Source organism: Dicentrarchus labrax, unplaced genomic scaffold, assembly GCF_905237075.1.
Source record: "Dicentrarchus labrax unplaced genomic scaffold, dlabrax2021, whole genome shotgun sequence".
Taxonomy (NCBI): Eukaryota; Metazoa; Chordata; class Actinopteri; family Moronidae; genus Dicentrarchus; species Dicentrarchus labrax.
The window spans coordinates 9,616,789-9,688,877 of record NW_026136722.1 but is presented as its reverse complement, the minus strand read 5'-3'; the positions used below and the strand labels follow the sequence as shown (position 1 = coordinate 9,688,877).

Below are 72,089 nucleotides of genomic sequence, written 5' to 3'. Positions count from 1 at the left end.
TGCTCTACGGTCTTTCTGTACCACACAGTTTTGCCAGCATGCTGTAGGCATGTGTTAGCCTATAAGTCAGTGTGCACCAGCCAATGCTAAGATTCTGCTCTTGGCATGCCGTGTTGATGACATCAGTAATTTGTCACTCTGCAGACACACTGTGATTTATGACTTTTCCCATGCAGCAAAACGTGCCCTTGGTGTTTCTTTATTACATTTAAAACCTATTACTGTAAAATAGGGAGATTACTGCATAATACATGCTTGGAAAAGAGCTGCAGGTTGAGCAAATATGGTGTGTTTTATACTAATAAAGTAGCTGGGTTATGGGTAAATGTTTACATTATTTTACAGCTTGCCTTGAGGAGGGAAAAGATTTCCATTTATAACCAGAGTGATGAATGTGAGTAATTACCTTGTATTGTAAGCAATATACTTCACCCCCTAAAGCTTCAAACTGTTTCATAATTTAGACTTTACACTCATGGACAAATGTTAAAAAAAATTCTCTATTTTTAATGCAGTTTTTTCTCCCTCTTGTTTTCCAGTTTCCAGTTCCAGTCAATGTTCTTACTTTTAATTGCAGATGGGTGTAATGATTCAAGGTTTATTTTAGCTTTGTGGTATACTGATCTTAATTTAGTGACTTTTTTATGTGGGAAACTTTATACCAGAGACATTCAACTTGCCTCTCTTGGATGATACTGTGTGATTAGAGATGCACAGAAAAAACTAAATAAAAGTGAAACAAAACAGATGAGCTAAAGGGATGTCCTTTTGATATCAAATGGACCTTTTAAGTTCAGTAATTACCCAAACTGGCACTGAGGGACTTTGAGCACTGATGGACAACCTGCTTACCAGGCAATAGGCAGTTTTTGTATATTTGTCCAGTGAGTGATTTGCAGAAAGACATCCTTGTAAAGGCCACCGTCATCGCTCTCTGAGGGCACTCTGGGTGCTGACACGTCATGTCTATCAACTCTAACATGGCTGTCAGCACAGAATGCACCATCCCTGCCAGCCAGTTCTCTCCTGCCCGCATTGTACAATGTCAGCAGAGAGGACCAAGAGACAAAGAACCATAGAGCAGACAAAGATGTCTTTTAGCTGATATTGACACATACTCAGTTTGATTGCATTTAAGTAAAGTGCTGAAGGATCATTACCACCAGGGATATAAATCAAATAAATGCTGCATGTTGGTACATGTGGATCCTGCTTGAGGATGTTTATATGTGAATACTGATTATTTATGTGTTAGCATGTTCCCATGTTGAGGTAAGGATACCCTGTCAGGTAACAACAAAGTGAAAAATAATCTGAAGGTTGCAAGTGATATTAATAACATCCTTTTAAGAGGATGTATTAAAATAAACTTTCTATGAGGTCACTTTTTTAACCACTTCTTTTTTCTTTTTTATAAAGAAAAGTCAGTGTGGCCTTACAGCAGACAGGCACCCTCGAAGTGGAGGCCTATAAAGTGCTGATAGGCAGAATGAGCTATACAGTTGTCAACGCTGGTTAGATGAGAGTCGAGGGAGCATCTGTCTTGAATGCTGAAGGGGTTAACGTCAGCTCTGAGGGCAGGAGGCAGTCTTTACTGGGAGTCCCATCACCATGGTCAGTCTGGGAGTTGTTAGAAGTGTTCATTAATCATAGTCCTAATTTGTTTTCTCACTGCTGTGCTGACACAGACTGAATATTATTACAGTGGCAGTAAGTTGGGAATCTCAATGGTTAGAGGTGTCATTGTAGTGCACACTAAAAGACCCAGTGAGGCTGTCCCTCTGTTACATGCGTTTGTAGGTAGAGGTGTCAGTGTCAGTGTGATCTGTGAGCTTTTACTTGTGCTTATAATAAGATGTAACTTTCTTAAAAGTATAAATTCAGCTTGTTTACATTTGTCACAACACACAGTAAAACATTATTTTATTATGTATATCTTGTACTTATAAAGCAGTATATTCAATTGTAATATCATTTCAGAATTAGAAAGAGAGAGAGAAAAATTACACTTTACACACATTTTTTTTCCACCAGTTTTTGAGTGTGCAAGCCACATGTTACAACACACATAAATGGACATGTGTGTTACCTGTTTAACCAAATTTATTAGCCTGATTCCCAAGGGGATCTGAGCTATAGTCAAAGGGCAGATTACACTGCAGCCTCACTTCTTTAACAGAATACCAAGTCTTGACACAGCCACATATCATTAATATTATAGCTAAAAAAAATGTTTTTGTCAATGTTAGTGCTATACTAGGTAGACAACCTATGAGTAACAATGAAGAGAGCTTTTATTGTAACTATTAATAGCAATATAATACAAGTGTCACAATTTTACAGATTCAATGTTGCTATCATGGTAAGCAAATGCCTGTAAGAGACTATACTAAAACCTTTACCACTGAGCCTTCAGATTTGACACATTTGCCATGTCACTTTGGGTCAAAGAGGTACAGTATTCATTACAAATGTTGGTTTGGAGAATAGCTTAATAACTTAACAGGGGATTGTCTGGGCAAGTTTCTTTCCTGTTATGTTAATAATGACTTTTTTGCATTCAACAAATGTACTGACCTAGGAGAGAAACCAAGAAAAACACTCCACATCTCCTCCCCTATGTGTTTTAGGAGTTGGCTTAGCTCAATGAAGTAGAGCCACAGCGTCATCCATCAGAGAGGCTATACATCAGTTGATCATTACAGCATCTGAGGAAATGTCTCAACCAAGTTCAGTTAGGAGGCTTAACCCACTGAAGAGAAAAATCTCTATATATTTGTTTATATTTTTATTTTTATTTTTTTAATGCATATTGTTTCGTGTTTTAAGAGATGGTTGCTCACAGTGACTAACTCAGTCGTTCTCAAACATTTTCTGGCATGCCCCCTTCAGAAGCTGAAAAAAGTACACACCCCACGTAAAATATTTATTTCAACACACTCTATACTGTGTGTTTATGATCGGTGAGGTCTTGCAAACTAGACAATTATGTCCAGGTATCTCATTATAGAGAAGAACCAAGTGTGTGCAGACCATGAAAAAATATTCAAGTGCAAAATCTTGTAGATTGAAACATTGCCTTGAAAAGAGAATTCAACTATTAATTTGGAGCCTAAGGGCATGCAGACGTTCATCCTATATACCTTAAAAAATGCAGGTGCTGTTTTTTCTTGAACTTTAAATAATAAAATATAGGCTGCACAACAAATGTATCAACTTTATGAGTTCATATAACTATCTATAGTTATGGAATATTATAAATATCATACTTAACATAAACACCAAATTCCATATTTACACTATATTTGAGCAGGCAGCTATTTGTAATAAATGTAATATTGTCTGTTCATTTTCAAATATAACTCAAACTCATAAATAGCCTTTTCACTTAAAGCTGTGGAAAAGTAAAGACAGAGTTGAGAAAATGAAAGACCTTATTGTTTCTTTTCACCAGTAGCAGATAAGGCTAAAGGTTGCTATGGAAACTCAGCCAACTGGAGCCAGAGTCCAATTTAGGAAAACCACAAAGTCAACATGAACGCGTGCTATGGTTGGGGGAGAATCAAAAAAAGTTGTGATTATGCAGGCCATAATCAGAAGTCAAAATATATAAACTAAAAGGCCCTTGGATACGGTGACACATCACCATTAATTTCCATCAGTTCAGGTAAACTATCATTCGGGGGCACGGGCGGAGGCACGATGACACATTTACAGTATATATAATGTGGCACTGTCACTACTGCAGAAACCATATCCTTTTATTTATCCAAGGCAAGGCCAAATGCAGCTATGGTTACGTGCTTCCCTTAAATGTTTTAAATCAACCACATCATTTGGAGGTGAGACATTAAGCTAATATCTTCATAGTCCCACCAATGTCTGACATGAGAAACCAAGAAGCAGTGTAAGATCAGCAGGATGTAAGACTGTGGAAACACTGAAGAAAGGGCTGGTTTTGAGTCTTGTTTTAAGAAACTGCTGCCAACTTCTTACCTTATACAAAATTTTAAATTAGCTCTCATTCATTTTTATGCAGCTAAAACTTCCCAAAGGTCAGAGGCTGTAGTTCAGAGTTCAGAGTAGAATATTAAAGGATTTCTTCTTCAACAGTTTATGTATAGTATATCATATTTTAAACTCTAATCTAATATATGTAATCTAATACATCTAAGACATAACATGAAACCTGCGGTGGCCACATCAGGTTCTGTGTACAGTATATCAGTATTTTTCTAACCCTTGCCAGTTTTAAATAGAAAAGCCTGGTTTATCAGTCGTTGATATTAATCTGACCAAAAATATGAAAATAGCGTCAGTATTCCAGAGATCGCACTGTACAGTATATGTGAAAATATATTCCAGTGTGGGCAGCTCTGTGTGAGGCTCTCTGTGTTTTTCTTATCTGGCTGTGATTAGGATGGAGTGGGCTGACATTGATCAGGCTGCTGTGGCCAAATTATGCCGAACCAGCCGTAAGACTGGAGAGCAGTTTTACTCCAATTAACACAGGCCAAGGTATTTTCCTTGGTTGCATCACATGTCGGATGCAATGGTAATTACGATGTGAATATTCAGCACATGCCTGAACATGGCCTTTTCGGGTAAAGTCTTCTTGCCCAATGAGCAGGCTTGATTGTTTGTAGAAATCATTATATCATGAGCAGGTTTGACTCTCTCTTATGTAACATGAGTCTTGGATAAAAAAAATTGCCGGTTTGGAAGAAATTAGCTGAAAACACCGGGAAGATAAGAATAATATTAAAAGATAAATTGGTGAAACACGAGAAGATAAGAACAGAATTAAAAAGATAAATCCACTAGCATGAGATTAGTCTTCTGTCTGACTGAGACTAGAGTTCAAATTGGAATGAATGGTTTGGCTTTCAACACTTGTACAAGTGTAGCCACTGGCTCTCTGATATACTACGTGATCCTCTGTAAATTCCTATTTAACAGACTGATCTATTTATAGGAAGCCTGACAAGAGTATAACATATTTCACTATCTTTCTCCTTTTTCCATCGTGGCTGCCCTTAAGCACAAGTTCAAACAAACACTCATAGTCATGAAGCATACCACAATAGCCATGGTAATGTCATTATCTGCACACATTGACAAGGAATCAGGGTTAGAATAATAGCTCAGTGTAGTATAAGGCTAATGTATAAAATAAAAATACAAATATAATAGAATGACTTTACATGCAGTGTTAAGTTATTTAAGGACTTGAGAAGTAGAAACAAGATAATGAAGACATCAGGTACCTAATTGGTCCTCTGACTGTTATACTATACAATTCCACCCACCAGCAAAATACACCAGTCAGGTTTTAACCCACCATTGACTCCAGTCACTTCAGTCTTCATCACATTTTACATAAAGAAAGCTAGTTATCTAGATTTGTGGTCATTAGCTAACTTATGTCATTTGAAGAAGAAATATGACAAATGGGGCACACATTGGTGACCAAACAAGTCATTGTAACTTGCTAGAATTGATAGTGAGGGTGTTTTTTTTTTTCTTACATCAGTCTGGAGAAAAGTACTTTACACTGCCAGTTTTAACACGGGCGACTCCCGCCACTGGTGTGGTACCTGTCCAAGAACAACTTGTCTGAGGTCACTGCAGAGCCGGAGTCTGACACAGTGATTATAGGTGGTGCTCTGGGTGAAGAAAGCTGCGGTTTTCGTGCTGAATATCTGAGAAATCCATTGTGAGCTTCACCTTTTCTGAGGTAGCGCCTGACTGAATTATTTGCCATTGGGAGGAAGCGAGCAAGTCCCCGGACTGTTACTAGGAGCTATATCTCAGCCATGCTGCAGTGTGGATAGGCCTGGGTGTTAAGGATATACATCCACATGTGTTATGCATTTTCAAAGTTTGTTTGAACAGAAGATATTGGAATAACTGTAGAACAAGCCGACTATATTTGTTAAAATGGGTCATTTTGTACAAAGATTTAGACAAGTGAAAGGATGGGAAGGTTTGCGGTGATCGTCACTCTAGATGTCACTCACTTTGCTTCACTGCTAAGGGACCTTTGAGGAGGAAATAAACCATAATCCACACTCCAATGGAGCCATTGTGTATGGCAGCACTTACCTCATGTGTACCAGCAGAGACCCTCCATGCAAATCTCCATGATGGAGGGATTGAGATGTGGGGAGCGCCTGTGGCTTTGGAAAAACTACATCTTTCTATCTGAAGAGCCATAATGTCAAGCACGTTACAGTCCATCAGCTGGATACCTGCCACAAATAACCTCTACCAAGAGGGCTCCTGGGAGCCGTATCACAAACTTAAAGGTTATTTTCCCCTCCCTTTTCAGACAGGACTGCCTTATGACATGCTACGGCAGACTCGTGCATAAAAAAATTAATCGGCACTTCACATGTAGCATCTTTTTTTTTTTTTCTCTGTATGTGTGTGTGGTGGGTGTGAGGGTGGGCCGACATACGTGTGGCATGTTTCGGGGAGAAAACGGTAAGCACAATGTGTGTACGAATTGTCATGACGTGTTTCGTGCTGCTCAAGACACATTGTAAACTCTATCAGTCACCCAATAAATCCTGCTAGAGGGAAAACACAACACAAGATATATGGCTGTTTAATGATTGTGAGCTGAGGTGGAGGTGTAGCGGACTGGACTGAGCCTGAATGGGGTGTATGGCTTCAGCAAGAGAGTGGGGGTGTAATCCGCTGGGACCAAGTGCTCAGCTCGGAGAGTACCAGTGGGGTGGGTGGGGGGGGTAGACACAAGGCCCTAGTCACAAGGGGTTAATTGTAGGTGTTTAAAGAGCACATGTCGTTAAAGAGCTGGTGGGTGGAAAGAGTTCTATTTATACATGGCAGAGGTAATGAGGTGAAATTATTCTGTCCGACAGAGATGGGATGTGACCACAGCAGGCTGGTGGAGACTCTCCTGCCCAGGCTCGGACTCCTGAGAATGTTTTCAGTCCAAATACGGGCGCTGAAATGTAAGCTTGCTAATTAATTCCCATTTACATATGGCCAGCTGTGGTTTCCATTGCGCCCTACAGCCCAGACGCCCTGTCATAGCAGTAGGCGATTGATTGACTAATTAATGATTCCCCAGATGCAACAATTAAATTAAAATGAACTTAATAGACTTCAGACGGTATTATGCCACAATAATGTTTTCATTACTCATGTTTACATGATAACTCACATAAACACAGGCGTACATTGCAAGGAATTACATAAGTAATTTAAAGGCTTTGACAAGATTTGGGTTTTTTGTTCCTTTTCAGTTTTATGGAGGGAGGTATACTTCTGTAAGTCAAATCTCTGTGTTTATAGCACTGTAGCTGTATTGTGAAAAAGTTATTAAGTCCAAATATCCTTAGAGAGATTAGACAAGCATTCTTTGCTCCACTAGGGGGAGCAACTCCATAGGGATCAGACACAGAGGACATTAATACGTCACACTGTTTGATATTGTACCATTTGTAACAGGAAGACATGATATCATTTATAGATATTTTCACAGGCTTTAGAGCATGTAGTTTTTCTTTAAATCCCCAGGACCGGCCGCTCAACAAGTTAGGTTTAATGAGGTGTGAATGTCAAAGCATTAATCAGTATAAATGAGTATGATGGAATAAGATAAATGAGTTAAAATAACAAATAACTATCAAAACAACTTCAGCAGCATTGTGGTCTGTTCAATAAATGGTACATTTTCATGATCTTAAATAAAATGTTTTTGAGAGATTTGAGAGGAGTCTTAAAACTTGTTGATAGACAGAACTGTATTTCTTGATTTATCCATTATGTGGAGTTATTTCTTTATCTATTATCCATATTTATCCATAAGTTTAATTTTTATTGTATTAGTGCATGCACATAAACATGCAATATAAATCATCTCTTTTCTCTGACTACAAATATTACATATATAATAAAGAATATATAGTGATGTAGTTGTACATCACTGTATATTTTTACCAAATATTTGTAGAAGAAAACAAAAAAACATGTTGTGCACTTTACTGGTCAGTAAGGTGTGGTCCCTCGCCAGGTCTGTGGCTCGCTCTGTGCTGACTTTTGATGGACATTGGATGGAATACAGCCTGAGGATGTCCACAGGGAAGAGTTTGTGGTTGCCAGAATCTGATCATTGGGAAGCATATGTAACCAAAGAAAAAAGAAAACAGCAAACTGAACAACCTGCCAAAATCATCATGCAATTTCTGGAGCGCTCTAAAATGCCAAGGGAAGCCGGTTCTCCTTCCCTTGCTTGATAGTTTTCTTAAATTACTGCTCAACTTCCTTTAAATCCCTGTAAAGCAGCATTTTTCCCAACTTTTTTTTTAATCTATATTTGGAGTGGAGAAAATAGAGAAATAGCAGAACACTGGAGAGAAGTGAGAGTTTTTGCTACGGTTGTGATTAATAGACGCATACAGCAATGAAATGTCTGTCATTCATACAGCCTTTTCCCCTGGCGCTCAGGTTACACGGACTGAAACAGCGTTTGTCCATATTAGTGAGGGCCCAGTTTTTACCCTTCCTGTCTGCCTGCTGGTAAAGGATAGAGGCCAGAGCGCTATGGCATGACGGTCAGTGGCACCCACCCTGCATTTCTATTGGCGCCTACAGTCCGCGCCAAGGCTGAAAAAGGTGAGATGGCTGATATATACACTCTCACACATATAAGGCCATCAAAAATAAGTAAGAGGCCACATCAGTCTGGATTGATATACTTTCGGAAAGCAGAAATGTGAATTCTGTCTTTTGGACAAGCATAGATCCATCCTAGCTTTAGTAGGAACTGAGTTGATGACGACAGCTAATACAGTCCACTGCTTTGGCCAATATACTCAAAGCTTAAAGCATAGCATGACACATTATCTGCTATTATTATTATCTATCTTTATAACACTGTAGCAGAGGAGAATAAATAAAACTCATCAGTATCGGTGACATGCTCGCAGTTGGCTCGCTCAGCGTTGATAGTTAAAACGTCATGAGCTGGGTACGTATTTCATTAAGTGTATTTTTGATTTAAGCACAAGAAGAGTGGCCTGCCTCAGGCAAACCCACACAAAACGGTGATTCACTGCCTTTGTGTAAATATTCTTTTTGGCTCTTGTCTTTTGGTTGCGTCTCAGTATGGCTTTTCCAGAGTAAGGGTGACCTGCTGTGGTCATATAGGGCCTGTCTGGGCCTTCTTTGCTTCATTAATTCATTTCAACTTAACAGAAAAAAACACCACTTCTCTTTCTTAAAACTCATCCAGAGAGGTAACTAGTCATATGTTATAATTACACAGCTTTATAAACTTACTTATTGTTATCCTAAAACCTGAAAGCTACCCTGCTTGCAGTTTCTAAAAATTAATGTGAGCCTGACTACAATCCCCAGATATTATATGAATGTTCAAGCTTGCCTTAAAGCTGTGTAGTCTTATGTAAATTATTATGTCACTCTCTGGAATTAACCATAAACCGAAGCATTAAATTCTGACAGCAGACAAAGTCGCAATTCAGTTTCATTTCGCTTTGAAGTGAAGCCCAGAAGATAAACTGAACTATCAATCACGACTATAAGATTAAAAACACAACTACATTAGTCACCTTTGTCTTAGTGTATGATAAGCTGCTTGGTAAAAGAAACCTGATATCATACTTAAATACATTTAATAACTGTGTACAGATTCTTAGTCTGGGTCACATCCTGCAAACTTTAAAGTCATTCAGATTTTGCAACAATTTAAGAAAGCTGTTTCTTTCTGCCTTGAAAAGCAGAGTACAGTTTTTTTTCTTTGCAACTCTAAAAAGCTGTTTGAAAAAAACAAAATTAGGGTTAGGGGTTATGGTTGTGGTGACCTTATGGATTAAAAATAAGTAAAATCACAAAACAGACAGGTAAAGCAGAAAAAGTGACAGGTACGGTTGTGTGGCTCAGACTTGATATTTTACAGCAAATGGAAGCACTTGAATGTGTCACAACTTAAAAAACCATACTTCTACTAATTGCAAATAAATTAGAATGATGTCATCCAAATTAACCGAGTTCAGAGTTCAGAGGCCTCCGTGCCTCTAAAAGCTCAATCATTCATAGATAGAAACTCAGTTCTTTTGCAACATTCAAGATGCAATTTGTAATGGACTTCACTGCATCAATAGGCACTTTTTCAAATGCTGATCTTTAATGACGTGCCAGGCTTTTTAAAGGAGCCTCCTGAGGTCATCACATCATGCAGTGGTGGAAGACACTTAGACAGAAAGACATTGGGAATGCTAAAATATGTTGAAATAAAGGTTTCTAACATTAACTCCAAATTGAGTCTAATACACAGCCCTTGCCCCTCTTTCAACCTCTAAGCTCCTATGGCTGCTACTGCTGCTCCAGAGGTAAAACTCGTCAACACATCCCTCAATTAAGCCACGTTTCATCAACACCAGTCCCAACAGGAGTGATAGAACTATGTTTGCTGTGTTTTGTTTTGGAAACCCTACAGTGGCCTTTTGATGGGAATCACAGCTCTGTCCTGGTTAGGCAGCTGCTGGAGAGATCATCGTCTGCGTTTGCATGGCACCCGCTGAGCGGCCCGAGCACCATGGGAGAGCTCTCCCAGATCATTTCCATAAATATGAGTAATGTGCCCCTTTTCCACTTTGGTGAAGGTCCCTCAGGGAGGACATGGGGATAAATGCGTGTGCTGTGACATCCGCAGACCAATAAGTTATCCACAAATGTGTTTCCGGATTTACAAAGATTTGTTGTTTATTGCAGTTTAGTAGCAAAGACCAACATTTTAATGAGGACAGGATTTGACCCCCTGACTGGTAACAGCTTCCTTATGAAAAAAAAGACATGCCTGGGTGTGTAAAAAAGATAATAACTCATGTGCTTAAAAACTACCATGTTAAAGCCATCACCTCCAGCATATGGTGTCTTACATATAGGCACACACTGGTAAGCATCTGGAGACACTGCAGTGCATTATTCTGGGCTAGAACAGGGATAACTAACAGCATTTCAACCTATCAGTCTCTCCAAGTAATCTTCAATCATATTTATGTGTAAAGTTATGTTGTATGACAAAAGAAAGCATAACATATAATTGGATAAAAAAAAGAAACAACAGCAAATTTAGCAGCTACCGATTAGTCAGTTTCCCCCAAACTCTGAAACAGGTATTTCCACATTTGTAGTCCTTTTTTTCTAGTTTTATTTTCAGTAATAAACTTGATACTTTATATCCCGGTGTCATGGGCCATTTCTTTTGACTGTCCTCCATGACATCTTTTCTGTTTTGGCTAATGTTGCACTGTAAATCCCATATACCTGCTTTAGGCACAATTAAATTCATACAGAAAGGCCTGCACGGGTCAGGGGACGGCTCATCCAAAATCAAAAGAGGCTCAATAAAACCCAATGCTTCTGCCAGTGTTGTCTTGAGGCATTGAAAGAGGGATGGCAATAACTTTTTATCATAGTATGGACAGACAGGAAGGAAAAGAGCATAAAACAGTGAAAACACAGCTACATTTTCAGCCTTCCTATGATAAAGTGGTATTTTTTGCTTTCTGTTTCTCATAAAACATGTGTTAAAGTACGCAACAGAGCAAATATTTTTTGGGAGAAAATTACTCTTTACTAAACCACTTTGTTGCTGTTTGTTGATAATAAAAAAGGAAAGAAAGATAAACCACTAAGTTTGGGGATGAATTTGGAATCCTTGGCGCTTGTGTGGTTAGATAATATTCAGTGCAAGAAAATGGTAGAAATAATGACGATATTACACTTACATATAAACGCTAAATACTGAAATATGAACACTATATTTTAAAATCATGTAATAAAAGGAGCGCAATTACTTCTGCAGCTGTCATGGTTTGAATAAATAAAAAAAAACTAAAATGGGCTTTACATGTTTCAACAAGCACTTGAGCTCCCAAAATCCATTTCACCCAATTTCCACTGCACTCATTACAGAGGGTTTTCCCTATGGGAGCAGCGGGATCAAAGGGCACGACCTCCAGTGCATGTGATGGTTTATACTGACTAAACACAGCATAAATCGATTCTTCGGACGTATAAATATTTAAGTTGATTTTGGATTATTGTTCTTCTAAATGTAATTTGTAGTTCTGTGCTGACCCAGCCCTTCAAGCAGCCCTTATACCTCCCCTCCATCGCTTCCACACACACACACACACACACACACACACACACACACACACACACACACACACACACACACTGTAAGTTCAACTGTGCTCGGGACAGTAAATCAAACTCCTCCGAGGAAACCATTTATAAAAGCCTGACATCCTGCTTCCGTTTTCTGATTGCTGATTACACCTCAGAGTTTTTGAATGCAGCTTTGCTAGTCACCTCAGGAGCAGCGCAGGACAAGATCCTCCAAGCTGTAAATTAACCACATACATTATCTATGGCCCCCAAATTTGATCCGCTGATCACCATCTCCTTTTTTCAGCAGGCAATGCGAGGCCTCCTATCCTGGAAATGATGAAAGAGAAGAAAGCTCTTAATGGATTTACCAGTGTGCTGAATCCCTGCCTTGTCTAATATTAAATCACTGCTTATATTTCTTGCAGCTGGCTAAGCCTTGAATGGCAACTCAGACAAAAGTCACAAACTGGTGCCTAACAAAAATATGGATTATACCTCAAAATGAGTAAACATTAGGCATTAGTGTTCAGCAGTGTGTGCCTGAAAGGGCTCATTAATATTCTTGTATGCCCCCAGTTTGAGTAAGGCCATAACTACATATCACATGCCAAGGTCAGGGATTTTTTACTTTAATGCAATGGCCCTTCAGAGGTCAACTTTTAAGCGTGACATGCAAAGAACAAAAACCAATAGTTCCGTGGCTGTTTTAAAACTTAGGATCTGCAAATGAAGTGTATCGATGGCAACATAAATCAGATTGATTGAATTTTAATAGCGGCATCTCCTCCTCTGACAAAGTTAAAGATGAATCCACATGCTCAAAATGTCCTTTGTGTAGGTAGGTCACTTAACATACCTTCGACAAGATAAAGTATACACATACTTTATCTTGAGAGAACAGCTGAAGTATTACAGTATTTCACAAATATCTAAAAGAGTATCATGTATTTAGTTATTACTTCTCAGTAGATCATTGAATAGAAACTAATACTCATAAAGTTTATCCTTAAATATGTTAGCTATGGTTCATGAGAAGGAAGGGGAAAATAGTGTATAGTACTTACACTGAAGTAGCAACAAAAAACACGTTATATTTAGCATTTAGCCGTCAGTAAGTACTCAATCTAATATGGTACGCAAACTATAGTTATATAGCTATATAACTATATTAGAGTACATGTCCTTGGATCGATGCTTACAGGTTATTGCATTTTGTAAAATTAACAGAAACTCATGTGCAGAAATATATGGAAACAAACCGTATGAGTTCCTCTGCCATAAACTGACACTATGAGACTTAACACAGTAAAGTTAATAAAAACAATGGAATTTAAAGTTTGTCACGTAAATTTCTGCATAATAGTTTGGTTGAGACAAACAAGTATCCATTTTAGTATCCATTGAACTATTGCCTACTTCTACTTATAACATAAAACCAGTGTTTGTTAGAAATTACCAATTTGACCAAAACTCACAGGTTTGCGCTGCTGTCTTACTTTTGAAGCCCTTTCTCCTTCAGCTCTGACTCAGTTCCATCCATGCCCACCTCTAAACATGTTTTTTTTTTTTTTAAATAGGTAAAAGGCCTCTTTCATCAGTAATTGATAGGTGCTTGTTTTGGTTCAGTGGCCTTGTGTCACTCTTGCCACTATGCGTTAGGAATATATCAGAGCTGGAGTGGTGTGTGAAGGTGGGGAGATGGTGGAAACAAGTGTGTCATGACCAGAGAGAGTGACACATACGCCATGCTTGTCAGGATGACTAATAGCCCAGGGCAACAGGTCTCACTGTGGGGTGTTAACAATCAGCCAGGCCTCAGGTTGTAGCCTGACAGCCAGCCACATGACAAGTTGGTCACCTGCACTTTGTATATCTTAACAGGACCTTTGTTTCAAGAAGTTTCACCTTTTCCACTGTAAAAGATACTGTACTTGTTCCCAGGTATTAAAATCCTACAATTTTCTTTAACATTAACACAAAAACACCATAGCTTTATAGGTAGAATTAGGAAATGTGATAATTGAAAATGGCTTTCAAAACAATTTACCAGTGACACTAAAGAAAGACGCTTAACGCTTCAGATCAAATCACATGGATCATTTAGTATTTTTGCTCCAACTGAGAATATTTATTTGACAAGCTGGCTCAGAAGGCAGTTCATCAATTCAAAGTGACATTTATGCTCCCACTCACCCAAAAAGGGTCAAAAGAGAAACCTGCCTGCTCAACACACTGCAACAGTATGCCTTTTACATTTTTAGAAATTCATTGTATTACTCTGCATACAGTAGCCTGTCAGATATATTACATGATTATTATTATTTATAATCTTGTAATCGTGTTGTTAAATTATAGCTTTTGGGCCATTATAAGTGCTGTGTGATGTATTGTATAGTAGATAATTAAGCAGTATATTTAATGGAGAAATATGTCTTGCTCAGTATACCTTGTAATATTAGAATGGGTGAAACAATATGTTAACTGTAGACAACCACCGGTTGGACCACTTTGTGAGACGCCTTAGTGAAATCTAAGAAGCTTGTCTGCTGGCCAGCTTCCTGTACAGGGTGAATTGCCTTTCAGCAAACGTGACTTACTCTTCCTTCATAGAACTCGTTCTGTCACATGTGTACAAGTAGAAAGGTATCTTGAAAGAAAAATCCCTTTACAACCTGATGCATGTCACAATCTCCTAAAAATAAACCATGGAAAATAAACATTAGGCTATTTTGGGTCTGATTTGTTTCTTTTTTTAACTCTCAATATTAAGGTCACAAGTTGGTGTAGGTCACAAGTAGAGCGGCTGCACGTACAGTATTTAGATTGGAGCGGACACGTCAGCTCTGTGCCTAGCAGACCTGTTTTCACCTAGATTTCGCAGTACATGCTGCCATTACACAATACATTGGATATTGTATACAGCTAGTCATATGCTTCCAATACCACACAAGAGATTCATGCATTCATGAACACAGAGATAAAAAAAAATCTCTGTAGCAAAGAGAACAGAAACAAACATTGGATTTCAGTATATGCAACATTAAAACGCTTTAAGAAGATGGAGATAACTAATTTAAGTTTGACTTATCACTCTTTTCTACCTTTAACTGACCTTAAGGATTTGCTGTAATTCAATATCCATTGTGAAATTATTGGTAACTCGCTGAACAACACCTGAAATATACACCGTCCTGAACATTCTGTACAGATACGATAGGTATGCATGTTGTACAGATAATTATTTACAAAAATAACTAGAAGAGAACTCATTTTGAGTGCTGTCCAGAGCGCTAAACGTAGTGACGTCATCTACATAAAATAAATACAGCAGTGCTCCACACCCATGCTCAACTGACAGGTTTCCATTTTGCCAACACTGGTTGACGTCTCTTCCAATTATGCCTGTTCATTTGCACATCAGTGTAACACTGGAGCTCAGGTTTGTTAAAACAGTGTTAACAGCCAATTACTCGTGAGCAGAAGTGGTGGATTTTATGTTGCCCTGGAAGACAAGCGTTTTCCAGCGGCATTTTATTTTCCAGGTGTGTTAAGCCATTTTTATATGGTGTGGGCAGACAGCCTTGCCCACCCTGTAAACAGTTATGTAGAATGTGTCAGGACAATAAAAAAGGACCACCAGAAATTTGTTGTGAGATTTAATTAACTTCTATTCATAAGAAAATCAGCTTGTTGAGTACTGATCAGCCAGCCAGAAATGTTTTAAACTGTAAATGTGTAACATGTCATACCATAATGTAAAATATTTCAGTTTCAGTATTGTCACCTCTGTTTCTTGGCTCTTAATTTAATGTTTGTGAACAATTATATGCACCTATCTAACTGTGCGAAAATAAACATGACAAATACAATTTTATATTTTATGATATCTGCTGCTTCAGTAAATGTGTTTCCATACACATGTTTTAATTCTCTGAAAAAAAAAATGAAAAAAAACTGAATGGAAACAATGGAAATGCGAAAAATTAAAAAGACATTGAGGTGGATACGGTGGCATGTCAATGAAAGCAAATCAATCATGACGTACATGAATCATTTTACTTTAATATCCTTTTAAGCTTCCACTTAAATGCTAGAGATGAAATACTGCAGCAGATGGAAACATCAGAATAATGCTGAGCAATGAGGAAACTCAACTTATTACATGAAACAAACATAAAAGCCATATTTCCATCACGTTTTCCACATTGTTTTGTGTTTTTTAGGTTTGACTGGTGCTCTTTTCATTTTGCCCTCTTCTGCAATGGTTTAATGGCACCCAGCTGGAAAATTAGCACCACCACCTGTTGGTATCTTATCCACCTCCTAATATTTGCATAACAGTAGTGAATGGAAATGCACATTCGCTGTTTCTTTTGATGATTTTCTGGAAATTTGTTTTAATTTTTTTTTTAACTTTGGATGGAAACATGACTATTGTAATGGAAGAATATTACATTAATAGACTGTAATTAAGACATTAAAGTCAAAAGATCCAAATGTACCAAAATTCAAAACACATGACTGGAACCGCGTCTCACTTCCAGTAAAGAACAACTTAATCATTAATGTTTTTATATTGTTGTCATGTTGTCATATTATTATTAATGTACTATTATGTGAGGAGTAAGTGAGGAACAAGGAGGAATGAATTAGGACCCGATACTTAATGAATTGTTTGGTTGTTCCTGAATAACTCTGAATAAGGCACTATGTAATAAATGTTGAGGAGCTACTAGCAAACATAGATGCTACATTAATGGGTCATTAGGTAATGATTAGTTCATACATATCTGTGAACAAGTAGTTCCTTATTAACTAAGAATCAGCCACTGAGCGGCACTGAAGTAGTAAGAACTCATTAATGATTGAATCATTAGTTATACTTTTTGTCCACCCGGATGTAAGATGGCACAGTATACTGAGTAGTTACTTAGTAATTCCTCATTACTTACAACCTGACCCATTTGTTCTCCCATCTGATTTTGTGTACCTTATTGTTAGGTGTCACTGGCTTGTTTACATCAGTTATACTTGGAATCACTTTTGTTTAGTTGAGGAATCTCTAGGTTAAACTTCTCACTTGCATATATGAATATAACTGCATTTTATAAGGTCATAAAATCCTGATTGTGCCTTTAACATATGTAGTAAGGTGATTTGTGCCTGACTAAAATCTGGCATTAATGCCACGTTATGTTAAAATCTAAATGATATGTGTATCATATTTCTTTAAAGGCAGTTGTTTTTGTGAGTCATGCAGTAATCTGAGGGGAATATTTTTCCTCCAATCCAGAGATGTGACTGCCTGAGGTCTTGGCAAAGTCCTGCACAGTCCGGGAAAAACTTCTCTGAGCACTTGTGATTAAGTGTCTTTATTTAAGCCCATGAACTCAAACGAGCAATCAGAGCCAAACCAAGGCTCCAAACTTCCTCAAAATCATGTTGCTGGAAGCTCTGAAGAGTGTTACTGACCGACTATCATCATTTCTCTCCTGTCAGCTGGTACTGCACATTATACTTTAGTTGTTAGATCCACTGAAGTTACAAACTTTGCAATTAAATACAAGTTTCTTTCCTTAGCTAAGCAATATTTAGACACCTCTATACAGGACTTAATACTGTTATATTATTATTGTAGCACATGTTGACAAAGGAATTATGCATAATTATGGCAATGTCTTGTCCTGGTACACAGTATTTTCCTCTAAACCGACAGATCTGGGACATTCTGTCTCTTGGCCTCAATCCAGACGTCCTCATTGCATTGTTCTGTTCTATCATGGCTGTAGCTCTGTGTATTATTTCATTTAATACACATGTATCACACAAAATAACATAACAAATTTTATGAAATGTGCACAACTTCAGGATTTAAAAGCTGGTGCATAGAGAATGAAGGAGTGCTGAGAAAAAGTCATCAGAACAGGTTTAGAGATACAGCATGTCTGGATGATAAAGGATGTTTTGTTTTCTGTGGTTTTTATGAATGAATTTGTGTTCCTGTGTGCTGGCCTGGTCTTGTCTCTACCTGTTTGACGGTGAAATTCCCACATTCTCTCTGTCTCACTCACATCACTCACCCCGATGAGCAGATAATGTCAAGGAAGTTGGATCACAAACGTGTTTTTATTTAGTCTTCTCAACAAGACCCTATAATGTACTGTGTGATTAAAACAAATAAATACACAACAATGGTGTCTCGTCTTTTAACAACCAACTGCTTCCATTTGTTGCATTATTTTAAATAAACTACTAAATGCTCCATTAAACTGTGTAAATTATGATAAGCTTTTGACAAACACAGCTTAAGGAGGATTGAAGGGATGTGATTTTATCTGCCTTTGTGTGACACACAGGTATGACACCAGCTGGGTGTGGGGGATTAAGTGCAGGTATACTTAAACACTATTTTTAGAAACCTAGAAGGCTGAATGAGGTCAGTTTTCACTGGGTTAAACACAACACACACCTCATGGTGATTCAGTGGCACTAACTTGTGAGACCTGGCTGGTCAGCACAAATGTTGAGGCAAGACCAGACAAACACCAGGAAATACTGGATCACTGGCAAGATTTTCTCTTTCAAGTCATGCAGTGTCATTTTTGACCACTTGTGGTGCTGTGGAGCTGCGTTTTGATATGTACGTCCCTTTTATTTTGTATCATGTGTTCTACATGAATATACATGGACACAAATGCACAATAATATACAAAAAATATGATTATCTTAACATTTCTTTCCACAAACAATGGTTTAAATCAGGGGTTAGCAAACTTTGCCATCAGAAGAGTCATTTTGGCCAAACAAAGAAAAAGAAAAATTTGTCTGGAGCTCAAAACATGTTTTCTCACAGTGGATCAAGCCATACAAGTAAGCCAGCAGCGTTGGGGGTGAAAGCAAATTAATCTGTCCATGCACTACTAAATTCTCTATTGTCATTGTTAAATAAAATTTAAAAAATACTTTTCCCTTTTTGGATTTAGAATCTATAGCTTGCCTAGCAAGGGAGACTCAAGATTGTTAGCCATGAAGTTTGACAAAATATACCAGGCACCAGGACGTAATATTTGACTCATATTTTAGTTGAAGGAATGTTAAATCATTCCTCTTTTATTTCTTTTATTTTAATGGCTACAATTGGAGAATGTAAAAAAAATATTTATATATATGTTCATCTGTTTTAAGAGTTTAGAGACAGGCATGATTATAAAGATACATCTACAAGCCAAAATTCCTTTTGTGATAAGCAGGGCCATCACACATACAGTATGTCATTCATACTTTACACAAGAGCACAGCCAGGCATCTTAATCTTTTTGTTGATGACGGACAGAATTATGCAGTCAACAGCTGGGAACTCTGGGAATGCTGCTCTTTTTACTGTGTTTGTGTTGTATCTGCATGTACATATATGTCTATGTGTGTGTGTGTCCTGGCAGTATATCATTTCTGCGAGTGTGTGTGTGTGTGTGTGTGTGTGTGTCACAGCAGGTTCAGACGGCCAACACACTAACCTGTTTAACTCACTCGGCGCCTGAGCCACTGATGGGGGCCCTTTACTGCTCCTGGTTGGTCCAGCCCCTAAAACAAGCTCCCGGGCTGCGGCAGCGGTTAGGACCCAAACCAAGCCTCCATTCACCTCATCAACCCAGCTGTTTATTTTCAGAGGCATTAGAGGAAACACTCGACAGGGCTTATCAGATCCAAACAGTCGCACGTCTTTGTTATTTTACACACAGGCCTCCTCTCAACTCAGCCTCATTTTCAGTAATTGTTTTCTTTCTTGCTTGGTAGAATAACACGGAGGGCTACATTTAACACAAGTGGTAAGGGAATCCGTCAGTGTAAACAAGGCAGATACAATGCACACTGGGATTTTATCTGAGCCTTTTCTGTTATTTTATGTTTTTTAAGGGCAGGGCTGGAGCAAATATCGAAGTGTACGTGTGTTAAGGTGAAATTGGTGAAATACAGCCCGTTTTGACAGAGAGTCTTCTACCTCCCATATAGACTTCTGTTTTTCTCAATTACTGCTTCACCAAACATCACACCCACTCAGGGCTTCTACTTGCTCTCTAGAGATACGGGACTGATAGGCATTGGGGTGAAAAGTATAGTTAAATCCCTAATTCTTAATATTATAATCATATAGGATTTAAACTATTGTTTGGTTTTCTTATCGTAGAACATAAAGTCTTCATAAAATGAAGCGCAAAAAGTCTGTTTTGATGCTAAAGAAAGGGGGAGTTGTTGTGACACTGTAGTACACATGTTTAACATGGTGGCAGTGTTGCACTATCTTTGGGACACCTGAAGCCCTCAGTGCCACTCTGTACCAAGCAGCTGGCGACAGTGCTTAGGATTATGAAGCAGCCTTGTGAATCAACAGGCGGATTTGACCAAATTGTGATGTACAGTGCTCTACACATGTCAGCTTAGGCGTGCTGCAGATTGTGATGTGAAGGCACAGACAATACGCAATTGTCAAAAATAGCGAGTGTGCTTAATCATGTGGGATCTAATCATGTCTCCTTATCAAAAGAGACAGCCTTGGTAAAGAAATCAGTGAGTTTTCAGCAAGCAGGAAATGTTTGCAGTCACTCATGACTGACAACACAACCTCTGTTCAGCTGCAAGGTCCACAGAAAAGCCAACTGTACAGCCGAGTATCAAGACAAACATCATCCAAATCCCCCAGTCCACCTCCTCAGGCTGCCAGCAGGAGCTCTCGTAGATGGGCCGAGCTCTGCTCTGCCAACTGCGCCATAAAATAAACACACAGTAAATCCAGCATGATTAACATTAATCATGATCACGTCACTGCTAATGCACTGAGGGCCATACAGTGAAATCACACTGACCTAGACGCTTGTCTCCTCATGGGGAGGGTTCAGCGCAGACCGGGGGGAGCGACACTGTGATAACGAATGAGAATGAACTAAATGTGAAATTAAACAGTAGGGCAGTGAATGAATTTCAGGCTGCGAATGACGTGACCCAAAATGCACAAATCAACATAGGTGTTAGACACGGTAAACTTCACTTTATTTGCGTGACCCCTGCATCTGGAGTGAGTGCTGCTTTGAAAACATGCAACTTTAGGGAAAGACGTTTATTTAAAAGTCTCTTTTCAACTGTGGCAGTGCCAGACGCAGTTTGACTAAAAGGTCCCGCAAGGCTTGTAACTTATTGTCGAGGATTGGATTTCAGCTAAAATTAGCCATCAGACCCAATTTATTACTCTGATTGAGGACTCTGAAAATGCCAGTAACGGGCTCCCCATTATATAAGCTAAGCCCTGAGTTGAAGATATAATGTTGCAATTTAATTCAACCCACATCACTTGTGAGGCAAATGTGTAAAAGTGGTAGTAATAGTAGCTTAGGTTTCCCTAAAGTATTGAACTGGCCTGAGAGGCTTGGAAAAACAGCAAAATCCCCTACCAATTTTATGGAGGTGGCAAAACAAGCGTCTTTCCTTAGGTGACTTGACTTATTAAACCCACTGGAGACTGTGAGTTATGAAATGATAGACTAAACTAAAACTGGCACATTATAGCTCAGTTTTAGAGCAGAATGCACCTCAGTTTGAGAGCCGCAGACAGCATTTGCTCACAATTAAAGAACCTTCCTGTCATTTCGTCCATGATTCAAAATAATGAAGTCCTGTGGTGAATTTAACTATAATATGTTCAAGATGTAATCATCAGTGAAACAGGGGTATTTAATATGGTATAGTAACTATTCATAGCAAAATGCTTCTGTTTATGAGGCCTGTCACATTGGTTTACTATTATGAATCATTTGTTTATCTGTTGATCACAGAGCATAGTTTAATTTACTACAAGCTACCAATTATTTTATCATTGTACTAATCTGTGTTTCAACATACAGTGGCAACAGTGTTTCTCCAGAAGTTTTGCACACAAACTCACCTGAGCACAAATGTCCTTTTGACTGAAAAGTCGTTTCCCCCTCACTGTTTAAACACAGGTGTTGATTCTGGTGAAAATGACTGCTGGCTACATCTGCCTCCCTCTCTCCCTGCATTTGCTCTTTTAAATATGAAACTAGGCCAAATGTTGGTTCTGCTGTGTACACTCAGGACCTGTGGACACTCCAGCAATTATCAGAGATTATTTGAGTACTACCTCCCCCTGCACCCCGCCCCAACACACACACACACACACACCCTTTCTAGTTTTTCCACCCTCTAAACTCAACACGAGCAGTAGAGGATCATAATAGGTTTGCAGTCCACTGCTTGAAAGTGTGCACTGGCTCTGCTGCCAGGAAACAGTCTGTCCTGCCATACTGCTGCAGCACATGAAGACAGGCACTGCTCCTGGCTCTGGAAACGAACAAGAATCCGGGCCAGACACCCCTTTCTCCCCTCTTCAAATGTCACGTACTTCTCCCAAGCGGGGTGTGTCTAACTATGCTGTGTCGACAGCGTCCTGAATCCTCACAATACGTGCAGACAATGACAAGGAAGCATACAAATATTGCTGTAACAGCAGGCGCCGAAATATGTTAACAGCTTTCTGTGCTTTCTTTCCGCTTATATTATCTGAATAGGTTTTAGCTTCCCAGGGTGCAGTATGGATTCCTGCGCGTCTGTGGTTGGCACAAATGCATGTCCCATGGCACAGATCCTTGCCCGTGGCACTGGCATCCTTCGAGCCCACACCCAGTGCCATGCTGCACACTCTTCACCACTGACATCCTCCACTCTGTAAACACCAATGGAATGGACCACACACACACTTGCAATGTTTGAGTGAGCTGCTTGGTGCAGCAGGAGCATGCATGAAGGAACACACACACACACACACACACACACACACACACACACACACACGGACGTAAAGGCCCCCATCAGAAATTTAGTAATTTTTATGAGCATATAAACAACAGATTGCATTCACATGTTTTATTTTTAAGTGTTTGTGTTGTGTTAGAATCAAATTTAAAAAAAAGGTCAGTTTCACTCGTGTGATCTCAACCACCACTGAACAAACAACATTTTTCATCAGATAGAAAATATTTAAAAAGTATACTATTTAATTCAGAAAAATAATTGATTGTGAAAACTCCAAGACTCTCAAGTGAAACAAATTTTGTTTGAATACATAAGTTATTCAACTAATATGTCTTTTTTTTATCCCTGAGAGCACAGCACCACCACGACTGATGATCTTTTTTGACAGATTAAGGCACTTTTGAGAAGCAGAAATGCAGCAGTAAAATACATTATTCTCCCAAAATAAGCAGGATATAAAATATAATTTCTGCTTTTATTCAACTTTTATTTGCAAGAAAAATTAATGAATTGAATCCAAATACAGAGTATTTAATATTTTTTAAAAACTTAATAACAGAGACAATAATAACAAGTGTTCAATAACAATTACATAAGATCCTAAATAGCGCCGGTCTAAATCAGAGTAGATGGCACAGTAGTACAGTAGGTGAGGCACTGTAGGAAGTGGGCTGTTTGTACTGCACGACAATGTGTACTTTGCAGGTCTCTGCGGGTTAGAGCCGCGTGTATATAATGGCCAAGCTGTACAGTAGCTGACCACTCGGTGACAGATGCCAGCTGACAGGTGGGACCACAACACCCCTTCTAAATCTTAACACCCAGAGGCCAGAGCCTCATTTCTCATGCCTGTTAGGTACTGCAACTACTTAATTCCAGTAGAAAAGGATGCAAACACCTCTACTAAATTTAAACTGCTGAAACTATGGTACAAAAAGCTATCTTGTGTTTCCTGTGAAAACAGAAAAACAAAAAAAAAGCCATAGCACTGTCCTTCCTTGATCATTACAGCAACTTTCAACAGGAATAAACTTCTGTGCTTGCGGCGTTTTAAGCACGTAATTAGCTGAAAGCCCAAGGCGGCAATCAGTCTCTGAAACTGAGTTTTCAGAGTTCATCCTGCTATAAGCTTTGCAGACTTAAAACATCTTTGCAAACACTCTCACAGCACCAAGTCATCCCATCTGCAGTTCCCTCCACCATGTAGTCTCACTTGGTGGGATTTACAACCTCAGGCAGGGCTGAGAGTGTAGGCAGGGAGGTAGGTCCTCTGTCCTGACAAAAACTCTCCTGCTTTTTTCATTATCAGCAGCAGGTGTGCCCATTAAAAACGGGGTCAAGTTGTTCCCCTGCAATTGATACAAGGAGTGAGGATGAGGCAAGCAGGGGATGAAGCTCTGTGTCAAATGAGCGCAAGTATCCCTCTCAGCTGACATTCATTGGGCCCTTGGCTGCCATACATTTATATTGGACCTCTGTGGTCAGAATGGTCTTACTGGTGTGGCTGCTGCAGCTTCCTTTGGACCAGAGCTTACGTCAAACATGCAACATACAGTAAACAGCTATACCAATCCATCTAAATATTAGGAGAAGGAATGAAAGAGGGACGGAATCAAGACCGTTAGTGACTCAAAAGACCTTTCACATAGGTCGAGGCCGGCTCAATCTCACTCTCGTACCTTTGACGGATTTGCCAGGCTGCGTGTGTTTTCTAAGCAGTTCTAAATAAACAAGACCAAGTCCAGATTTAATGAACAGGAAAAGAAGGCTGATGAGAGAAATCAATTTATTTAAGGACCGATGCCACATGATAAACAGCAAACTCTTAGCATTACTTGCGTAGTGGAAGTGCAAATGACTGCACTGTTGCCAAGGATTACATAGTAACGCATTTATAATAGCTAGTGAATTTGACAGTCTAAATGTATTTGAAGAAGTGGTTTTCATTAAACTACTGTAGCCCAGCTGTGTCATGGAAGCTAAGATAGTTCGGGAAATTATAGCTCACCTATGAATGACGCTTTTTTTAGGGACATGAAAGGCCTTCTGTCTGTCAGTTTGAGGTCCTATAGCTGTGAATCCCCCTCTCCTGTCAAAGCAAAATTTGCATGATTGCTACAAAATTACACAGGTCAACATTAATACACAACCGCCAGCCAAGAGGAAAACTGTTATCTTCATGATCTGTTGACTTTGTAAGCAAATGAGATGACAAAATTTTAAATGTTTCAAGCACAAAAAAGGAACAGTTGGTGTGTAAACACGACCATGTCAGAACAGCTGTGAACACAGCATGCTCTTTAAATATGCCGCAAGATCTTTTGTGTGAGAGTTGAAATAAAAGTCAGCTGAGCAACATCTGATCTCTGAATCATTAAAGCCTTTGTTTTGGAGCTGCTGTAAAAATTGTATGTTAGTGCAACATGAAGGTCCTCTGTGTGTATAAGTGTGCATGTGTTTGTGTCAGAACTGGACCAATACATTGGCCATTCTTAGCTCATGCAGATGTATTGTTATTGGTTCATCAGCTAATAGGTTAGAAAGAAATTGCAATGCATAGATGTGGGGTAATGTAGAAAGAGTGTCACATTTTGGTCCAACAGAAAGCACTGGCAATTGGATTTAAAAAGTCCTACCCAGTATCTATGAATCTATGAATCTAAAAAAAAAAAAAACGTATCATGATTTTTAAATACATTTTTTATTGTTGTAATTTTCTAAACATTAGTATCGACCTCAAAGGTGCAGTATCAGTTAGACAGTAGTTTGTAAGCATGCTCATATTTGTATTAAATTACATAAATGTATTTGATGAAGTTGATGTACTGAGATGATTATTGTTTGTAAGTCGCTTTAGATAACAGTATCAGCTAAATAAATGTAATCTATTGTAATATAAACTTATCTATGTAGTACTCGTACATGTGCATTCACACAGTACGTACAAATGTACATATGCAAAACATGTGAAGATCTATGTGCTATATGTCTGCTGATTTGTGGTCTGATGGGTCAGACCAAGTCAGACCAGTTTAACAGCAACACCATGTTATAATTTGAAGTTACTGTTAGAAATAGTATCCTCAATAAACTTTATTTAATCGGGTAGCCTCTTTGAGAATGAGATTTATTTATTTATTTTGTCATTTATAAGACATATTTTCGTGTTTTAACCTTTATTTAACCACTGAGCTTGTGAAAAGACATGATGTTGACTGACAATTTGACTTTGTGAGACCTTGTGGCATCAACTCTAGAAGAACATAGGCAGTCATAATGGGAAAGATAATAAATAAATTCCTGTAAACATATTTATTGTCAGGTAAATCTCAAGGAAAAAAGGAGCTCATCACTCACCAACATAAAGTGCTCAGGCAGACGAACCTTTTACGCCACATTAGGGAAAAGAGAAATGTACAAGAATAACACAACCATGTCACTGATGATTTTTCAGGGGTCGAAAAGGAGGAGATATTAAAGGAAAAAAAACATGATTCCATGACAGTATCCAGGGCTGGCTTTCAGATCAGAGGCTGCAAAATGTTACAGCTTCAAGGCTTTTATCATCCCCAGTGAGGGCGGCCGGGTCGGAAGGATAAATGAGAAGGTGCACTTCATTTTGGTGTCAGGTGGGTTTCAGGTTCCCGCTCCCCAAAATGTTTTTAGTGTTTACTTTCACCTTGTAGCCTGCCTGCAGCTCTCCTGGGGCTACTTATCATGTACAACAAGAATGATTGATGACCTAGGGGAGTGATCATCAGCTTCGAGAGCTGATGCAGCAGCCAGCTCATAATTCTTTGACTGTGTAGATATTAAATTAAACTGGAAAACAGTCCGTGTAGTAAAGGTTATTACTTTTCCTGATCTTTTCGGAGAGTCGGTGAGACAATGTAGAAACAGGTGCATGATTTGTTTGTCACTCCTGTTTGTCTATGTAAATGTATGTCCGTTTGGCATGCCATGTACGTTTTTACCTTTTTTTCCATTCAGCTACATGGAAAAGTGTAAAGGCTTAGTTAATGTTTAAACTTCCAGGTGTTATCATTTATTGACATCTTTAAACAGTCATTGATTCATTCTTTTTTAAAGTGAAAAAAAGATCAACTAATCTATGGTTTACTTACAACAATAATGGATGAACTGAGTAACATCACTGAATTTGAATAGGAGAGAACACGTATTAAGTGGTTTCTTTTAAACAAGGAAACACAAAGTGTGAAAAGAACCAGAACTACAGTACAACTGTTGATAATGTCATCAGTCAATTTATAGCTAAGCAAATATATTATGATGGTTAACTCTGAGCTCCAGCTCAGGACATTATGCTGATTTGCTTTTTATGGTTTATTTAAACGGTCAATAGGTATTTCTCTGCACCTGTGTTTTTTTGGCTTTGCATCTGATTACAATATTCTTCAGAATCGGTTACTGGGTTACTTCCTCATAGCTTTCCAGCTTGTACCTACAAAACTCAAAGGCATCATCATGCTTTTTTCTTCTTATCATTTTGTTGATACGTGATTAGATTGTAACTGAAACTGTTTTTTTGTTTTTTTTTTGCCTTTTCATGTGACAAATACGGATTGGAGATAGGGAAATATTGGGAAACAGAGATTAGGGGTAAGCAGCAAATGTACCAGGTCACATTTAAATCTCCAAAACATGGTTTGTGATCAGGCCATTGAAGCACAAAAGGAAATAACCTGATTTATGACTTCAGTTGTAGATACAGTATCACAGTGAATTAAATATTGGACATCACATATATGTAGTGGTGACATATATGAGGCAGGCAGGTGGATGGACTCCTTTGTCAGGCAGGTGAACGGTCAGACAGCATGTCTGTAGACAGGTCCATCCTGGAATGTGCCTCTTTGATCCCTGGATTATGGTTTCATCGTTTGGGCTGGGCTCATCTGCTCTTCTCTGATCCAAGAGGCCCCTCAGATCCTATTGATATATTACTTGTCTGTCATAATATGTAGATCGTATCACCTACAAGGATCCTCAGCTAGGATTAAGCACACTCAAATCTGTAATATTATCCCAGCTAATTACTAAAAGTATCTGTGTATAAATTATCTTTCTAGTTTTTTATAATTGAAAACAAATAATAAGCTTAACACTTTTGTGCAGCAATTATTCATACAGTGCAATGTACAATATAAAGTGCTTTATTTGCTGTCAGATACAACAGGATGACATTTTTGTTGCATCAAAAGAAATAAAATACACTCAAATTACAAAAAGAAATTCCAGTAGATATTTTTTTAACATATTAAAATCATACAAAAATGAAATAAATGAATCCATTAAAACATGCAATACATTTTCATGGTCTCTACTTAAATACCATAAAACACAAATCAAAAAGAACAACAGTAATAGTTAACCATATATCCATGTAAATGTGCTCAACCATCCAACTAATTGCCAGCATCAAAGGATTATAACTATTATAGAAGTACCATTTTACAATGGTATTTTAGTATTGCTACAGGGAAGTGAACATTCTGTGACAAAGTTAAGCAATCAGTAATGTTTTTTATGAGGCACATTCCTTCGCAAAAGGAATGCCAAACAAGTGACCTCAATAAGAAGCAGTGGGCAAAACTATGCACTGGAGTAACCCATCAGGGCTTAAACTCCCTCCATCTATTGGTTCTACTTCATTGGCCCCTCCTGTAAGACCATGCTGTCATGACTGTTCTCTTTACCTTGTTTTGCTGCAGTAGAGATGACCCTGTTAATCAACAGAGAGTACAGCGCTGCTGATAATGTACTGTATAACTGTGTGGAGCTGTAATAACTCTGACTAGACCAATAAAAGCTATATTATGAAAATGACAGTGACGTCTGAACAAGGTGTGCTTAATGATACACCACGCATGACTTTCCTCATTTTTCTTTACAGGACTGTAAAAGAAATACTAATATCATAATGTCCCTTTCATTTTGTTGTCAAGAACATTCTTGGGGTTCATTTGAAGCGATTGCCCATTGCATTCTTCATTTGGTAAACGCAATATTTTCCTGTGTGACACCACAGCAGAGCTCCGTCAAAACAACCTTTGGTGCACAAATTCTGACATACAGAGCTCCTTCACATGAACTTCAGACAGCTTTTGGTCTCCACCGCCTCTAATGAAATGGCTCTTGCATTCCTGGCGAGGGTGAGTCAGATAAAGAAACAGTATGGAAGCACATGCAAGTTTCTGTTCAGTCACTCAGGGACTCCTTCCCACTATATCATCTAGATGCATCCATAAGAGAATAGATATATAAGGAGAGCAGATTTATACTTTCATTTCAGAGGGTTCTTTTGGTCCTGATTTGAGCTATTGTAAGGACTTTTCATTCATTTCTAGCCTAAAATGTCATTTTCATTGTTTTACTGTCATTTTTTAATTTGCCTAAAAATACCTCAAGATCTTTATTTAAAATGCACTATTCACTACATTAAACAAAAATAAATGATATACCATTTTAAAAGTTTTTACAAAAAAGTTTTAAATGTTACTGGTATCATACCTAATGTCACTCAGTGGGAATACATGTTGATCTAGGAAGTCCATGAATTGACTTTCCTGCTGAGCATCACTCACAGCTTTCTCCACCTTTGGTGCAAACACAAGTTTTGTTTTCTTTTTAGTATAATTAACATGTCAGCACATGGACGAAGCCATTAATCTACTCTGTTAGGTAAGCCACTTGAAGAAAATAATTTACAATGTAATGTTTATAAACATATTATTTTAGGGAAAGTTGATAACATAGACTGTATGTGTAACGTATGGTATGAAAAGGATTAGTCATAAGGATTGCAACATATGCATATGTCATAATAGAAAAACATAATTACAAAATATTCTTTTGCATCTGGATATTACAAGAAGAGCTATCTGTTTGCAAGAGAAAAATATAATTAAAATTCTATGATATTGGTATAAATATAAATTTGCCTACTGAACCAATGAATCTATTTGGTATCCCTACACAGAGTTCAGTATGTAGATCCCACAGTAAATGAAATATCCTTCACCACCAGTACACAGTATACCTTCCTCAACTTCACCACAGCTCTTAGACAATAATTACAGCCTTTTCATGTTTCATGTGTTTTACATTTCCTCTTTCGGATGACAGTGCAATGAAGCATTCCTCCACAAGTCCCACAGAGTTTATCCAAGTGTGGTTTGGAGGCTAAACCTATTATCTGAGTATCTGCTGATCAGTCAATAGAAAGTCTAAGAGAAAGTCTAAAAAGGCAGCAAGAGTGGCTCTAAACAACTGTAAGCCAAGTCAAACTGAATGTGTATAATTAGTGACAAGCACGCATTTTTAACATTTATTTCTAAGTTATTGTAGGATAATAAACAGGCAATGGTAGGTTAAATATTTGCCATTCTCAGCTGATTGCAGATGTACTGTGAGTCTCATGACTCAGTTGGTTGTGTATGCAGGGTTATGTCTCTGCACTGTAACATCAACAGAGTCAGCCTTTGATCCAGACTTACAGTCTGACCCAGCGTTCAGTTACAAGGTGGGTGTGCTGAGGATATACTGTGGCTTCCTTTGTGGCAACAGTCTCATTTGGACCCGTGTTTAAGGGAAAAATAAAATTTACCCTATATTTTTCCCTGGCACACGTTTAACCCACGGACAGTTTCCTGCCGCAAATCCTTCCTGTGACACATCACACATCATGTTGAAAAAATTGCTAATTTCCTAGTCCTTGCATTTACACTGCGTGTGACTCAATAGAGATACTATTGCACAGACACTATAATTAAACCTATGTTATGAATGTACACACCCTTCCGCATACCTGTGTCTTTACTGCAATTAGAGTGCCATTAGATTCCTCACCTGTCAACTTTGATTATCAGGGAAAGTACCATTCGTGGTAGAGAGTCATCATTTGTTAATCTGATTATATTTTTATGTTAATGTATAGTCATACATTTGAAGAAAATTTGAAACAAACTTTATATGAAGTATAACAAAAAGAAAGAAGTATAGAACCGTACACTGTTTTGCAGTGTGAGATGGGACATATTCAGGATTTTTTTTAGGATTACATACAAACACAGACAGATGCACACAGACACACACTTATCAAATGTTCAGCTTTTTCTTTACTGATAATTGGCCTCCAGACCAATATATCCAAATCACAAATTTCCTGAATTCCTTTTTAAAATTGATCAGTTTCAATTGATCAGAACGTACTGTTACTGTTATGGGTTTAATATATGAACTATCCATATAATGCGTAGTTTAGTCAGAGGTCGTCAGTTCAGTCAATGATAGAAAACGGGTCCCTTAAGGAAAAAGGTTGGGAACCACTGCTCCAGACAGTAGCGCAGTGGGCAGGAGGCCAACAATCTCAGACACAGACAGTATTAGGCTGCTGTCTCAGCTAATACTCAGACGATATGTCCTCCAGACCATGGGTGATTCATTATGGGGCTGTCTCACACACCCTTTAGCATATGGAGAATTATTTTTACATAACCAAGGCCATGATTACAATTAACCATGCAAACTTAATACAACCGTTTTAATTCTTTCCAAAAATGAATTAGACTTTGTTTTTTAATTTATTTCTTTATTTTTTTAAAGATGCTTACTTTTTATAGTGTGTACTTCATGTCAGGAAACTTTTTTTTAATATTAGTTTGTCACGTGGAGCACAATAACTACTTTGTAAAGAGAACAGGACACAAAGTAATCATCCTGTCTTCTAGACGTGACCGTGTGAGTGAGACTGATAGAGGACACCTGGTCAGACAGACAAAGTCAGCACAAGATATCAGTAGGAACATGTAACTTTGTGCAGATTAGCAAAAAACTGGAAAGAGGGAAAACAGAAAACTGGCAGAGTAATGCCATTGAGGTTTTTAAGGTAGGCTATTCATTAAAAACATAAATTGGATGCTAATATAGTCATTCGAAATTATTATGGAAAAATGTGAAAGGTTGATGTGTTATGCTACTCCGAAGTTCTCCAGCGTCTTTAAGGCAAAACTGCACCTGATTGTGCTAATGATTTGGCTTTTGATGTTAATTTGACGCCTGTCAAAACTGAGTATGGTCACAAGCATATTTCATGATTAGGGTCAAAGGTCAGATAAAACTTACAACGTTCTGCTGCTTTGTGGTGTTCCTTTTTTTCAGAGGGAAATCTTTCTGTCTGACCTTAAAACACATCTACTTCCCATTCTCCCCTCACACCCAACGCACCCTCCCACTCATTTGACCTCTGACAACCGGGGCCCCTGCCCCAGCCTATTGATTCCTTGGCATTGAACTTGAATCTTGGGGCCACAGAGACTACAATCAAAGAGGCATTGTCTCTCTCGAAGACTGATTGCAGACCAAACAATACTTGTTCACTTTCCCTCATTTCTCCATTCATAGAATGAGCCACTTATCCTCAGTTGTCCTGGACTTTTTGACCATTCAGTTCATCTGGAATGCATGCATTTCCTGTGTATAGAAGATGTCCTATTTACTCTGACGGGTCACCGGATGATAACAATCTTCATACGCCCCTTGGTGTAACCCGACCAGTGTTGGTGGCAGGAAGTCAGAGAGGTCCCTTGAATCTACCTCTAACATCTATACTATAGGATAAAATCACGCATATTTCACATATGGACTTATATATTCTATGTATTTATGTGAAAAGAATAGAAATCTACAATGCCGCTTTGTATTTGTGTAAGGACACACCGATTAAATTGTAAGCAACTCACAAACTTCTTTTAATTACAATTAGAGTTCACTGTCATCACCCTTAGTAGCAATGTGACAGGCAAAATGACATTTACTGTACATTAAGAGGACATGGCATAATTGCAAACTTCATTTTTCAGCATAATTACAGGAAGAAGTCTTAATGATTCCAGCAGAATAACAGTATGAAAATATATGGTTTACTTTAGTTCTGTTGAAGTAAATTAGAAATACATTCACAGACTTCTGCTGGTGTAAACATGAGGCATCTGAGTTTCATTACAATGAAGACATTAAATAAACAGTAGCCTGAAGAACACAGGAGGATGCATGCTTCATTAAAAGGCAATGTTGTTGTAAGTGGATAATTAACATGGGGCACCATTTTTGTTTGCCTACCGTAAATATACAAATTAATGAATATGCTCCCTGATTGGTGTGAGAGCAGACCTACAAATCTGTACAAATTCTGCATTAAGGCCTTGCACTGAAAAGGACTAGGAAAAATACCTGCACTCAGCCTATATCTTTACCCTTTGAAACTGAACTGAATCTTTTCACTTCTTCACAATAATATGAACAGTAGGACTAGGATGCCAGCATTATTTGCTTTAAAGAAAAAATGCTAGAAACATTTGGCTAAATACAGGATTCCCTCTGTATCAGGTTTTTTTCTTTTTTTAACAAAGAGCAAATATTGTTTCATTTTTCTACTCGCTCTGGTTTCACTTCCTTGACCTTGCATATGTTTACAGTAGAAAATGAAACTTTTTAGTGACTCCAGGTATTTCCTAATAAGCTTCCAAGAAGTTCAAGAAATGAGCTGTTTATGACATTTATTAATTAAACAGTGTGTGCTTTCACACCAATCCATGTCATCCTTTTCTTGTGAATTCCAGAAACCAGATTTCTTTGATAAACAATTCTTTGGGATTCATGAACAATGCAATAACAGTAAAGCAGGTCATTTTCCCTAAATGGTGATCTGATCTCTGCAGCTGTGTCAGTACCCTGTAAACCCTGTTAACAAATTGTCAGGCACATAAATTGTACACCAATACATGTTGCTTCTAACAATGAGAACTCACTGACTTCCCACTCAAAACTGCCAGTTGTGTTTATTGGAAAGTCAAGTCACCCATTGGTACCAGTACTGGGAATCCAACCCAGGGTATTTTCTCTTTAGACTTCTGATTCACCGTGCAGCGGTAGTCCAAAGACAAACTTCATTGAGGTGATAGTGTTAGCAATTTCTGTTTTCTGTGGAAGGGCGTCAGTGGGACTTATCCTCGGGGCACACACTATTCTCGTAACTTCTTGTTTCCTAGAAGTTATAGGACATGAGCCAGACTATAGATAGTAAGTTCTACCCTGTTAGATGACAGAGTGGCAGCTCTGCATGCTGACTGTAAAACAGCTATTGGAATATTCCTGTCCTGGTAACTGAAATACATTCATAGGCATCAAACATGTATTTCTACATTCCCTCTCTTGCAACAGGAAATACCAGCCTTTCAGGCAAAGATGTTCCAGTACTGTCGTCTCCTCTCTTGTAAACATGACCAGACAACTGCGTCTGTGGAGGGACTTGAACAATGATAAGCATGCTTATCCAAATGATAACAGAGGCAGCATCTGCACATAAGCCGGAGTCTGGGAGGAGATGCAACAAGGTTTTTTCCATCTCTCAGATTTGGCATTGCTTCTGCTGGCTGATAATTACTGTCTTTGTGTCCAAGGAGAAAGTGTACTGTTACCTGTGGTTCTCCCTGCAAGAAACAATCTCTTTTGGGTGTGGACGGTTTTGCTTTGTGGCGTCAGGGTCTGCAGTGTGTTTCCTCCCAAGTAATGACACAATTGCTGTGTTGTGTTGTTGTCAGTTATTGTACTAGCTCTGGATTTCCAAACCCAGAGGCTGCCTCACTGCATGGGTCATACTTCTTTCAACAATACTTTAAATGTGTATTGGTTGGTGCTGCAAAAGACCGTAACAAAACATTTTAACAACAAAAGACTGAGTAACTCAGTTCAGGGCTTTTCACAGCAACCAATTTCTGAGTTTGTGAATCTGTGATCTTACAGCGACGACAGCCAACAGCAAGTCTACCATGTTTTGTCAGAGTCATATATCCCTCCCTGTCATTACAAATTGCTATTATACAGCTAGGGTTATCATGTTCAGATCGCGTCTGGAACAATTGCTCCTAAACGCATGTGATTTGATGGCTGTTGTATGTCAGGAAGCCAGGTAGACAAAATTCTGGGATGGTTGAGGTGTAGTCATTATGACAAAACTCATCCATCATGCACCAAACAAACTAGGCCCTGAGTAGCATTGATCATATCAAAATGTCATAATAACCCATGATAGAAAGAAAGATTAATCATCTCATTTACGAGCCCTGATTGAACATGAAGAAAAAGGTCAACTCTGCCATATTGGATTTCATGTAGCTTACATGGATAGCATTTTTTTCCTCTAATGTTTCTCTTTACAGTGTGAAATAGGGGAGCGTCAGTGATTCAACCTCTCATATGTCAACCTTTTGCACACTTCCCTGTCCAAATAGCCAATCAGGATCCATTTAGGCAGCAGTGGCCTAGAACAGGAACTGACAGGCCTGGCAGAGGTGTTCTGCGCCATATGTTAGCAATGGAAATCCTCAGCAGTCCAGAGTTGAAATCCATACTGTGGTTTGCACAGACACTGCTGATTACCACACCGCTGGTGCAGACGTGCAGGACAAGGTTGTCAGGTCTAATCATCTAATGGACGGAGAGTGAAGTCACCCCAATAATGAAGAATTCCTAGAAAGTTTTATTTCCGTCATCCCTTAATTAATTTGCCACTATTGCTATGCTGTCAAAATCCTCCTTTTTATTTGAAGAATACTATTGATATAATCAGACTTTCAAAAGGTTACTTTTTGTACTTTGTTTTTTAAGTGTCAATCTAATATTTCAAACAAATAACATTTCTGTGTATTCAAAATTATAATTCACATGCGGTACACGGGCAACAACACAGATAAAAGCCCTTTAACAAAAAACAGTTCCTTCTGCACAAGATAAATGCATGGTTACTTGGCAACCACCACTGTTATTTTGTTCTTCATTATTTTTATTTATCCAATGTAAACTTCAGCCCTTGGACCGTGGTTCTGCCACCAGATCACCTTTCAAGAGGCCTGCAATTTCAGTGTCCTGCTTCCATGCTTGGATTAGTTTGGTTTAAACAAACTGGCTCTGGGCTTTGTGAAGCCATTCAGATCACAATCATTGTTGAGGTCCCAATCAGACACTTCTAGCCAGAAGTTCTCTTGCCTCCCTGTTTTTACACTTCTGACGATAATGGGACTCTTTTTAATTATAACAATATAATGCGTTATGTCATATTTGATGCATTATGCCACTTTTTTATTACATGGCCAGAAATTGCCATGGTTTTGAGCTCAAAATTAAATGTCTCTGTATCTGATTTGATATGTTTAATTACATGTCTTATATAGCACATTTTACAATACACTTTTGATTATACAGTTACTGCACCTGCCTGGTATGATTTGCTAGTTCTACTAATCAGTGTATGATACTAAAAATTGATTCAAACAATACTTTGCACTTTGCAACAAGGAGCTAATTACAGTTAGCCACAACAATGCTGAAGAGTAGCGTGAAATGCCCTGCCATGCAATAAGGCACCACGCTGCCTTGCATCACTGCCATAACTTCCTCTTTACAACTCAGACCTCAAAGTGTGCTCTAACATGAAACCCTTTGTTTACAGAAAATACATGTCAACCTACTGGGCAATGCACAGATTTAAAAACAAAAACAACAGAATGTCCCAAGACTCTCTTGTGTTTACTTTGCGAACTTTGCTCAATTTGTCTCAATTGCTCAGTCACGTCACTGAAACTGTATATGTCCTGTCAAAACGAGGCAATATATGACAGATCACCCTAACTTGTTTCATCTAGAATTTGGCATGTTTTGAAGTTGTGTACTCTTTCCATGGCGCCACACTAAACTGCCTAACATTTAATTAATTTCCCTTTATTTACACTTGGTCTTTGCTTCTCTCTAAAAGACAAAGTAAGCCTATGCATAAGTCAGGGTTTTTAATTATCATTGAATACCAATAAAAGGTTCCTGCCAGGAAAGCTTGGCCAGTATTTGGTTTGCTCTGAGTCCAACACAACTACACTCCCATAAAAACATTATCCATTTACATTCCGTTCATTACCACCTCAGGACATCTCCAAATGTTTATAAAAGCACATTTTGATTTTGAGGACATTTTATGTCTTGCAAGAGTTCACTTTATGTTGTGGAATCTAGGAAGAGCAAAAAATGGTTTTAAAATGTTTTTGAATCTGATTTGATCTTGGATTCCAAGAAGGTTTGCGTCGGGCAAAAGGGGCCTCATCTCTTCTAAGGCTTCTCAAGTATTTCTCTGGAATATCCTCCAGGGTCTAAATTGTTTATTAAAACCCAAAGCATGACTGTTTTTGCAAACTAACCACAATCCATCCATCATCCTATAGCAAGTAACCAAATTAGTCTTCATCCACCCAGGGATTTGAAGACAGAGTGTACTGGGCTTCCTGTGCGCTCAGAGGGGATAAAGGTGTTCGAGAGTCCACATTTGATGTTGCACAGACACCACATAAACATCATCATCATGATCTCCATCACATACAGGGCAAATTCCCCCCTTACTTGCTTTATTTCAAACTTGGAAACAGTGTGACAGAAATTCTAAAACAACTCTTGACATTTTTAGCCAAAAGCTGACCAATTACCCAGCTAAGAAAATGTACAAGCTAATGAGCTGTGTTTTTAGCCTGTTACCAAATAGAAACACATGTCTAATTTCATCTACTGGAGTTCCAGAATCAGCTTTATTGTAAATATTTTGGCTTTAGTTCTCATAAAATAAAAGCAAATAAATAAGGTCCTGATAAGTTGGTTTACCTCTGCGCTAACACCCCTCTCCCCTATGCCCCGTTTGCCAAGTGTGATTAACACCCAGCACTGGACTGCAAGTTAGAAAGGTTGAAGGAACAGGCAAGAGAGGTAGATCTTACAGAGACAAGAGAGTTTTTTTTTTCTCTTGAACAGGCATCCTGCGTACTTTATAAATAAAACCAGCAGTGCGAGGACAAGTTGATGACGTCATTCACGATCGATTTCCAGCAGCCGGCAGGGCTTTGATTAGAGCAGTAAATCTCCTCCTGTTTGTCTGTCCTCCTGAGTGAAAGGGCAGCTCAATGGTCAGCCCTCCATATGTTGGTGAATATTGGCTGTCTTTAACTGGGCTTTGTACAAAAAACGCGTGTGTTTGCCAACACTGGAATTACATACTGAGGTTCATACAAAATGTGGATGATTAAAACAATTTAAATATGCAAGTTGATGATTTGGAAAGAATTTTCACATAACTGTGCTATTCAGTTTAAAATACCAATAATAACTATGCCAGTATTTGTACATACTGTTACTACTCATTTTTATGGGAGCTGCATTTAACTTCATGTTTAAAATATAATATTAATTCATGTTCCAATGCACCAGAAGACTATGAATTTTAATGGGTATCAATTTTGATGGACAACTAAACACTGCTATTCAGGAAGTTATAATGAGGCTATAACATTGCTTTAAAACAAAATTCCTTTCAAAATTGCATCAAACAACAAAATAAAAAGCAAGCAATGACAGTAAAGAATACATTTCTCTTACAGCCAATGAGCTTAGCCTGGTAATAAGAGGCACTGTTCCATAGAGAGAGGAGAACTACTGAAGCTGAGTAGGTAGAGAGTAAGAGATGCTGTGAATGGAAATATGGATTGTGTGTCATTCTATAGGGACATCAATGCCAGGACGCAGCTCTGGCATGTTTTCTTATCAGTGCTTGTACCATTTAAAGAGATCTCCGCTATGGTGTGAGAGTCTAAAGAACAGTAACAGAGTGAGAACAAAGTCCACAGTTCAAACCGTAACACAGTGCAACAAAGGAGAGAAAGGTACTGTGAATACGAAAACGAACATTTTAACTTCTCGTCGTACATCAAATATGCAAGGTCTTGCATCAGCCTCATATATATATAATTGAGTGCTGAGGTAACATGTGAGTCACATTCACCCCCATATCCAAAACTTGTACAGAATTGAATGAATGTTCAGGACTGTGTCATTACTCCAATGCACACATGGAGAGTAACATTGCATCCCAACATGCATTTGACTGTTGTCCAAGCTGTCATTGCTAAAGGAGCCTATGGTCTTAAGTGCTCAGCCGGTAAACAAATCAAGGTTTATTAAATACACACTTGTCACTCTCCACTAGCCATGCATGGAAACATTTATTTTGACAAACGTTGCCCCTCAAGACTTAAGTGTCCCTGGCTGACGCCAACAGATAAATACCTCTGAATTAGGAAATGGATTGAATTTAGCCAAGGTATGCTTTTAAAACATGGATTTCTCCCTATCCCTGTGGCCTATCTAAGGTCAATAAACAGTCAGTGAGTGGCATATCTAATTGCTTAATCTAATTGTGTTGCTTAAGTTCATATGTCTGACTACTGTACATTAAGGCTAAGCGGTTAGCTAAAAAAAATGTCAGAACATGTTTATTTACAAAATTGTTAATTAATGTAAGAAAGAAAGAAAGAAAGAAAGAAAGAAAGAAAGAAAGAAAGACAAAAAGATAGAAAATGGTTGAAAGAAAAAATAAAAGGTCCACACTGCGTATACATATTCATATTCTGTCAAAACACTTATGCCACTGAATCATTATGGGAAAGTACATTATTATGTACATGCAGTATGTCTGCAACATGCATCTGTGCATGAGTTTGTTTATGTGCCTGTGCCACATACAATATAGCATGATCATGTGAGACTATGTCTTCAGGACTGTGAACATGCATTCAAATACACTCTTTCTGGTGAAAAGGTCAGACTGAACAAATGGGAAATCTTTACTCATGTCTGGGCAAAGGTGCATATACATCACATTCATGTGACACTTTGTATACATTTACCAGGAGACTGAAAATAGTCCCTTCACCATCATGACATCTAGTAACTGTGAGTTGCCAGAATTTTTCTAGGCCACACAGAGGGAGTCCCCTTTCATACAGCCATCTGTCTGATTGTTGTAATACAGCAGGGCTGCAGTGGCACAAGTGAGTCCAACCTGCCAACCAGCAGTGGGTGATTGGGCAGTGGAAAAAGCAGTAACTCTGTGTTTGGGTGTGTGTGGCGAAGGAGTCAACCTCAAGCCAGTGCTTGGTTCAACTGCTAGCACTATATTGCTTATGCTGCCAGAGGAAAGCATTATAATGACAATGTAAGGGATTGAGGAGAACTTGAGTTATTCTTTACTCGTAAAGATACGATCAAGTCTGTTACCTGCTCTCTAGTAAAGCAGAACATTATGTGTTGGACCACAGACTGTGGGGAACTTCAGTGAGGGCTTCCAGACCTGACAGAGACCTTCCCTGTTACCCTCAAACATGCACAGACACACACACACACACGCCAAGTCTGTGGCAGGTCTTACCATGTAAACTACCAGTGGAATCGTGGTGTTTGAGGCTAGACAAAAACACAGTGAAAAGGTGGGAATGATAATAATAAAGGGAGTGTATTTCATTTACTTTGCACTACTTTGGCAGTTTTGCTAAATTGACACTAAACTTCTCTGCTCCTGTTACAGATTCTGTGATTTAATGGTACATACTGGACTTTGTCACAGCTGACAAAGCTCTGAAAAAAGAGACAAAATGTAATACATTTTTGTTTGGGTTCTCTTGACTTTTTCTCTGGTAACTGATCCCATATGGTCAGTGTCACATGTAATCTTTACTATAGGTCAACAGAACACAGCCAGGTAGGTGGACAAGAGCTTTGCAGAGAAATAAAAGAAAACGAGCAACCCTGCACAGTTACATAATGTATTCAAATTGAGCAGTATTTACAATTAAAACAGGCCCAGCCAGTCCTCATGTAAGTCATGCAGCAGGAAAGGCTTGTTTGCATTTCATGTGAGGCTGTGTGTGTGTGTGTGTGTGTGTGTGTGTGTGTGTGTGTGTGTGTGTGTGTGTGTGTGTGTGTGTGTGTTAATGCTAGTGTGCTAGTGCTTTTGTTTGGCAACACTGACTCGACTTTCTAAGCGGAACTCAATAATTAATTAAGAATTCTTTTATATTTTGTCCGCTCTTTGTTTCCTATTGGTTTTCTCTCTTTCAATTTTGTCTGCAATCAACTTTTAACATCTCTCCTTTTTCTTCTCTCTTGTGGGCTGAGTCATTACCATAACAACAGAGAGAGGCACAAAAGCCCTATGGGCATGTGACAGAGTTGTGGGATGGGGGCACATGGACTGAGAGAGAGGGAGAGAGAGAGAGAGAGAGAGAGAGAGAGAGAGAGAGAGAGAGAGAGAGAGAGAGACTCTGTCCATGCTAATATCTGCAGCTGGGCCTTTGGTTTTGTTCTCTATGCAGCTGGGCTGGATGAGAGAGCCTGGATTCCAACACACCCCCATCGGCATAAATCTTGCCATGCTTGAGGCTGCAAACACTGCAACAATGCCACTGGGTCATTCTATGCCAAGTCGGCTGTGTCTGCACATACACGCTCACACATGCACGCACATGCTCACAAATAAATTGTTGTTGTGTGGGGTTGTTTGTAGCTACCAAGGCGTTTTTGTTTTTTGTCTTGTGGGATGCATACATTAATCATTTATCATTTGTTCAGTCTGAGGCTAAATGAAAGCCCAGACGATGCTAATTATTCCTTTCACTCTCATTGGCATTGTCTATAGAACATGACCAGACAAGATTGTGTCATGTGCAGGGGTCAACTCGAAGATTAATTTTGACGATCACTCATCACTAAAGGTCTAAAGTCTTTCAGAATAATCACAAGTTACTTGTTACTTGTCCTTGCAGCTCTGCAGTTGAGATAAGGTTGTTTGTGTCAAACAGATACAAGGCATAGTGCAACACTGTGACAATCAGATGTGCTTCCTAACCTCTGACATATTCAGCGCCCACAGACTGCTCCACCATAGCAGTGGAATGCACCCTGACTGAACCGGCATGGATTAAAACAAAGCGACACTCAGCCACAGTAACAAACTTGTTCCCAAAACATTTGTCCACAGCTTTCAGCCTATCATTAATAACCCCATAAAGAGCTCTTTATGTCTGAGTGGACAGTGTCACTTTTTGGAGTCAACTTTGATGAGATGAATGTGCGTGGTGAGCTTGAATGCTTCGCAGCTGGGTGCGAGCCGGGCGCTGGTGACAGCGGGTACCAGGGCACAAATCCCATGGCAGAAAGGGCATCTTTGTTTGGCCCAGGTGCTCTCTGGATGCACTGCCCTCACATCCTGTGCAGTCTCATTCATTATGCATGAGCCGTACATTTAAAATCATGAGCTTCCTGTCAAAAGCCAGAAAGGGCAGGCCTGGCCAAGTGCGCTTTCTGTGGCTTCAGAGGGAGAATAGAAGCGTAACATTTTCAAGGCATTGAAAGGGACAAAAACCAAGGCCATTGTGGCATGGGCAAGCATTATAAAAACACATTATCGCTCTAACTTTCTGAGCTACAACAAGGCCTCATAAAGCAGTCAATGCTTTCAGCTCCGTTGACATGGACTTTCACAGTTGCCTACCGCCTCCCCAGGCTCTGTATGGACCACATAAATATGCATTGTCTGTGTGACACGTAATGGATTTTTTGCAGCTTTTTGGGAAGCTTTGGTTGTAGCAGTTTGTCATCAGTGGCTGCCATAACGAATAAGAATGCAGAGTCCACTCCTCTCATGTGCCCCACTGCTCCCATGAGAAGATGTGGCTCAGTAATTACTGGAGGATTACAATAATCTACGTTTGGAAGCGTAACCTCCCCCTAGCCTTTGTGGCTCAGCACGAGATGAATCCAGTACAATTAAGCCATTTTGTTTCACTGCATGACTGTTCATTAGCATTATCTACACCAATGGCCTCAGCTCTCAGACTGGGTCCCCCTCAGGTTCTCATCATTGCATCAGTTCCCTTGGTTACAGCTCAGTCTCCCAGAGTCTGGGGTCAGGAGGGTCAATGCCTAATGATGTGATCAAACTCCTAGAGTTACTCCTACAAGTATCAGAACTATCTCAACAGAGGTCTCTCTTACACAGTCCAAGTCATACCCCGTTATCCTCATTCCGTGGCACCAACACAGGAGAGTTACATAAATCAACCAGTGTGGCTGACTTTCATGTGATGCATATTCACTCCATTAGCGTCTGTGCTTTATAATTTAAAGCCAGTTAGCCTTGGACCAGCGGGGGGCCACACCTCTGGTAAAAGAGATCAGAGCCCTGTGCAACAGCCATAGCCTGGAGGAGCTTCCCACCAGCCAAGCAGTCAATATGACCAGGACCTGAGCAATTGGCTCATGTGGAGCCACCACAGGTGGGGACATTAACCATTAAAGAGACACTTCTGCTAACTGTCTGGGGATGGAGTAGACCTTTCGACTTCCTTGGGGCTTGAAATGATCATCTGGGACAACTCAGCACAGCTCGGCTTAAACAGGATTTGAGGAGTGAAACCCCTTTATCAGGGCTTACAAGGATGAGACCATATAGCTGCTTAAGCAGATCCTGTTGTGATCCTGTTGGGAGGAATTCTCATAAAAGTAAAGACGTTAAGAAATATTAGGCAGTCAATTTAGTGTTGTTATAAAAGTTCATATTGTCTGGTATAGAGAGAAAGATGTATATCATTAGACCACACTAGATTTGTTCATATAAGTCAAAAAATAATGCTAACGCTCTTTTAATTACAAAGAAATACCATGAGGCACATACAAACATTATAAAAGTCCTGAAACTCCTCCCAGTATTTTAAATAATTGTTGAAATATGATTGGATTTCTCTGTATTTCTAAGCACCTTGAATGTCTCTTTTTTTTTTTACAAGGAGATAGTGTTTGGTTTCCAACAGGTCCATGGTCCTTTACAGGACCTTGTCCTCAGTCTAGTGGTCAGCAAGTCTTATCCTGATTCCTGTCACCCCTCATCTTAGGCCAAAGCTGGGCCTAGACATAGAATATTGGCCGGTGATGAAAGGTACGATATACCACCCACTGTTACTTACAGATTTAATCATGAGCTGTTCATACCACAAGCAGCAGCTCAAGAAAATCCTGTTTGTTTACACTATTAAAATAAATTGCATGTTGTAATGCTCTACATGGTACTTAGGAACAGTTTATTCCAGATAACTTATTCAGGAATGTAACACACACACACACACACACACACACACACACACACACACAAAATAAACTCATAACAAATACCTTTCAGCTCACAACAGGGTGTGTCAATATTTGATTGAGCTTCCAAGTTTGACTTTCATTTGCTATCCTGACAAGCTGTCATATTAAATATGTTATTGGTATACACTGAGATCACCCATTAGTGAAATGGAAAAATTAATTTGGCAGCAAAGTAGATTCCACTGTGAGGTCAGTGTCTGAGGGCCAGGATCTGGATTGCTAGCAGCCTGCTGTGGGTCTGTCTTTCCTGTCCTACATCATAAGCCAGCTATCCCCAGGCTGCCATAGGCAAGATATCCAGTCATAAGACCCAAAAAGAATGGCATCAGTCACACTTTAATGGATCCTGGATTATCTTACCCTCGTCCCTCCACCCCACAGAGCACAAGAATGGGTGGTTGGCTCCGCTACAGTCTCCAGGAGCTGCCTACGTCTTCCCTTGTGACCCTTACTGTTGCCTGCGGGCAAACACAGCATGATAGCTACTAACCAGAGGGCCAGACCCTACTGTGTCATGCTACTTACTGGCCTTAATTTAGTCAAATTAGTAACCAATCTTAACTCTTGTTCTTTGAGAGTGCCTGTAATCACACTGAGAGCACTGAGGGACCTGTTTTGCCCATTGCAGGTGGACGGACAGGAACAAAAGCACTCCTCCACATCCCGCTGATAACATTCTTTCAGTTTAAGACTGGAAGGAAGTTGCTCAGGATGTTTTTTACATCCACATCACAATCATATTGTCTGAAATTCCCAGTCATTTCATACAGAAAGGCAAGATAAGGTATATAATACTAATTACTAATAATAATTTACAGATAATAATATTTAAATGAAGGAAGAGGGAAAGACAAGAAAAGATTACTTTACAGTTTGATTTGGGGGACAGACACATTAGATAACATAAAATATCTACATCCAAGCGTATGTGTGGCACATATTTTTAAATATTTTAGTCCATGCTATTATCCCATCAGTGTCATTAATTCTCCTAATGTCTAACAATAAACATAGTGTTTACCATCACTGGCATTGACCTACATTCAAATACAGGGCTTTTTAAGGTAATTAACTGTGACAGTAAAACCTCATTTAGCATAAAATCAGTTTTTAAAAGCTGACATATTGAGCTCATTGCAAAATAACACTGCAATGTTATCACAGCTACTCAATGAAGAACAATTTACTTCTGTAAAGGCAGTGTAGATTGCCAACAGGCTGCTATCTGATCATTGGTACCACTTAGTGGAGACCTGTGGAGACCTCTGTTTATGCATTAACTGGGCAGCAATAATGAGCACTGGCCTCTCACAGTGCATGAGTCAAATCAAATTCCCTTGCCAATTAGAAGGAGATTTACACGAGGCCCTGTTGCACAGAGGCTAATCTTCTTGGGCGATCTACGTGTTCCTGCACTAAAACAGCCTCTTATATTCTCATGGACCACTGGTGCTAGCCCTCGTGGTGGGATTTGTTTCTGTTTTCATATGTTTCTGCAGGATTGGGAGGCTGGAGCCAGTCTGTGTGTGAGCATCCTGCTTGTGGAACAGACCTGGCAAACGGCCCACTCAGGACATTTGACCCTGTGGATTTTTCGTTCTTCTGTGTGGTTTTTTGGAGCTAGCACTTTTCCTTTAGCAAGGGCTAAAAGGCTCAAAAGGGTGGAAAGCAAAATATTATTATAAATCTCCTGGACGCCAGGTTGCATAAAAGGTTCCACAGGCGTTTGCATCAAACCTGGACTGTTGAGACCACAGATTCTGTTTTTGTTGCCATAAAACTGCCCTTTCCAAAAAAGTACATATATGTATATTCCATTTGCTTGACTCTTATACATTTAAATGAACTGGGAAATCAAGTTTGCTTCCCAAAGAAAAACAGAAAGCTAAATATATATAGGCATATGAATGTAAAGATCTATCCATGGATTAATACTTTGGGTGTGAAAAACACACCCACAGGATTGGTTGGTGTGGTGTTCTGTGATTGCACAAAATATATCTTATCTAAAATATCTCAAATCTGACATGCACCAAATTAGATTTTAAAGGAAAAAATGAAGTTCAATGTACTTGAATAGTATTCCTTAAGACTACTATTTGATTACGTTTCATTATTTGGTTATTTAAAAGAGGCCGATCTTTCGTCATGGTTTTGATGTGGTATAGTGGATGTGACCTCAAGTTAAAAGGTTGTGTTTGGGCTCAGTGTCACAGGTGGTTTGAGAAGCATCTACCTTGCTGTCATAACAGCCATGGGCAGAGCTTGCGTGAGCTCCTAACATACTTTGATTCTATGGAAAACAGAGGGAAGCCCTCCTTAAGACCTGAAGGCCTCCCTTGTTTACTGATGCAAGATACCTTTCGCAATTCTCCTTTGGTCTTAGAGGGTGGGGGCCAAACAAGGGGGGGACAGACCAGGTTCCTCTAAGGACTCTTTTTCCCCTTCCCGATTTGGTAGATAGTGGTGATTACAGGCTAGTTTGTTGGGGTTGTCTGGTCACAGTAATTGCAGGTTAGTTGTCCATCACTCCATGGTCCGCCGGTGGTGAAGGGAAAGGAGAACACAGGGCACTGAAAAGAAAGGATCCATTTAATCAGCTGGGTGAAAAGGTGAATTGTATGAATGGGATTCTCACCTTGCCGTGAATGCCAAGAAATAGGTGTAGCTCTTAAAATAAAGAGCAGTGTCTTGGCAGTGCCACCAGTTGTAAAATTACTTCTTGCAGGATATACATTATGTGTGTTGTGTATCCTTATATTTTTTCAATATGAGCAGAATCACTGATTTTACTCCCTGTGTAAAAGAAAAGTATCCTTGAGAGAACAGTTTAGCCATCAATCATTGCATTAATGAGGCTCACTGGTTACCTAAAGGTAAGAAAAAAATGTTCCAATGATATTTGAGGGTGTGAAGTTATATAAGGCTGTTTATAACTTACAGCTTTATTCACTGCTGGGGCTTTCAGAGGTGGCTATACTGCCACTGGGGAGCTGCTCGAGTTGGAAAAGCTATGAATACCCTTTTACCACATTCCCAGCCGTATAAAGAAAACCCAATATGGACACAAGCATGTCAGCATGTGTTCTGGGAGCAAACTGCAAAACCTACAGGTATGGACCCAAGTTATGCTTTAAAACAAGAGGGAAATATTTTAGGAATAAGCAGGCATACTGTATCAATGGTGTATGTCAGATTATCAAGTCCTAACCCTCGTGATTTATTGGTTGTTCAGTATATCACTGCAACATTAATTTAACATAGCTGACAGGGTTTACCTGGTATGATTTTCCCTCCATGACTTTATCAGTGCCCAGGATTAAGTCTGTTTGCTTACGGACAAGAATGCAATTAGCAGAGTCACACTCACTGATCAATGCTGGCATATCACTAGCAGTCACCCATGAGCAAACATGTTTTTCTGTTGAACAGATAAGAAAGGAATGTCAAATATGACCTGCTCTCCAAATAGTTGGTTGCATATGTTGGACTGATGTTATGTAAGAAGAAAATATTCGTTATTTCCAATGTAGTCTGACCAAAAACCTGCATGAAGTCACCTAATGTGTGTTCACAAAGCCGCAGTCTATTTGTCACCCCACCCCAGTTCTCATCCCTCTGTTTCAGGTGAACAATAGATATGGTACCCCCTGCTGCTTTGCCAGGTGACCTCATCACAACGCCGCCAATCGGCCCTCACTCACGCAAACAAAGGTCGGCCCAGTGAAAATGCCAGTGCTGGTTCTCACAGTCACCCCGATAATATCTCCATCCCCCCAGCCCCACATGCATTGACATGGAGCAGCCACACAGATAGAGTTGCAAATGGGCACTTCTATGAGTCAAAGCAGGGGAGGGTGGGACACTGGACATCCCCCCAGCGGACGCCTTGTTCTCCCATTAATTGATCGCTACTTGATCTTGGATGGTGATTCAGGGGTACTCTCTAGGGCAGGCCACCAGTCTCGGTGATATGTGTGGGAACTGTGTGGAGGCCACGAAGGTGCACCTGCTAAATGGCCGTTTCGGCCTATTCCCCCAGCACCCTGCCCATTGTTAGGGATTTATATTCAGTTTCCTTCTCAGATGGCCACACAGTGGAGGACTACTGAAGTGGGCTGCTCTCTTTTCAGAAAAGGGGTAGCTTAAAAGACAGACCTGCTAAGGTGGGAGTACTGAAAGAGTGACACAGGAAGAACTGGGATAGATGCGGAGCACAAGGGGGTCTCATGGCACACAGCAGTGATGTCAGAGGTTTAGCTGTGAACTTGGACTTTCCACTTCAGATAGTAGACCTGATCTCTCCAACCATCCCTGTAATGATTATTTCAAAGCTGGTGTTGAATATGTAATGAGAAATATAACAAACAAAAAGCAACGTGGGCGATAAAATACTGACATTATTTTTTTCAGAGGAAGGAGGATGATCACAACCGACAATTAGCCTTAATGACAGTCTGATGTCCTCTGGCCTGCTGGTTGACCCATGACCCTCATTTTAATGAGGGCTGTAATAAGGGACATTACTCTGTCAGTGTGGGGTCTCGGTCGAAGGAGGATGGCAAGATGAAAGGTACCCACTGAAGTGCGGGCTGCAGGTGGGATGACAGTTTAAATAGACAATGAGAGACAGGTGCAGTAATCATGTGTAACAGACACAGTAGCACAGTAGCCAAAAGGTTGCTGTATGTACACTATAATAATTTCAATTCTTCCTCTGTTTCGGGTGTTTTGCACAGCTTCACAGATGCTGTTTTCTTCTTCACACTAGTAAAATCTAATCAGAAAACAGACTCAGGTTTGTCATTTAAAAATATCTCTCTTGATTACTCTGTTCCAAGTAAATCAAATGTTGTTTTCAGTGTTTCACTTTTCTCTCAGTAAGCGTTAGATTCTCTAATCCTTTCCGCGGGAGCATGTCATCACTGTGTCATTCTCACATGTCCACTCTAAGCTGAGGCTGTTACCCGCTGGCACACCACTGCCGTGATCTTCAGAGAGAAGATAGAGAGGCGGAGGAGTGGTAGTGGGGTGGGAGCAGGGCGTTGTGGGGGGGTAGGAAAAGAGCCGGAATTACCAGATTTAAATAAAGTCAACTTTCCGGCCATCTGGCCAGTGTTTGGGATTGAGGGGGAAGCCTTGAAGACTGGTAGAGTGAGAAAGCTTTATTTTTAATGCTCTGTATCCAAAACCTCTTAGCAATACAAAACCCATGAAGGTCATTTTTAAAGACCATAAAGCCTAAAGTTTTAGGCATCAGCAAAAACAATTTACTAAAATGTACATTACATTACATTTTGTTGTTCCTTTTGTCAAAATATTTGCAGACATGGATTTCGAGTAGTGGGACTCATTATCAGGAGGTTTTGTTTGTTAAAATTGGATCAATTAAAGTAAGTGCACCACTAACAATGAGGTTTAGCTATCTATATCAACTCAGTGCACTCCAGATTGATGAGTCGATTGCAGTACACCCTGGAGTCAATGTAAGTGGAGCTAAAGACATGCATCATGGCTCAAGAAAAGTGGCACATGGGCTGGTGAGAGGAAATCACATCATTTGAACTCAGAATAAGGTGACCAAGAGGACATATCCCTAAACCAAGCACTCTTAAATTAAGGACAAAACAATGTGTCAGGCAATGATTGATCAGTCTGGGGTGTTTTGTCAAAATTCAGTCGTCTTTGCAGCCCCACCTCCAGGCACTTCCTATAATCAAAGGCCATGCCCACCCATGGCTAATTAGACATTAAGCAAACGTCAAGAGGGCCTGATTTAAAGCAGCCACCCTAGACCTGAGCAAAACAAAGGGAGCGGAGTGGGGAAATGGGAGAGATCCAGATCAATATTGAGCGGTACTTTTGTTTGCTAAAATGCCATAGAGGCTGAAATAAATCAGATAGAGGAGGGAGAGAAGGGCCAGCGATTGCGTTCTCACGGCTCCCCGGGCACTGCACTGAGAATAGGCACACCTGGCCTAACAAAGCCCAGGAAGAGGGGAGGGATGAGCATGCACACATTATCTGACTACTACTGGTATAAGATCATATAAACAAGAGAGGATTTATAAGCGTTTTCCTTTAAGGCCATCTGCAGGCTCATCCTAAGCATTGGTAGGCACAAGCATTGCTAAAAATAAGAAGACACTGAAAGCACACTGGAGAACATCACTGAGGATTTATATGTTTTGAGACTCTCTTGTGAAGCCTGGGTCAGGAACAATAAAAAAAAGTATTGCCAGCCAGTGAAACTTTATGTGCCAGTTGAAAGAATGTGCCTTCCCTTGCAAGGGCATCTGCAACGGCAGACAGAAACACACAAACACACTCTGTTCTTTATCAAGGCTAAAGAAAAAAACAATAATATGTCGGTTGCTTACTAAACGTAGGACAAAAAATGTCTGCTTTAAATTTATAAGAGATAAGAAAAGGTTTTGTGAGGAGTTTTGAAGGCCATTTCTGTGTGACCATTAGTCAACATTTGTTAGAAGCCCACAGAGAACAGTTAAGGTAGGGCTACTCCTCTTTGGTCAAAATCAACAAGTGTCAGAGGGCTAATTCAGTTTATAGCAGCCACTGAGCTGTGGACAAATCATCAAAACATTTCAGAAAGAAAATAACTTGTGGCTACTCAAACCACATTTGCTCATTAAAATAAGGCAAGAAAAGATTATAAAATATTTTCCACCATAATGACACAGAGCTGCTAGGGCGTCCGTGTCTTGATCATCCATGTGTTATCTCTCTCTGGAAAGTAGAGCCACAAGACTACTTTCCACCAGTCCGAACAACTAGACTTTGCATATGTGCTGAGTTTGGTACCAACACTCACACAGACTCATGATGCTGATGGTGATGTACTCATCGTGAGCGGACTGTCCTGTAGGTTTTTCTGTGACTTTGAGGATAACAGAGCAATCACTCTCCAGAGGTACAGGGTTTCCTGTCTGATGAAAATGTTTCACTTCACCCCTCCCTCCCAACTAGTCCTGCTCTGCAGCATCTGCAGCATGGTTCCCCCTGTAAATCATACTGTCACTTCTCACACTCAGCACCTCTGGAGCGTGAGCACCCGAGCTGGTTTCAATTTGAGCCCTGAGCAAAGTTAATAAGTTTGAGATAAATTCAGCTGGCCTGGCTGGAGCTGATTTGGAGTGGTGTACACTTTCGCCCCCCTGATTAGCCCTGGTCCTAAACTTCATTGGCAAAGCACAAAGAGAGAGTCTGTCTCACCCTGACCCCTAATGCAGTGTGACCCCATGCAGAGAAGCCTGTTATCATTGCTATTTAGAGAGTTCAGGTTACAGGTGAGTCAGGTACTAAAAAGATAATACTGATATAGCATAGGCTGGCTACTGGCCGTGGGGTTCACTTAGGAATAAATATTATGAACATCCAGTTCAGTGAATCTTCAATTGCAAAGCAGGAATCAAGCTGGATCCTAAATAATATAATGCTGACATTTACTCACAAATGTAAGATGATGCGGAAAGCTGTGGTACAAAAGTCAGACAAGTCAGCATTGTACCAGAAGTGAAATTATTCATAGTAATTGAGAGTGGCTTGCCACACATAAGTGCCTGTGCCATTTAGTAAAATAAACCTTACATCGAGCTAATATTCATCCATGGTAACCTTTGGCAACTGGCGTGATGTTGGTAAGCACCCGTTTGGCCATCATTAACCAGCTGGAAGTGACTAGAGCCCTTTCTGCTTCCCACCACATGATTGGAGGCTACCCCCAGTAACCTAACGCAGGGGCCAATTATAGATAATTTAAGACTTAAGCAATTTGGACAGATTTCTGGAAATTACTGTAGAGGTCTTGTTGCTGTCGCCGAACAGAAACGAGAGTGGGATATTTTGACAGGTTTTTACCACAAACCAGTTCTCTGATACACAAAGGCAGAGGTTACATGGTGCCTAATATCCATGTGTTGATTGGGGCTAAAGTCAGGGGGTTAAGCAAGGTCTAGTTAGCTGGGTTCTGAATTACCACAGAGAAGGTAAAGCAAAACAACAGGCCTCAATCCCACCTGTGCACCAATTACCACTACATAAACACGATGGTCAGTCGGCTGCATGCACACGCATAAGGTAAATTTACGTAGGTGGTCGGACTTCCCCAATTAAGGAATCTGACAACTGGAGACAGACTAAAAAATTTCCAATTTGAGCCAAATACTATAAAACCCCTCAGCAGTGACCAGTCTGGGCATGATTTGGAGAGTCCACTGCTTGTACCATCATTAATTACAACTGTATTTCAGTGTTACATGTTTCAGAAAAAAACATTTTACACAAAGCAGTTACAGCCAAAGCTGGAACAACGGACAAAAAGATCAAGATGCCATTTTGGGTGCCATGCCACACTGTTACTGTTGCAGTTTCTTTCAGCTTTTCTACCACACTGTGAAATTAAATTCAACTGTGGCGCACAAGACACATCTCTCCTACTGGAGCTGAGCCCATTCCCCTGCTGTCTTTGGCCCCTGTGACCTGGCTGTGTTAACAGGTGGATGCACCCGTGTTTGCTGCCCGTCTCTCTGTGTTTGCCCACGATGGTCAGACAGGAAGCTGGCCAGACTGCGGTCAGCCTGAGCCAGTACCGAATCCTTTCAGCTAGGTGTGAGGAAGACTTGGTGACATCACCGTTATGGGATAGTCTTCTGACGAAGGTGAGAAAGAGGAGGCGCACTGAGAGTCTATTTCTGGCTGTGCTTATATACACACCATCCTAAATATGAGCCACTGCTGTTCAGTTGAAGGATTCTCAAAATGCAACACAAATCTTTTATATAAACTGGGACTTATAAATAATCTGTAAGTATACCCATTCAAATAACATACTGTATATGGATTGTGTGAAATAGTAAATCTCATGTCTCAGGTCTCATGCTGCATATGGGTTGAATTGAAGTGAGAAACCAAACCCATTGAAAGCTGGGCATCACTCTTGAATTGAGTTGAGTCATGTTATGAAGGTATTTGCCCCTGGTTTTAGTTAAATCATCCAGGCATTCGCCAAACCGGGACTAATCCTATGGTCTTCCTGCTGCTAGGCCCTGTTGTGTATCAGGAACTGATCTATGGACCACAAATTTCCCAAAATAGCCATGTTTAATTACAACCGTGTTGGCCATTTATTTAGGCCATGGGATTACAGTATTTGTGTGAATGTGAGATTGGATGTGATTGTGTGTGTGGTCTTTTTCACATCACACATACATGCCCCCTCCCCACTGCTGGGCCGCTACCACTTCACCCAGAGACACAATTAAGAGCCCTGGCCGGAAAGCGAGCCCGAGCGGGTGGACGCTGAGACGAGACAGGCTCACCGGGCAGTTCCTTTCCTCGTCTCTGAAGGCTACTTGGCAAGACGCAGACGGCCTGACATGTCAGGACCAAGCAACAGCGCAATCTGTCTCATTACAGTTGGCTGACTGCGGGACCTGAAGCAATCCCAACACGTAGCATCTCTCTGCTTGCTTTGCACTGAGCCATGCATGCTCACACAGAGGGAAACAGGAAGGTCTGATCAGGCCAGCGTTTCACAGCATTTTAAGGTGGTCTGTATATAGAGCTGCTGAACTCACGGGACATGGCCACTGAAAAATATCTCTGCTGTAGGCCAGCTTTTCTTGAAAGGCAGTGAGAGAAGTGTTTCTCTCAGAGCCACTGCTGAGCTGTGAGCTACATGGCCAATAATTGCCAACAGATGCTTCTTCTTTATTTCCTAATTGGGAACATTAGTCCATTGTTAGCCTTAATAACTGAGATTATTTTTACTGATTAAATATTCCTCTTGAAAAATGTCATACAGTATTTAACTATGAAATGAGCTATCAATAAGTGTGACATCTCACTCTATTGTAAGATCTGAAGAAAATAACAGTTCTCGCTGAAATTACAAAATGACCACCAGTGTCCCCTGTCAACAACTGAGACAAATCACCTCTTAAATGTCTATTCCAGAGTCCCTGGGGTCAAATGACAGTCCTGACTACATATAAAGGACTATATTTAGGACAGTGTCTTGTATTGCCTCCAGCACCACATTAACCTCTGACCTCTAACTAGGCACTAAGCTCTTGGTGGTTTACAGCTGGGAGAACTACTCTGTGAACTGAGACTGGTGATCATTTATCTGCTGGACTAATACATGCAAATTAACACAGGCAAAGAAAGAGATACTCTAAACACAGATGAAAATTTTAAAGTTGAAGGAGACAGACAAACCATTTATTTTTCATATGTTACCCATTGTCTACTTTCAAAAGGATGATGAGTGTGTTTCAGGACCTCCTCTACCATAATATAGAGAGAAAAGTTTGGGAGCCTTTCTATCTTTAGGTTCTGGATGTGTACTCAGAACAAACAAACAGATTTACTACCTAGAAACGCAAGTGCTAAGTGACAGTGTTGCATCTCATTTGGTTTGACTATCATCAGGCCTTTGAGCGTCGCTGATATGAAGTGTTTGTTTGTCCTTAACCTTTGACGTAGCAAGCGGGTCACAGTGCCATTTTAATGCCTACATTATAAAGGACTGGACAAATAACATTATAAACTTTGAAATAAATTTGAATCCTATCACATTGCTAATTCCAGAGTTAATTTCCATTTCCTCATTTCCACGAGCGTCTAATTGGTTGCTGGTGTTTGACACCCAGTCGACAGGTGTTTGTATTTCCCTTCCTGAAATCCACAGTAGGTTTATTTAGGTTTTCACATGCAGGCTACATCCACCACCCAACTCCCGCTCTGTCCTATAGAACAGGAGGAAGGCATCATCTGTGTGACTCACATTTCTATCTGGGCAGCCCAGACAGCTTGAAACACAGCTGAAGTCCTGGATGTAACTAGCTCCGCGCCTCTGTAACCCCAGCTGTAAAATGACACAAATCCTCAAGTAGCTCCTCAGCAGCCGTCAAACCCCAAGTGCCTGTTAAAGCTCACTGACTCCCCCTCACCTCCACCATCCCACCCTTGTCTTATAAAACCAGGAGCCATAAAACCACCACTGGGCTCATTCTTACTCTCCATGTGTCCTCTTTATTGAGACGGGTGGACAATTCTTACATAAAGATCAATTGGGGATTCATATTCAGTTTATTTGCTTAAGATCAGAGGTCAGAACACAGATGCTTCAAATCCCCAAAGTAGATGCTTGGTCTGAGCACGCGTGATTTCCAATGCAAACCGGAGAAGTAGTGGTTGTACAGTACGGTTGTATCAGTATATCTGAGACCAAATGTGCCAGTCATGTAGTCTCTTGAGCTGAGTGTGCACTGTCCAGAATGTCCCAATAATGAAGCAAACTGAGAGGGACTGGAAATTTTTATGACCAGCTTCCAGGCCGACACGAGGAAAACATCACCAGCCTGAGTAAGTGTGCTGAGGAGTTGGATGTCAGACCAAACCGCCCCTCCCGATCATCACACCACCCTTTCTATTCTGTGTTCTCACTCCACCCTTTTCCTCTGCCACTCACTCCAACTTCTCTCCATGGGTTGGACCAGGAAAAGTAAGATGAAATTCTTGGCGGGCTCTGACGTCTTTCCTTCATATTAAAGATGCCGAAATAGAAAACTATTAACAAGATCTTCTTGTGAAGTTTGATGACACTGTTTTAAGGCCTAAGTCATTTCACAGAGAGCCAGGTGCAGGGCCTCATCTGGGAGGCCTCCCATTAAAAGATTATATAACAATATAGAATATTATTCAATGGGAAGCAACTGCTTGATTAATTATACAACAACGTCGTTCCTACAGGTCTTACACAGTGAAACATATGAATTCATTCTGCATTTGAATTGACTTGCAAAATAAAAAGCTGTTCAGTTTTGCATCTTATGAAGCTACATGGAAACAATTACTTCCTGGCAAATGCAGATTTGTTGGCAGATCTAATCCTGAGCGTGTGTGTCTGTGCGCATTCACATGTGTGTAGTTACACTTGAGCACAAAGAGAATAATTGCCACTGAAACGTCACTAGGTTTCATTTGACAAGTGTGCTGTGCATCAGCCAAGCAACATCTGGATGCAAATGGAGAAATGACTGCCAAGCGCATGCATTACAGCTCAAAACCTCTCTGCATGAGGATGCCTGCGAGGCTGAAAATTAGCTGAGAAAGTAGTGTAAAAGTTGCAAAGCAGGAGCGTCTCTTTGTCTGCCACTCCACGCTGATTCCACAAAAATACAGCTCAATAATTCAAATTAAGAAAGCAGCTACGCACATAATGGTGCATGATGTTTGAGGGAAGAGAAGGGATAGTTGGTGGTAAAAGCTGCGCAAATACAAATAAAAACTACACTAAAAATAAAGCTAAAGGTTATAGTCACCCCAAGGAAGCATAAAATCCCCATAAAATAAAGTCCTCTAATGCATAAAGACGTAATAAATATCCCTTTCAGTGTTTTTACAGGACATATTAACTTCACAAGTGGCTGCTATGACCACATCCATACACAACTCTTTATGCAGTGGCCCTTCTTTGTGCCTTTAAGGATTCAATCATGCAAATTCAGGTTGGAGTTTGTAGTAATAATAAAATGCAATTAGCAATTGTGGAAAGGTTAAAAAAAGAAGAGGAAGACATCACTGCAAGAACAGAGTTGAAATAAATAAAAGTGAGCATTCTAATGACTATGAAACATCAGACGAAGGCTCCCAGTGAAATGATTTCAAGGATATTTTAAATGTCAAATTTAACAACAGTACCTAAGTAGACGTCTATATACCTAAATCCAAGGCTGATGATGTTAAACCCAATTAGAGACTTAGATCCTCAGTGAGTGGAGAAATAAAACATCATTAAATTCTTTGTTGGATCAGATTACTGATCTTGGAAAATGTGTGTAGCACGTATTCTCTTTTGGGTCAAAATTCACACTAGTAGTTTTCAGCTTTGACACACACCTGGCAGAGCAGAATATTCCTTCGGTTTTGTAGCCATCACCATACCATCTGCAAACTAGCGAGGAATACTGAAAGCCGTCCTCAGATGAACTCTGACCTGGTTAGCTGTGCCACTGAGATGTAGAGTGCAGGGCCTCTCTATTCTGCATGTTTAATGAGAGCCGCTGACAAATTGAATATAAGTGCCTTCTGAGGCAAGGGACGTGAGATTGGTGAGGGGGGCGGAGTGGGTTAGATGAAGAAATTAGCTACCAGGGGCTGTTCTCTGTTGGCTTTAAATGAATCTGATTGGCTGAATTGAGGCAAATTATGTCAACAACAATGGTTAGTATTTCCTTTCCTTAAGTTCTGTAAAATAAATTGTTATCACTGTCAGCAACTACTGGATATACACCTTATGTTTTTAAGTATTATATTGTGTGTGCGAGGGAACTACAACCTTTCTTTGTGCTGTAGTGATGATAATGGAGCTGTCAGGCTATAAATTGATAGTGGATGATTTGGCACCTCCCAGTGTGCCAAAGTTCAGTGCCAGTGTAGGAAGGAGTGTGCCCTTTAGAGGTGGATAATGATGGTGTGGGGGTCGGGGTGGTGGATGGGTGTGTAGCAAGTCCAACTGCAAGTGACAGTACCTTTTTCACCTTAACTACAATCTTTCTCTCACCTATAACCCTTAAAGGAAAAGTATTATTTCTTATTTGGGTTTTATTTAAGTCACTTTAGCCATTGTTTCCATCGCCTATGATAACATTGTACTCACCAATTGCTGAGATCGCGGTATGTGGAATAATCGGAAAAAAGTAGGCCCCATGGGGCAACAAGCAAGAGTGGTTATGGACTACAGTTTGAAATCAAAGCCCCAGGTATACTTGGAAGTGAGAACAGGCTAATGGTAACCACAGCATACAGCCCAACGTCCTGGTTTAACTTTGACCTACCGTGCTTGCCGTAATTGTGCCCACCCACGGTTACCCATTGCAACAGTAGATCATTAGTGAAATTACTTTTGATTTTAGCTTCAAATATAATATTTGCTAATCTGAAAAAAACTAAAATGGCTTGTTTACAACCTGTGAGATCATCTGAATGGTCATGTTTCTTGACCCCTTATGAGATTTCAGAAATTAGTTTGGTGAGTAAAATGTTATTATTATAAATGGATGGCAAGTAAAAAAAATGTAACACAAGTAAAAAAAATAAAATAAAGCATACGTTCTAAACCGTATTTTTTCCTAATCATAGTCTTTTACTTGACATTTAAAACTGAGCATGCATGTTTTCATGGCAGTAAGACTTTTTGTTTATATCAAAGTCTCAAAGCTTTCTCTTTGGCATCACCCTACAAGTGCAGAAGTAACTTCGCTGACCCGTCTCAGCCAGGCAGCCTGCGCACACACATCTGTTGTTGGTTTTAGAGTATTGTACTCTTTCATAGGCAATCCCTCATATTTTGCTAAGGATAAGCAATAATTGGTAAGACAACTGTAAAATGGTGATCAGTTGCTGAGTGTTATAGAAACCTTATGACAGCATGATATACCACGACGGCTGTCCAGCCTGCAGTCTTCTGGCTGAGTGACTGGCTGTGAGGTTTCATAGCCTGGATTTCCCTCAAGGGAACAGCGGCCGAGGCTGACAGCTTTAGGGCGGTGGGGGTGGAGGGAGAACAGGAAAGAGGTGGTGCAAAGCATTGAAGGCAAGACCGTTTTTTATGACTTTGATTTGGAAAGGACACTACATCACTTAAATAGTGATACTGGCTGAAGGAAAAATCAGGAATGGAATGGGGCCGGAGTCCAACGCAACAGGGAGGTTAAATGAAGAGTCCAGCAATGATGATGATGATTAGGCTTCCTTTGGCTAATGTGATTGCTTCAGGCTGCCTCACTAATCAAACTCTGGATTTTATGGTCGGATCAGTTAAGTAAACTTCATCTTCCTGCTGTCTCCTTTTGCCTTGTGCACCTCATCGTTGTTCTGCGCCCTGCTTTGTTTCCCTTGTTCTTGGCTCAGAAAGCTGGCACAGACAGGGACTGAGGGACTGAGACGTTAGTCTGTGTCTGTATTTCTCTTGATTAGAGACGTCTGTAGATCCAGTGCCTTCTGTGAAAGTCCACAGTAAAGACAAATATAGAGTTTCATAATTTCACAGACCATTTAGGGGCCATAGATAGCATGACTCTGACATTTTGTTTAAAAATCAGACTATATATGAACAAAAATCTTCTTGTACTGAAAATATTCTAACATAAACATGACAACTTTCCTACATAATACATTGACATAGCTCTTTTAAGGCTCTTTTTTATTTATTTTACATATATATATATATATGCCATGAGTTGCAAGCCCAATTTAATCTATTTCATACAGATTCTATTTCAAACGTCGACTTCAGTTATATCATAAAACCTATTGCCTGAGCCAAACCAAGGTAAGGCAAGAATGGTGCCACTCTATGATGAAAATACATGCAGAACTCCACATAAAGATGAAAGTTCTGCTATGTGTTTCACTGAAAAAGATGTTGAATTGTTCAGAATGAAACTGCTAAGAGTGCAAAATGGTGTCCAAAAAGAGTCCTTCTGCAGCCTCACATGGGACACTTGACAAATCTCTACATAGATGTGTGTCCACATTTGAGCAATTTACCGTATATTAATGCCAACCAATTCCATGATTCCCAAGGTGATAGTAACAGAGAAAATGACTGGCTGTCATGTGGGATGGCTATAGCTGGATGAGATCATTTTTATGTAATTGGCTCTGCTATTGCAGTCTCTCCCCATGTGTGAAAGCAGGCATCATCTGCGCTGGCACCCTGTTGATCAGCCAAACCTCAGTGTTTGGAGAAAGGCCCTGAGATCCACTATATCTGTTACAGCCACACTGAGCCTGTAGGGCAATAACTATAGCCTCCAATCGAATAGCCTTTCATTGGCCGATTAACACTGTGGAGTCCTCCAGAAGGATATGAGCCTGTTATTTCTGAAGGTACTGGAGGTCCAATTTCATAAAACTCACTCATTTAAAAAAACAAACATAAGTGGACCAGAGTGGATTTTCTGCAATGCACTACACAGGACTTGATGGAATCCAGATTTCACTCGGCACACTACAGGATGCCAGGCAAGTACAGTAAAGGGATTACATTAACCTTCGGCTGATAAATATTCATAAGCAGCACATATAAAGAAAATAAAATGCTTTCCATAACAAATACACACCCTTTACCTAATCACTTTATTGTAGATTATGTTTTTGTTACCTTTAAGAACTGGAGGCATTTTTTGTTAACTGAAAGTCCATTCTTGCAAATCTATCCAAACAAGCTCTGTTGGAAGTGTCACTGAAGTACCAGTTCCAAGTCAAGTCAAAAAAGACATTTAAAAAAAAAAAGCTTAAAAATATTTTTTTTTTTATAGAAACAACACAGTAGTAATAAAGTAGAAATATTAACAGTGGTTGGTAGATTTAGACTGAATTACCTGTTATCATTCGTGTCAATAACAAATTTATGCAGAACCCCAGAGAGTAGACAGGTTGGGGAAGTGGAGTCAGTTTTCAAAAGCGATAAAAATCTGCTGGCGCCTGTTGAGGAGGTGCCTGTGTATGTCCTGTCACTGCCAAGGACAAAGACTCTCCCTAGTCACGCCTAAAACAGGATTTCGATCTTAATGTACCAGTATTAAGGTGATCAGATGAGTTCCACAACATTCAGGATATTTAACTTATTCCCTTAATGTGCAGAGCCGCTCTGGTTACCTCAACTAAGAAACTCTAAAACAGACGTGTAAAACCAAGTGCTACCTCAAGGCCAGGCAGTGCTCATAAACATGGTTCTGATATGATACTTTAATTGTCTTCTTTCAGCTCCTCTCCTACCCCATCAAGCTCTCATTCTGTGTCATTTTTAGATGTTAATGTTTTTACTTGCCATTTTAGCCTTCATCTTCGACTGTAAATTCTAACCCGTGGGACTACACGCGCCTTGTGTCGCACCCTATCCCTTCCTGGGCTTGTGATCTTTAGGCTGGTGAGAAACATGCAGAGGTGTTCATTTTCCTTCCTGTTCCATGCAGAACTTTAAGTGGTGGCCCAAGAGAGTAGGATTGGGTTTACTAACAAAACTTTCCACTCCCCCACACGCTCACTATCCCGGGTTTTATCCATTGGACGTCATCTGGTACTTCTGCCATCTGCACAGCTTTCTGTATAGTCACCTATTGTTAATAGTTAGGCCTCAGTGAGCAACTTCAACCAAACTAAAGTGCGCTGAAGCCATAGTTTCAGGTCACAGGAGTGCGCTGAGGTGTAGGTGCTGGGTAACTCTAGATTTTTAATTACAGAGTGTGCATGGCGGTGCGATAAGAGGGTCACGGCTTCCTGATAACCTGTTTGGTGAGTCAGTGGCTGTTTGTCGCCCAGACGGAGGGTAAGCTGTGAGAACGGGAGAAAACCTCATCTTTGTGTAAATACGTCTCTCTGAACTTCCTATAGACTCAAAGTAAGAGCCGCCATCTGCTTTCACCTCTGACAGTTGAAACCACACACCTGAGTCACTATTCAAAGTCTATCTAGACAGAAAACAGTAACAAATCCAGAGGAAACATTCAGAACATGGTTGGTTTGCAAGGTGACTGGCAGAGTCAAAGCTGAAAGTCTCAGTTGCAATAAGTGATTAAAAGCATCTCTTGTTAGAGAGTTGTTGGAGATTATTTAGACAAATTATTTCAGGGTATTCAGACCAAAAATAGCAGTGTATTAGTGTGGGTGTGTTGCTACAGGCATCATCGAGATGATGATACACTCCAGGAAGTCCAGAGTAACACATCCGTGAGTCTTTAGGTTAATCAGATATCAAAAGACTAGACAGCAGTTTAAAATACTATGAGCTGGAATTTCACAGGAAAGTTACTTTATCTCTTCGTGTCAATGATTGTGAGGGGGGAAAAAAATCCCTGGCCATGTTTCAGAGTAAACTACTATGAACTGATTGTGTTGTGGCAAAATTGAGTCCACTTTTTTGCGGCATGATACAGCATTTTAGTTATTTTTTGCTGAGTTAGGCTCATTCACTGAAGTAAATGAGAAGACAATCAGCATATAGTTGGTCTGGCAGGCTAATTACATCGTTATATGCTTAATGACATTCGTCCAAGCACTCTTTCATGCCAGCTAGCGAACCTACATTGAACTCACCAATCAAGTGCCAGGACAGAGCAAGCTATACAGCAGACAGGACAGCAGTGAGATCTGCAGCAAATCTAATAAACCAGTTACAGTCTTCCTACTCCCACCACGAATGGTAACCAAGCTGCTCAAATATTAGATCTCAGGAAATAGTGGAGGACAATTTCCTTCGAGCGTAACATTAGAATGCACGATCCTGGCTCCCGGAGGTTCAGGGCCACCACCGCTGGGCCACTCCAATTAGACAGAGCTTCCCTGCTGTGGCCGAGGCAGCCTGAACACAGGAGCACCCGAAAGGAGCTGGAGGAAGAAATGGAGGAAGGAGAGAGGGGAGACACACACGGCTCTGAGCGTTGTGTTATGCTTGGCACATATTTTGCCTAACGTCTCTCCCTGTCTACACTTCTGGCCCCTGATCATGCTGCAAAGTGATCGTTAGACAGCAAGAAGAAAAAAAGGGGGGAATAAATAGATGAAAATATGTATGGATAGAGAGGGTGAAGACAAAGCTGCTGTTATCTCAGATTTTAAAAATGATGTTAATATTTGAAGGAATATAAAAATGTGCCAAAAGTACTGTTGTTTTAGTGTTTTTGACAGTTTTCAAAAAGAAAAAAATAACATTAATAATTTAAAAAGTGACTCAACTGGATAATTGCCCATCTTAAAAGTGATCCTGGGTGGAGTTAGAAATAGCATTTTACTTAACATGGCTCGATTGGTTTTCTGCAGCTGTAATTCTGCATTAATGGATTATAGTTCTACATACACTATTGCTGCTGATGTGTACCTTCTTAAAAATGTAACTTAAATGTCAGGGCTCCAGCGGCTATCTAGAAATCATGCAGAGGCTACAAGAACTAACTGTAGCTTGTAACTTGTAATTGTGTTTTATACCAAGTTTCCAGTGTCAGAAAAGATTGTTGCAAGTGGAGACAATTTGGGTTGAAGAAAGGCTCAGTTTATATTCTCCTTTTCAGTAACACACATCTAACAATTCTCCAGAGTAAAAACTGCTGTGCACTGCGACCGCAAACGTCTTGGAGCGTAAACACAGTGATTTCACGGAATGATCTTATATTGAGTACTGAGTCAAGATGTACCTTCAGCGCTCGTATCACAAAGCAAATTAAAGAACGCTGTGGATGTTGGGACTTTGATTGAAGTATAAATCCAGCGGTGACATGGTGATATTAACATGCCTGCACATCTAAGCTGCTGCTGCTTTTTCTTTCCTTGTCTGTGGTGGTAAAGGTCCAGGACTGCAGCTCTGTAATTTCTGCCGCTGCAATTCTGTAGCTGGATGATACCTGTTGAACCTAGTTTCAGGTGCTTAGTGGCACTTAATGCGACTTAGTTATTATTTTATTATAATAATATTACTATAGAACTTAAATTATTCTGTTGACTTCTTGTTGTGTCAAGCATTAAGTAGGAAGAGAATGGCATTTTTGTTCTTGAACATAAATGATAATGAGTAGACTCATGAGTGTCAAAATTCATATGATTCGTTTTAACTTTGGGTATAGAGCTTAAAGTCACTATGTGGCAGTTTGCTGACCTTCTCTTTTTCCTTTGCCCTGAAATAGGATTTATCAAGAATAGACTTGGCTCTCCCCATTGTAATAAGACACTGTTTTAAAGCCCTTCAAGTATGCCATTGTTCATTTCACCCCTGCCCTTTCTAAATGTATTAATCCCATTGCCATGGTCAAATGCTGAAATCCCCAGTGGAAACACCTAAGAGGACTGGATCTGTGCGACCACACAAGATATTCCTATTTCCCCTGCAACAAGTGATATCAAAGGTATAACAGCTAAGCGGAAATACATCTGCAGGCCGTCCATTTGTGAGTATCCAGCAAAGATTTGAGTACTGGCTCTGATGCAGGTGCTATCCCCTGGAAGGTGATTAGATATCATCACTCTTTCATTAACTCAGTATTTCTAGTATCATGGTGACTGTGTAGAAAGAATGGTCCTTTTCATCGGTCAGCCCAACTAATGAGCCCTGCTGAAAGGGCCAGGTTAAGGTGGAAGGATAATGAAACAAGAGAAAAGGGGGGAGAAATGTGACAAAAAACAGGACACTAGGGATTTGTGAGATTGTGCTATGTGGGTGTTTTCTAAGTAAATTATTTTTTTATTCATTATTATTTCTTTGTATCACTAGGATAATTAAATATGCGCCTAACGAGATAAAAACACTGTAGTAATAAATAACAAAAAATAAGGATGTAAACAAGTGCAGGTGACAGAAATAATAAGGGGAATTAGGGAAACACATTAGAGTGTATTTTTAGGTTATGACACTGAAGGCTACAACAACAGCCTTATTTTCACTTGATCATAGAAACAGGTAGGAGGGAGGAGGGCTGAATGTTCCATTACGTAGACCAGACCCAGGCGCATACAGGTTCTTTGTGAAAGGTGTCTCTGTGTGCAGGCAGAGGTGTCACACTGACATCATCCAGAGCCGTGGATGGGACTTTTCATGTGTAGCGGTGCCAGGGAGCTGCTAGTACTGTCAGCCAGCCTGAGTCAGCACTACGCTCCAGACACAACTGTGCAAGAATCCATGACGGCAGAGAGTTTCACAACTTACACCACATTTCTGCTCAAAACAACTTAAACATGAAACCTGGGCACTAAGGGAATAGCACATTTTAATAATATGCGACTGAACAATTATCATCTGGAATTTGTTATTATATTATTATATGTTTATTATTAGATTACTCAGAAAAAGACACAGTGACATTAACCATACACTTTTTTTGATACACAGAAAAAAAAGGTTGGTTTTAGAGCGTTGAGAGTTGTTGATAATGTTTTTCTATGCACCTTGAAAGTAGGTGAAGTTGTGCCAGAAATCCCTGCTCTGATAATATTATTTTTATCAGAGGTCATTAATGAAAATGTAATAGAAATCTGCAAAAAATGCAAAAAACTATTTAATTAAGTCTGAGTTCCATTAATTCCTTATGGATTATGATGGTAAAAAGGTTGTTCGTAACTAAACATTTTAAAGCGACACTATGAAACTTGACAAATGACATATTAACATCCATTGAATTTTCCAATATTTTAGTGAATTGCTTTATTACCTACATTTGTGAGTTTAAAGTCCTTCCTTAACCTGCTGTATTTCGACTAAAAAACAAACAAACCCTAACTTAAGGTCAACTTACTAGCTTATTGAGTTTTCAACCAAATGTCATGGTCTTCCTCAGCCAATTGTTTCTCTCTGATCCAGAAAGAAATGTCATTGAAATCTCAGCAAAAAGCTAGTCAATGTTTTGTTGTTTTTTTTATCTTGCAGTGTGTGTTCTCGTAAAATGAAACATGTTCAATGATGCACAAGTAGCAGTTGCAAAAGTAGAAAAAGTATAAGAAAAATTGCTCCGTATTGTCAGTTACACAGCAATAGCTAAAGTTCGCTAACATTAGCCAACATTAGCTACTGATCAAACCAGACCAGGTAATACTATAGCAGCAAATTCCCTCTGTGTGACCTGAGCCAGGTGTGTTTTATTGTATATATGTATTCAACTTTTAGCATAATTTCAGCTTTCTAAAAGTTACATAGTTTCTCTCTAATCTTTGCATTATTTGCATTGCAAATAACAATGACAACCCAAGATAAGTGGCATTTTTATTCATCCTTTTAACCTGTCACCTGGTCCCTGTTTAGAGGATCCCTGTTGAGGATGCGAGCCCATTATTAGCCTCTGCATAGACCCAGGTAACGTCATAACATTTTGTCAGCACTTTGAGAATGAGCCATTGTCATTCAAACATAATTACAGGTCAGGCCCTATTATTGGAAATGCAGGAGAGTGACCTGAAGAGATCACACTGCTTTTATAGCATTTCATTGTCATTTGAAACGGCTCAGAGGTCACTTCACCTGAAGGCATGGAGGGTACCTTGTAGTCACTCAGCAGACTTCAATATTGGATGTGCTTTTCAGGTGTGCTGTCAGAAAGGTTGGAAGGTGAATATTAGGATCTCATGCAAGCACCTTCTCAAGGTTTTAACAAGACAAAAACTCCATTAGTAAGTTCAATTATGGGCCATTCTTATTGTGAATTTATAACATTATGTTTTATTGTGGTTTTCACTTTGTGATAACATAAACCTATGGCTCAATAGTGGCACCTATCCAACAGTGATGATGTTTATCAAGAACTATTGGTTCCACTGCTTTCCCAGATCGGCGTGCATTTCCTTCCCTGCAGATAAACTATCTATTAATGCCCAAGGTGTTACAGTTTACTAAAAACTAGGAGCAGATAAGATGGAGATTACAGTGGCACTATCTCCAGCGGAGGCCAGCGAAAGGAGAAGATACACAAGAAAGCGTGCTGCACAAATCAGCACACACACAGGGGAGAAGGCCAGAATACGTTTGTTTCCAAGTTGGATTGTACCTCTTTTGTGGTATAGCTCATTTTGAAGCCAGCGTGCCCAGGGGTACTGTTTGAAATTAATACTTTATTGTTGTTTTGTTTTTCTTCTTCATGTACATTTACATGAAAGCTGTTCAGCGATTTCCAAGTGTCTGCATTCTTTCACCCCTCAGTCTCACTGGTGAAGCCACTGGAAGCTGTTGTGGTTCTGCGTAGGATATCAGGGAGGTGTGAAAGAGTCAGAGCAGGGAATATATGCCCATCCTTCTGAGGGTGTCAGGGCCTTGATAAGTCCTGTTTAAACTTTACCCTTTGCAAAATGCCATGTGTCAACAGTTGCCCGTGGCCAAAGCGCTCTGATCTGGTTCGGCAGAACACCTGGTGCAGCCCATCTATCCCCATTATACCTTGGCTGGCAGTGGGCATGGTTATAATTCTGCAACCAAACTGAAAGGTTAAAAAATTAACAAACAAACTGCCATTTTCTTCTTTCCTATATATAAATTTCCACCTTTTTTTTAGACAGGACAGCTTGAGAGATGGACAGGAAAGGGGGAGAGAGAGATGGATGGGCATTTGAACCCATGGCCAAGTACTCAGCCTTGGTACATAGGGCGCCAGCTCTACCAGGTGAACTGCCAGGACGACGCAAAAAACTGCCAATTTCGACGAGGAACCAACAGTGGAAGCAGCCGGAAGTAGAGTTCAGATGGTTTGCCGACAGTTCTCCTCTTGCAGTCTTCCGCAACGTCTGGGGCAGTTGGCACTAGTTGCGGAAAGTCTCAGACAGGTGTTATGTCGGTTGTGAGTGGTTGAAGCCACCTCTGCAGCTCCACTAACCTCTGCCACACTATTTGTCACTTAGTGAAGTCCTCTAATCGTTAATGGGTCTCATGGCAGATCATTTAAACACAGAAAAGGGGGAAAAAGGTTTAAATGCACTTCTTGTTATTGCAATATGCCCTGATGGATATCAGCATTAGAAGGTCTCCACATAGCCTAATTAATGCTTAATCATGGTTCCCATGGTGATTATGTAACATTTTATTATATTTGGTTGAAATTATTTACAAAGTGCACTTCAGTCAAATACATCAGCAAAAATATAACACATGCTGCATTACTCTTTAGATTCAATTGATTTGACAAACACACTTCAAAGTCTACAACGTTAAGACTCATATACTTACGGTGCTAACACACCCACACACATATATACGACACTAAAAGTTTTTTAAAAAGAGGGGCGGCCTGCTCAAACATTTGCAGTGGAATCTGAGAGAGCGAGGAGAGGTGGAAGACATGATTTGGCAGTTTACCCCCAGTGTTTGCCTCAAAATTTTGACGCCATGGCTCGAAGTCAAGCTGAGAAGTTTCCCAAGACCTGCTCGGCCTGCAGGCGGGTGTTCCATGTAAGCAGTGAGCCTGGGCCCCCTAGGATCTGTGTCCCCCCAGAGCGACTGTAAGTCAGTCCGCGGGGCACTGCGGGGGCGCGAACATGCCTGACCACACCTCTGATGCCTCAGTGTTAGCCATCACTGGGTTTCCTCCTCTGCATGTTGAGACCAGTGACCTCACAAGCTCAGCAGTCTCAAAAGGCAGAAGCTCTCATCACACCTCCCACAACTATCCTTGCATCAAATATTCACCTTCTAATGAGATGTAGTATGTTGTTTTGCACTAACAAAAGGCACATTTAATGAAGGCTTAGTGTGAGAGTATTATTTGAATGTCAGTTCTGCTGCAGTTACGCTTTATTGAGGGAAATGGATCAAGGATTTCAGTCCAAGCACAGAGAATCAGGTTGAATTGTTATAAAATCAACACAATTATAGCTATTAACTGATGATGAAACAAAAATAACAACTTACTCTCCTCTATTTTCTAATCCCCTCTGTTTCTCAGCAACATGAACTTTGGACGAACAGCATTTCTAAATTGTATGTCATCTAGCTGCATGCAGGGGAGCTGACAGGGCACTCTGCCACATGCAGCCTCTAGTCAGCCAATATCACAAGGAGCAGAAATAGAAGGTAGCCTACGTCTGACAGGCATATTAGGCTGTTTTTAATGAAAATGTCAGGGTCAAACCAGAGGATTTAAAAGGAAACCTTGAACCAGAAAAAGATCATGGAAAAATGTTTAATGTAAAATGTTTAAAATGTGATTTATGAAAACAAAATATTTAGACAATGTAAAAAAAAAAACCTTTAAAGCATAGGGTAGGCTATTCATTTAGTGTCATATTTTGAATATGTTTTTGTATATTTTCTTTGTTACATTTATAAAAATGTAAACTGTAGCACATCATTTTGTTTATGACTGATAGAGAGACTTAATCTTTTACCTGATTTCACATTATAAGTTGCCTACTTTATGACATGATGGTATATATTGTATAATATAATATAATACAATATTTTCCATTTTAAATAACCTTCTGTGTGCCTTGCTATTTTGAATGATTACAAATGTATTTAATCAGTAACGCTGACTAACTAATCACTAAATCTTATGATATAAATAGTAAACTTTCAATCTTTACATGACTATATGTGCATACATAACTTGCAGTCGGATTTGGTGTCTAAAATTGAACACATGGATTACAGTGACTGAACTCTCAACAAAGTGTCCTTTGTCCGCGGAAAACAAGTGCTGGAACAAATCCAGCAAAGTAGATTTTAGGGTGGCGACACGTTTGTTTTGTTCCAGTTTTACACAGATTTTATATTTTTAATTGTTTGGCTTCACTAAGGAAATGTTTATATTTATGAAATATAGTATAATGTTTAATATTTTCATGCATTCGTATATTACTTACTTATAATTTGTTAAACTGACATAATTATTATCATTATTATAACAGTCTTAATATTATTCATATTATTATTATTATTAGAGGTAGTAGTAGTATTAGCAGTAGTTTATTCGCATAAATCTACATATTTTGGAAATCAGCAATGACAACATCATCATTCAATTAAATCATGTAATAAAATAATGATATTTCACGCTCAAAAACACCGTATTTAGGTAAAAACACTAATAGACCAAATTGATCATTTGATTCTTTCTTAATTTGAAAGATTTTGAATGAAATACTTTGTTTCGTAATCTGGCCCATCACCTCGTTATGGCTAATAAAAAAGGAAGTGCAGAACGAGAACGTAACATTTAGAAATATGTCTTGTATTACTCTCTTACTTTGTTTTAATCCCTGTTGCAAGGCTTCCTCTCAAGTTTCTGGACTGTTGTCTCCCCCTATTGGTCCATGCGGTCACTGTGCAGAGCTGAGAGACGACTGAGTGCTGCAGCTCCGTAAGAGCTCCACAGCGACTCAAACCTCTGTGCAACAAACACCTCAGACACAAACTGCCCGCATGTATTCAGACACAGCTAAACAATAATGTCTATTCTGCCAAAATCAGAAGGATCAAAGATACGTTCAAAAAAGTCTGTGGTTTTCTACTGAGAACTCAATTTATTTCTAAATCATCCGAACTGTATCCATAAATATCACCATGTATTTAGGAAAGTGACTTTAACAAAAAGATACATATAGTTGGTAAAGTTCATTCAAATTTAGGCATTTCAACATACAACATATACAAATTACAATTTGTAAAAGCGGGGACAAGTTGTATAAAAATGGAAAATTAGCCTTTTTATTTCTGTAAAATAAGGAATAAAAGAAAAAAAGACTATAAGCAAGTATAATAAAGCTAGAAGAACTACAATGTGTTTATAATTCTAACAGTTTTGTTGAATATTATAGCAGTGCTAATACGGACTTTGTGTTTGTCCTCAAAGAAAATTCCTAGGGTTGGTATATTTTCTATTTCCCTCGATATCAGTATAATATTAAAATGGTTCACATTACTGTAAGGTAAGATTAGTAATTATAGTCTTACTTCCATTATTTTTCTCAGAAAGTGTAAAATGCAACTTTTAATTCAACCTAACTTTTTCAACTTTAAGCCATGCTTAACATTTACTTGAAACCAAAGATAATAAGGGGGAAAAACACCTTTTTCCTACTTGAGTTGGATTTTCACTGTTGTTGACTGCAAGAGTTCTTTAGAGCAGAGTCATATTACGTCTCCGCCTACAAAAAGTTCCCCCCAATCATTTCCTTGCCGTCAAACATAAATCCAGGCATCGCCTCCTGAGCCCGTAGACTCTTCAGCAATCCACCAAGAGCAGACCTCTCAGTCACATTTCTCTTTAAAGTCACAGTTTCAAAGCTAAGCATTAGAAAGCGATCATTTGCTGTTTGCATTCTCGCCTGCGAAATTGTGAAAAGTCGAAGGACCAAAAAACTTTTATTTTTGGCATTTTGTTGTTTTTTGTTGTTTTTTTTAACTTTAAAGGATTCAAGTTTGTCAGTCAAGCTGTGCGCCCTCACAGACTGTCACTGCAGTCTTTGGGCACAGCACTTGGATTTAGAAAGAAGGATTTTCTTTCTTTTTTTACTGCGAGAAGCTGTTCTTTAATTCTTTCGCATGAATCTCCTCGACCCTTACCTGAAGATGACAGAAGAACAGGAGAAGTGTCACTCTGACGCTCCCAGCCCCAGCATGTCTGAGGACTCCGCAGGCTCACCGTGCCCGTCCGGGTCCGGTTCGGACACGGAGAACACCCGGCCGTCCGACAACCACCTCCTTTTGGGTCCAGACTACAAGAAGGAGGGCGAAGAAGAAAAGTTCCCCGTGTGTATCAGAGATGCGGTGTCCCAGGTGTTGAAGGGCTACGACTGGACGCTGGTGCCCATGCCGGTGCGCGTTAACGGCTCGAGTAAAAGCAAACCTCACGTCAAAAGACCCATGAACGCGTTCATGGTCTGGGCTCAGGCTGCACGGAGGAAGCTTGCCGATCAATACCCGCATCTGCACAACGCAGAACTCAGCAAAACCCTGGGCAAACTTTGGAGGTAGGTTCGCTTTGCATTTCCAATCACTTTTTTCAGTGCACTTTTACGCGCCGCTGTGCGCAGCGCACTATTTCTTCGATGAAATGCACCACCTGACTGCTGTTTCAAGTAGAGCTTTACAGTCTGGGAACATGACTAATGCATTTCAAATTATATTTCCCTCTTTTTTATTGTGATTCTGAATACACTTCTTATTCCCATGCCTGAGTGCATGCACAGAAGACTGTAGGCTACGCAAACTTTTATGTATCTGCTTGTTGTTGATTAGTTCTATTAAAACAATACAATGATTCAGGAAATGTCACATCTCTTGCACTAATTAATCACCCGTGTTTTGTGCTTTTTGGTAATTGAATGCATTTTAATTTGAATGTACAATTGTCTGTGAATTTTCAGATTGCTCAACGAAGTAGAGAAGCGTCCGTTTGTAGAAGAAGCTGAGCGTTTGAGGGTCCAGCACAAGAAGGACCATCCCGACTACAAGTATCAGCCAAGGCGGAGAAAATCTGTCAAGAACGGGCAAAACGATCCCGAGGACGGCGAGC

General features: G+C 39.8%; 1 protein-coding gene across 1 annotated transcript in view; it reads left to right on the top strand.

Annotated features, from left to right (window-relative positions):
- Window positions 1–70,778: 70,778 nt before the first annotated feature.
- The window catches only part of LOC127357157 (transcription factor Sox-9), a 3,976-nt gene continuing 2,665 nt past the window's right edge, over window positions 70,779–72,089 (top strand). The window contains exons 1-2 of the mRNA XM_051389381.1: window positions 70,779–71,544; window positions 71,941–72,089. The exon at window positions 71,941–72,089 is cut by the window's right edge and continues 99 nt beyond it. Of these exons, the coding sequence (XP_051245341.1) occupies window positions 71,117–71,544; window positions 71,941–72,089 (577 nt within the window). The 5' untranslated portion in view covers window positions 70,779–71,116. The remainder of the gene's footprint in view (window positions 71,545–71,940) is intronic.